Consider the following 58,954-nt stretch of genomic DNA (forward strand, 5'->3'; position numbering starts at 1 on the left):
GAAAACTGAGGCTTGGTGGAAGTAATCTGACATTGCACTGTAATTTGTATGAAGCGCTGGCTCTAGGATTTAAACCCAGGAAATGCACCTGCCAATCAAGATCTGCTTGATTCATCCAGAGGCTTGTTCAAAACAAATTATAAAAATAAGCATAATTATATGAGAATTCCAGAAATTAATACTTTCAGGCAATGATAAATCTTCAGATGGTGGGTGGAAGGCAGAATAATGACCCCCCTGAAGAGGTGCATGTTGGAATCCCTGGAAACTGAGATCGATTAGGTTACCAGCAAAGAGGAGTTAAGGTAGCAGATGTAATTAAAGTTCATCATCCGCTGATGTGAAGATAAGATGATTACACTGGCTTTCCGGATGGGCCTGTGTAATCCCAAGGATCCTCCAGGGAAAAGGAGGAGAGAGACACGTCCATAAGAGGAAGACGTCAGGACTGTGAAAAGCACAGAGATGCGTGGTTGCTCCTGGGATGATGGAGGAAGGAGCCATGCAGGAGCCAAGGAATGTGGACAGGGCAGGTTTCACAGCCCCTGGAATCTGCAAAGGGCATGTGAAGAGATGGTCCCTTAGAAGCTCCAGAAGGAACATGGCCTGCCCAGGTGAGTGGAACCCCTGCCTGATGTCTAGTGTGTCAGAGATATAAGAGGTTATGTGTAGACTGCTTTGAGCCTCTAGGTTCATGGTGATTTGTCACAATAGCCACAGAAAGCTCACACATGTGGCTAAGAAAATGCAACGAAAAATAGGCCATGAGTGGTCAAGGAAGGCCTCCCTGAACACATGGGGTTGAGATACCAGTAATGTAGAAGAGCTAATTTTGAAAGGTCTGAGAGAAAGCTTCATAGATGGAAGGTATGGAGCAAAGGACTTACAGTAGTGATGAATTGGTGGTTCCAGAACAAAGAGAAGTCAGTGTATACTGACTTGCTACACCAAGGTGGGTCATGGACCAGTAGCATCCACAGCACTGGGGACATGGTTAGGACACAATTTCCCTGGTCCCTTAAATCAGAACCCTGAGGGGTGGAGTTCAGAAATCTGCTATTGGTAAACTTTTTTTTTTTCTTGCAGTAGTCACCCTTACAGAAAAGATTCAAGTACACACAGAAAATTTCGGTTTTCTTGAACCATTTGAGTGCAAAGTGCTGACTTGATGCCCCATCACCCTCCAACCCTTAAATGTGAATTTTCTATAAATAAGGACATTCTCCTCCACAGTCACAGTGCAGCCATCAAAATCAGGAGATGAACAATGATGCATCTAATCCTCAGAGTCTATTCAAATTTCTCCAGTTGTCTCAATAATGTGTTTTACAGCAAAAGATCTCCTGTTTCCCTTCATCTGGAAAAGCTTCCTCAGATTTCCCTTGACTCTCAGGGCCTTGACACTTCTGAAGATTACAGGACAGTTATTTTGGGTCTGTCTGATGCTTTCTCATTAGGTGGTGTTGGCAGGAATAGCCCAGAAGTGACACTGCGGTCCTCTCTGGTGGCACGTGATTTCAATTTGTCCACTTACTGGAGATGAACACTTTGATGGCTTATTTAAGACAGTGTCTGCCAGCCTGTCCACTCAGAAGTTGCTTTTCCTCTTTGCAAAGAAGATGTGTTTTGCAGGGAGGTACCGTGAAATGATATAATTATTTCATTCCTTACATTTCCACTGTATTCACTTATATATCTATGGGGCTCATGGTTTCCCATGTTGTTCAGTGGGCACAATCCGTGACTGCCATGGTCTCATTTGGTACCCAAGTGACCTTCTCTCTAGCCAGTGGGAGCCACCAAGCTGCTCTTCATGTCCTCTAGCTTGTCCCCAACATTCTTTGAAAAGATATTCTAGGTTCATCTGCCCCATGCCTGAAATCTAGGTATCTTCCCTGCCCCATGCCTGAAATCAATGATTTCTCCAAGGATCCCTTATTTCTCTTAGTGGAAAATGGTATTTCAAAGCCAAGATCTAGGTGCTAGATGTGTTCATTGCTATTGGAATGTCACTTATTTTAGGCATTCTCAGAGAACTAAGAGCTATGAAATACATGTAAGATTATTATATTGTATGGCATTATATCATATTGTAATGTTATACCCTATTTAGTGTGATTGATAAATAAATATATACACACATTTTATACACACATACCCCTTATATTTACATTTATTTCTATATCTGTTGTTCAATATTGGAAGCCTTGAGTTCACCTTGATACACTCAATTCAAACTCAACATCGTGGTATTCATTTTTGTTTCCATTTTTTCAGGGTCTACAACTCCCTTCCCTGGTAATGGCCAAGCTGGGGTATTAGTGTCCTGTGACTGCTGTAACAAAATGCCACAAACTCAGTGGTATAGACATTGAGAGACATTTATTGCCTCACAGTTCTGGAGAGTGGAAGTCCAAGATCCAGGTATCAGAAGGCTCAGTTCTGCCTGTTGACAGGGAGGCTCCATGCCTCTCCCCAGCCTCTGGCGACTTCTGGGTGGTCCAACAGTGTAGTGCCAGGAAGGCACAGAGATGATTCTCTAAGATCTGAGCAGACGAGTAAAGGAGAGTGCTGGAGCCCTCAGTGGATTTCTAGGCTTTTATTGAGCTTTTACATGTAGTGCAGCAACCAGGTACAAGGCAGGCAGGGTCCCGGGGGGCCAGGAGGCTGGCAGGCCTCTAAGCCCCCAGCAAGTTTTCACTCTGGTCTCTGTCTCTGTTCTCTCTCCTGCCTCTGCTTCTCTTGGAGAATATATCAATACTGCAGCCATAGCCCACAGAAGTAAACGATACAACCAAGTATAACAATAAAACAAAATGCAAGTGCCTCCATCATCAGGCAGGGCAATCCTAACAATGGAGGGCATAAAAGCCTGAAAATCATTTACCCTACATACGGCTTGCAGACCCTGACCTCTGTCTTCACAATTTTCCTGTGTATGTCTGTGTTCAAGTGTTACCTCCTGTAAGGACATCAGTCATCCCAGCTTAGGGGAGGGGTATAACCTCATCTTAATTACAGTGCAATGGCCCAATTTCCCAGAAAAGTCATACTCTGAGGTCAATATCTCAGGGGGTAGGACTTGCACATGTGACTTTGGTGCAGGTGGGGAGAGGACAGAACACAACCAATAACATCTGGCTTCCATTATCTTTTTTTTTTTTTAAAAAAAAGCTTTTTTTAAAAAAAAGATTTATTTATTTATTTATATAAGAACCAAGGTAAAGGCCAGATGTGCAGGAGGATGAGAGGATTCACCAGAGACAGAGCGGGGAACAGAACAGGCAGACTGAAGAAATACACTGCTGTGGAGAGCAGTGGGCGCGACAGGAGAGGTCTGCTGTGCCATGTGGGACCCTCGCTGGCCAGCCAGGATCCCACCAGCGCTGCAGAGTCTGCGGACAGCTTCACAGCACAGTGCTCAATCGCCTGCACCACCAGGGGAGGGCCTGGCTTCCATTATCTTTAATGTTAATGTGATCAATGAATGTCACCAACTTCCTCTTGGCTGCCAACTTCTTCCCTACCTGGAAACCTCTATCCTGCTCAGGGTGTTACAGGACAGCCTTGCTCTAACATGGGTTGCCTGACTGTGGGTCCTCACCCATGCACTTAAAAGGGACTTACACTGCAGGCACACACAAAGGGTTAACAAAAGATTTATTTACAAGGGAAAGGGAAATGAGGAAATGTACAACTCAGGGAGAAAAGAGGGAGATAAGTTCTTAAATGTGTCCTACCCGTTCCGCCGACTTGGAATCCCAGATGACCCACTGAGACCAAAACTGCCTGGCCAAGGACATGAGCCGAGTGAGGCCAGACACCACTAACATGGCTGGTTTTATTTACAAACAGAGAAAATGGCTCCTTAACTCTGCCTTTAGGTCCTCGCAACTTCCCTTTTGGGATCATGGGATTTGTAGTTCCCAGTGTCTTGATGGAGTTGGGGTGGCATTCACAAAGCCTGTATGGAATTAGCTCAGGACAAATTTTCCCCCTAACAATTGTCCAAATTCTCATTTCAGGCTATAGCCTCTAACCCTGTGTTGATGCCCTGGTACTCTTGGGCTCTGACATTTTCTGCTAGTGTCCCATCTATGGGGGTGCTCCCATGCCAGGTTGCTCCCTGAATGGACGACATCATCAGTTTACCACTTGCCAGGCCATTTCCTCCTCTCATGACAACCTCAGTCAGTCTGGTTCTGTCACCTCATGCCAAGGCCTGCCCAGGGTGGTGTCTTCCTCATCCTGTTTTGCTGTTGATGTCCCACATTGCTCCCCAATGTTGATGCCCTTCTGTGTGGGGCACCCCCCACCTGTCATCATCTTCCTGAACCCTCCACAGCTACCCTCGCCTCACTGAAGACTGCCTTGCTCCGCTACCCTGATGGCTGGAGAGCTAAGAGCGTCTGAGAGGCAGTGGAGGAGGAGGCCCATAGTCTGTGTTTCAACAAGACCCCCTGTGATCTGCATGTGTGCAAAAGCCTGTGCTCCTGGGCTCGGGTGGGTGAGCAGGGGGCTGGGCACATATGTGTGGGAAGGGGGCCGCACCAGCTCTTAGAGGGTCTTACAGGCTTAAGTGAGGAGGTTCTATTTTATTTTTTTAAAAGACTCGATAAAAATAGGTTTATCTGGGGCAGAAATGCCATCATGAACAATATAAATGATCTCCAAGTCTTCTCCTCTGAGAACAGGAGTCATCAGTTACCTAAATAAATCACCCAGCCCCTCCCTGGCACTGGCACTTCCTTTTAGCTTTTAACATGCTTCAGTCCATCCTTCTAAAGTAACAAAAGTGCTTTCCTGACAGTCTTCCCATCTGCAGTTCTGTCTCTCCCCTCTTTCCGTTTCCAGCCATGCTTCGTACAAGTGTCTCTATGCTCTTGGATTTCATGTCTGAAAATGCCTTCACACCTTGACCCAGTGCAACCTGGCTACTCTTTGGGACTTTTGTTTATATTCTAGAGCACTGAGAAGCCACTGGAGGGTTTTAAGAAGATGAACATAACTTGACTTATGTTTTGAAAAGGTCCCTGGCAACTTTGTAGGGAGTGGATTTGAAAAAAAAAAAAAAAAACAAGGAGAGGAAGTAGGTGACCAGTGTGGTGGGGGTTCCATTACTAGCCACTGGCGTGGACAATGGCAATAGGGGACTTGGTGAAGGGGGCCATTTGGGGATATGTTTGGAAGCAGGTCTGTGCGGTATTCAGATGGGTCAGATGGTCAAGGAGGGAGAGAAGAGTCTAGGAGGTTGGCCTGAGGAGCTGGGTGGATGGCAGTTGTGGGGAATGACTAAGGAGGAGCAGGTTTGGAGAAGGAGGTATCCAAGCCTGGTGTTAAGACTGAGACCAGGCCTCTGAAGGCAGCCCCCATCACTCTCTATTTCAGAGAGTCTGCCATCAGTGGCTTCCCCCAAAGTGCAGAGCACTTCAGAATTTGCAAATCATGCTGACATCTATGACTCCAACTGATTTTCATGCCAGTCCTTAAAGGGCAGGAGAGATTTTTTTCTTAAGCCCCATTTTATAGCCAAGGAAACTAAAGCTCTGAGGTACCACCAGGACAATATACTCTCGGGGTGGCAGTCAGGACGTCAAGCAGGCCAGTCTGCTTCTAAAACCTCCGCCCATCTTCTACCTCCATCAGAATCCATGGCTGTCTCCATCACTGCTAAAATGTGAGAACTCTGCCGCTGGCAGTTCTTCATCAAGAAGCCAATGAGGTGCTGCTTTCTCGTGGGATTGATGTCATGTTCTCCCTTCCCCATCTCAGCTCTTACCCTGGAGTGACTGCACTCTCTCCTGACTCCTGGTTTAGTCACGTCTTTTCTCCTCTCAGACTGTCCTTAACCCCCCTTTTCTGCTGGTCAGAGGCCAGTCTGCCAGTTCCATACCATCAGCTCAGTTAATCATGCTTTCTGGGTGCTCTGGCCTCTCAACCCCTCCTCTTCCGGGAGGTCTTCTTGATTGATCTGGCCTCCTTGCCCTTCTCCAGGGATCTCCAGACTGTAGTAGTCTTGACCTCTGCCACTGAATCTCCCTTGTGCCCCTGACATGTTACTCTCTATCAAGCAATGTAACGTGATCATTCACACGTGGTGCTCCATCTTAACTGCTCTAATGATAGTTACCACCTTCTCAGGGTCTTCAAGGTCAAATCCAACATCTTTTTTTTTAACCCAAGGGAACTGATTCAGCTTTCTTTGAACCAGCAGAATCAAATCAATCAAATATAGACTATGAGTCATAGACCATCAGAAATATTGAGGTCACCTACTTCACCTTTTTGTCTGGTGTGACACTTCCCTTTCTACCGTTCTCCTCCAAGGTCAGGTCTCTCCTCACACATGTGGGGTTGGGGGGAGGGCACTTGCCAACTATCAGGGCAAGTCATGCTTTCTTTGGACAGATACTTTAAGCATTTCTTTCCCTTTTCACCTCAAAATTTGCCTACTATCAATAACCTTTCTGCTCTCAATGCCAGAAAAAAGGTCAATCCAGGGTAACCATTGAGGTGTTTTAAGGATTGTGACCTTGACCTTGGGTCTTTGGGTCTTTTCTTTTTCAGGTGAAACATCACTCTTTCCACACAGTCTCCCCCTCTGTCCTGGCTTCTAGGACAAGCCCTAATTTCTTTGCCCTAGAGATGCCTCAGTGCAGATTCAGACAAGATTTGGTAAGTATGTATGTATTGCATGCAATCTCTGTGCCAAGCATTGGTCTGATAATACAGCCAACAATAATCCAGATGGAGACTACATCTAGTCATCTACCACATCTACCACAGTAAGACAGCCCCCTCACGGGGGTGTGACAGTCAGACTCAATGCTATAGTAATATGTGAGTTCTAGGCACTGGAGATAGAGAGTTGGGTAAGATGTTGAGAGATAAGGTGGCCTGAAAGCTCATGGCCCATTGGCTTAAACAACCTGGACCTAATATTTCAATATTTAGATGGTTACTCCTGTCTGTCTGTATGCCCGTGTATCTTTCTGTCTTCGTCTCTGTCTATCTGTCTTGTTATAAAATATATCTCCTGTGAAAAGGGGAGGAGCATCACAACACAGTGAAAGGCACCATTTTCCTCACTCCCACTTAATGCAACAGCCTTGGACTATAATTCCCAGCATGTCACAATGAATGGGATTAATATTGGCAATGAAATAAAGGAGAAGGGGAGATGCTTGAGGCAGAGACACTTGCAGGAGAGACACTTGGAGAAGAGACATGTAGGGGAAAGACACATGGGGAGATTGCTCCTGGTCCTTAGCAGAAATAATGACAGGCTTTATTTTGATCTCATGGTGGATTATATGGTACATTTTGAATTTCAGGTCTCTCTGTCCCAGCTCTCTGGGATCTGCCTAACCCCTTTTTTGCAGTTCCCCACCAAAAGGTGCCTTATACTTGTGACAGCTGGGCCTCCCTGGTGGTGCAGGCAGTTGAGCGCAGTGCTGTGAGGCTGTCCGCAGTCTCTGCAGTGTGGGTTCAATCCCGGCCCTCCAGGGAGATACCCACAAGGCGTGGCAGACCTCTCCTGTCACGCCCACTGCTCCCCTCAGCAGTGTATTTCAGTCAGCCTGTTCTGTTCCCCGCTCTCTCTCTGGTGAATCCTCTCACCCTCCTGAACATCTGGCCTGTGCCCCAGTTCTTGTGTGCATGAATAGTTGGATCTTTAAAAACAAAACAAAACAAAACAAAACAAAACAAAACAAAACAAAACAAAACAAACAAAAACAAAACTTGGGACAGCTTTTAGGCTTCATTCATTGCTTTGAACAAATGACTGGGCATTTTTGCACAGGGGGTGGGTAATTTTCAGAGTTTTATCAGGAATATCCTTTCTTGTCTTCTTTCTCACTCTGCTTATGAATTAAATATCTTTCACAGTAAGAGTCTACTTTCTTTGCCTTTGTGCCAGACCCTTTTTAGAACATGCACCCCTTAACAGTTTGGGGACCTTAGGCATCCTTTAGTTTTACAGTTACAGTCTGTTTCTCTATCTCTCTAACAGGCACACATGTACATTCCACCCTACACACATGCACATCCCCAATACAGGAAGCCACATCAACTTCTGACCCACCACCAACTTGTAGATATGCAAGTGAATCTGTGTGTACTGTGAGCATCAGTGCTGACAAGAGAAGCTCACTTCCATCTCCCCTTACCCTTTTCCTGCCCCAGAAGATTCTGGGGGTGCAGTTCCTGGCAGAAAGCTCTGAGGGGATCCATGGTACATAAAGAAGGGCCCATTGAACTGTGCTACTCTGGACTAGATAAATAGTTATCACCAGCCAATGTGGTTAAATAATCATCAAACCACATAATTCAGAAATCATGCTCCTTAAAAGCTCCCCATTTAATATCCGACAGAAAATGCTAATCTACTGCACAAGATTGCGTTTTATTTTTCTAGACAGGAAGCATTTTCTTCAGTCACATAATGACTTTCCTTGACATAATAATGAAGAAATGTGAATTTAAAACAGCTCTGCATGCTGGAGCATTCTTTGTTATCTAGGGGGCTGGCCGCACAGAAATAGCTGGACTAACTGCTGACTGGCTGGGCCATGTCTTCATTGAATTAACTGCTTACAAAGACTGAAATTTACCAAATTAAATTTTAGTGAGTAATTTCTGTTCACATAAATGGTTGAAAGTAAACCATTGTGGATGTGGTAGCTAGGCTGTCACATGGGCTGACATTACATTGGGGGAGCCCTGAGGAGTCAGGCAGAGTCAGGACAGGTCCATCAGGAACTGCCCACAGAGTGGGGGGTCTCTGAAATCAGGAGGGAGGGTTAAGATTGAAATCTAGGGTTTCTCACAATGTCACCTAAGGCTTGTGGGCCCTCAATTCCTTATCTATAAGATGAACATGATTAAAAGTATTGTTAAGATTAAAAAAAGGATTATATCTATGAAAGCATTTGGTTATCTGCTAAGGTCTATGTAAATGTATTTTGCAGTTTTTATGTAGTTTTCAGTGTGAGGAAGTTGAGCAGGAATAAATTAGGAATAAGAAGTAAAGCTTTTCACTGGTATCTTACCTTTTATAAGGACTGGAGTTGGCTATTTCCTAGCTCATTATATAGCATAAACAAGTTTCAGATGACCTGAAATAGATGAACCTCTGGAAATAGATTCCACTGGTCACAACCAAACAGCCAACCAATCCAGTGGATTCATAGTCAGCTGGATTGTTTGACTGTAGCCAAACCAATGTGTTCACTGTGATGTCAAAGTGATAAAAAACAGGATGTTTGGCTTCTTGGTCCAACGTGAAGTTGAGGAAATAATGATAAGAAACAGTATTTTCTCACATGTATATGGTATATGCCTGTGATAGATCAGATTTAAAAATTACTCACCCCTGAATATAAATTGATGTGTGCAATTTTGGAAAGCAAGCTGGACCTTTCTTAAAAAAAAAAAAATTCAAAGTACCTGCAATGCAGCAATCTCATTTCTGGTATCTATCCAAAGAATATGAATCCATCAACTTGAAGAGTTGTTATGCACCACAGTGTTCATTGCAGCATTATTTACAGTATCTAAGATATGGAAGCAATCTAAATGCCCACTGAGAGATAACTGAATAGAGGAGATGTGGTATACACACAACAGAATACTATTCAGCTTTAAGGAAAGGTGAAATTTTATTACTTGAAGCAAAATGGAAAGAAGGTGAGGGGGCTGTGTGAAGCAAAGTTAGCCAGAAAGATAAAGACAAATACTTGATGATTCACACTTTTGGGTAATATAAGGAAATAAAGTGGATGATCTGAGAAAACAAAATAAAAATAGTAGACACTGATAACTGACTGAAGTTACTAGAGGTGAAGTGGGTAAGGGTTGGAAGAAGAGGGCGAAGGAGGTCTTATTTGGATAGTGGCAGACTTTTTTTTTGCTTTTTGTTTTTCTTCTTAAAAATGGAAAAAGTAAATTAAGGAGAAAGAAACAGAGACATGGTGCATACAAATAAAAGTATATTACTGATTACTTTAAATGTAAATGGACTAAATATTTCAATTAAAAGAAAAAATATTAACAGTATAAATGGAAGATAAATCAACTACATGCTTCTTAAAACAGATATGCCTTAAATACAGAAAGTTTGCAAACAAAAGTTAGGAAAATTTATACAATGTGAACATAAATAAAGGAAGTTTGGCACACACTAATATCCAACATAGTAATTTTATTTTTTTAAAAGATTTATTTATGCACACAAGAACTGGGGCACAGGCCAGAGATGCAGGGAGGTGAGAGGATTCACCAGAGACAGAGTGGGGAGCAGAACAGGTGGACTGACTGAAACACACTGCTGAGGGGAGCAGCAGTTGAGTCAGGAGAGGTCTGCCTCACCATGTGGTCTGCCTCACCCAGGCTGGGGATCGAACTTGTGCTGTTTGGATGGTTCGGACTGCTTCACAGTGCTGATGCCTAACCCCCTGTGCTACCAGGGGGGCCCCCAACATAGTAATTTTAAAGCAAGAAGCATTACTACAGATAAGAAGGTATAGTTTAAAATGAAATAAAAATATCCACCCTCCCTCTTCTCTTTCATATAAATTTACCTCCTTACTCTGTAGCTGTGGACTCAGCCATGCGACTCACTTTGGAATATTAAAAGACCTGATCCAAGCTAGGACTTGAAATGTGCCTGTGCAACTGGCTTTGCCCTCTGTATCTCTACATAACATCCACATGAATAGTGCTTCTCCCACCCACATGCTTCCTCTTCATCTTGGACTCAAGAACAAACATACAAGGAATAGACCAGAGGCCAGCTTGGTTGCAAGGAACTAATTGTAGCCAAACCCATAGCCTTCAGTGGGACTGCTAAGCCCAGCACAGCCCAGCCCGACTCAGACAACCTATGTGTAGGTGAGGGAAATAAATGCCTATTCTATGATACTGAGACTTTTGTGGTCAGTTGTTAAGGACCGACTAATACAAAATGTGTTCACATTCACTGGTTCATTCAATTTATAGGAAAAAACTTCAAGCTACAGTTAGGTCAAGCAATTTTAATTGCCTTTTTTTTTTCATATAAGAAAAGTTAAGACTCAGGGAGAAGAAATGAAGCTGGTCAAACTCAAAGGGAAGCCTTTTCGTGCAAAGGTTGAGTGTTCTTTTTCACGTACTACATGAAGTCTCTGGGGGAGCTGAGAGTTGGGGGAGGTCCCTGGGCTCCCAAGGGGAGAAAGATAAGCTTTTCCCACTGACAATTTCACCAAAGGCCAATCTGTCAGCAGGGCTGGAAGGGCTGAGAGACCTCCTAGGGGTGGTTAATGACTGGCCTGCGGTTCACACCATGGCATTTCCTATGATCTGGGTTGGTGCCAAAGTGTCACTGGGCAGAGATAGAAAGCAGTCTGTCACATATAAATTTAACAGGCAATAATGCCAGCTACTAAGTAGTATATCATTCCTAATGATGTTGTCAGCCCCTAATCAGTCTAATTTATATTGTCAACATGATGTAATAGTCCCACCCGGCGTGGGCCTTCAGACATACAAGTCCAACAGTGTGGGAGGCCAGAATGGATCCCCATGGGTTCTGGAAATCAAACTAGGATTGCTGAGTCCCACTTCAAAGAATCAGATAGAAGGTACATGAAACTGGCCTAGGGCCTGCTACACAGTAGTTATCTGATGGGGTGACTGGTACTGTTTTTTGCTGTGATGTAGCTGAGCCAGCTGGTGCTGGGAATCTTGCCTTAGAGCAACAGAGAAGGGAAAGGCTGGACCTCAGAAATGCCTTCACTGTGGCTGTCACATTTATTATTATTATTTTTAATTTTTTAATTTTTTTAAAGTTTTATTTATTTATACAAGCACTGGTATGGTCAGAAGTGCGGGAGGGTGAGAGAATTCACCAGAGCCAGAGCGGAGACCAGAACAGGCAGACTGATGAAATACACTGCTGAGGGGAGGAGCGGGTGAGACAGGAGAGGTCTGTCGCGCCATGTGGGTCCCTCGCCGGCAGCTGGGGATCGAACCGGCACTGCAGAGCCTGCAGGCAGCTTCACAGCCCAGCACTCAACCGCTGCACCACCAGGGGAGGCCCTGTCACATTTATTTTTAAGAAAAGCCCTGCAAAGTTTACAAAAGTGACTTCCAATGCAGAATTTATAGCTCCTTCCAAATGGGCACCTGGCACAGAGTAGGTGCTTATGAAAGGAAAACTCTCATGTCTTAGGGCCCCATGGCTGTGGACACCTTGTCCTTCCCACTGAGGTAAATGGCAGCTCCAGCATCCAGTTAGCAAAGCCAGAAATCTGGGCTTCATTCTCCTTCTCTCACCTGCACACTGATCACCAAAATACACCATGAGCTCCTGTTTCTCTCTGTTCCCCTGCCAGCGCCCTTCTGCAAGCTCTGCCCCATAGCTTCCTAAGGGAAGCTTTGTGTTCCTGCTCTTGCTCTCCTCCAAGTCAACCTCCACGCAGTGGCCAACTTAACAGAATTAGGTCAGAAAATAAGCCATGACACGCCTCTGCATAAAAGTCTTGGCATTTATACTAAAATCCAAACTCTAGCCAGGCAAACAAAATCCAGGCCAGGTGGATATTCGTGGACATTGAATGCTGGGAATGAGCAGCTACAAAGGAGCAAGGCAAAACACATCAGGCACTGGCAGGAGCCGCCGCCAGCCCTCAGTCAGCAGGGACAGAAGGAGAAGGTGGTGACCTGGGGTCCAGGAGTCAGCCACCTAGTGGGAGCAGAGGTCATGGACAGGGCTGCCTGGTAGAAGCTGGAGCCTCGGGGCAGAGAGGATTTCACCCACAGCAGAGCATGAGGGAGAAACACCTTCAATTTTTCCTTTTTCTTGCCTTTTCATCTTCTGGACCTAGCAATTCCATTTCTAGGCATCTATTCTAGAAAAAAGTGTTCATGTATACACAGGGAGTCACTCACAAGCATTTTTTTTTTTCTGTTTGAAAGAGCATAAAGCTAGAAATCAGCCTAAACGTTCATCAGCAGGAAAATGGATAAGCATTGAGGTGTAGCCATACACTAGACCTGCACTGCAGTTAAAATAAATGTTATCTGCAAAACTAAAACACAGTGAAAACAAGCCAGTTGCTCATTTGCTTATCTGCTACCATACCCATTCCCCCTCTTTCCTCAGTTCTGCAGTGCAGGGTGGGAAGCTGACCCCCTGCAGGCTGGTTTCCCAGAGTCCCTTGCATCTAGCATTGAGTGGGCCACAGTCAGGAAAGTGAGAAGATAGAGCTGAGTCATTGAAGATGCCCTTAGGTATTACTGTCCTCAAAGAAGCTTGCACACATTTATACTGCCTGGTCAAGTGCAAAGAAGTCCGTTTCTCCCCACCCCTCCCCTGACCAGCACTGTCACAACATGCCACACCTAGCAAGGGAATGGTGGCATCTTACTTTTGCTTTAGGTTGTGTTTCCTGGACTAACAGCATCATTGAGACTTTTGACCTGGGCCCCCACACTGTGTGGGGTTTGCCTTTCATAACCTCTGCTTAGTTCTCTTTTCCTCTTTGAGTCTTAGGGCTTTTTCATTGATTCTAATTTTTAATCTTCTTTATCTGTTGTGTATATTACAAACATCATTTACAATATCTTCCATCTTCTTGGGATTTTGTTTTCTTTGAACGCATGGATTTCTGCTCCATACTGAACTGGCTGTTGTGCAGAAAAGCTCTGAAACTCTAGGATTTCTTTTCCCCTTTGACCTTTTGTTGTGTTGCACCATTTTTCTCCTCATTTCCCCCGTTTATGTTTGTTTTTATTCTTTCCTCATTTTACTGGTTTGTATCTTGAAGTAACTTTCTCAGAGAAGGTGCACAGGAAGTCAAAGTTTCTGAGGCCCCACTCTTCCCTACTGGCTCCTCTTTACCTCAGGCTTGATGCACTGGGGCCTTGGCCTGCTCCCTATTTCTTCATCTCGTAAATGATGAACTTGGGGTGCTGTCTGCCTTCCCCTTAGACTGTGAGACTTTTACTTTTCTCTGAATCTTTTGTGCTTGGGACAGAAACATGGGTGGAAAGAACGACTTTGTGGGGACTCCCCAGTGGTGCAGTGGGTTGAGCGTGGCCCTGAGAAGTTGTCCACAGCCTCTGCAGCACCAGTTCAATTCCCAGCCCGCCAGGGAGAATCCCACATGGCGAGGCAGACCTCTCCTGTCTATATACCACATGTTCTTGATCCACTCATCTGCTTTGTGTCCCTGCTTCTAAATAAAAAAGAGATCTTGGGAAGGGGGATGGATTCTGGATCTTGAATGGAAGTTACTTTGTCTCCTCTTTCTTTGATTGGATGGGATGATACACCTTATCCAATATGGTACCACTAGCTCCATGTGGCTTTTTCAATGTAAATTAACATTAAATAAATAAATAAATCAAATTCTGCAATTTCAGCTTCCAGCCAAAATAGGACAGTAAGTGACAGTAATCCAAGAAAAATAGGAAACAAATCAGGGTGCCCACAATCAACCCAGCTGCCTGCCCCGAGAGCCTAGCCTGAAAGTTATACACCCTGCCATGCCCACCTGACCATCTTTTTGTAAACTACCACTATTCTCACCAATAATATGGTCACTGAAAAGACTTTTTTGATGCATTTCTACAGTCTTTAAGTTATAGTCCGGAATGCAGGGAGGTAGTGGGAGGTCACTGTGACTCAAAGTCACCGGCTACTGCCCCTGGGTGGCTGTCACCAATGAGACACATAGCCGGGTGCCAACATTCCATTCTATCTTCTATTTTTAGGGATTACTTCTTCAGATTTAATTTTGTCTTGTCATTTGTTGTATAATTATGTAAAATATTCACATGTTTCCAAAGCAAAAGCATTAAGACAAGATGTATTTAAAGAAGCTGACTTTCATGTCTGCCTTCCTCGTCTACCCAGGCCTCCCCTGGCCCCTTGGGTGCATTTTCAGCTGTTTTGTGGTTTATCCTTCCATTAAAAATAAAAATAAATAGGTACATATTTTTCATTTTCTCCCCTTCTTATATAAACCATAGTTTTTCACCTTATTTTTTATTTTTTATTCTTCCAGATGCACAGTATAGTGTTATATATTAATATGTGTCTACTTAACAGTCTTGCTTCCACCCAGAAAATGTTCTTTTACACTATTTATACAAGGCTTTCATCTTTGTGAGCTAGCTTGGATGTTTCCTCATGTGTGACCTACTCTTTTATTTTCCTTGTTTTGGAGCTTATATATATATGTGGTATCTTTTTTTAATTTTTAAAGATTTATTTATTTGTGCATAGAAGAATTGGGGTATAGGCCTCAGGTATTAGAGGTCAACGGATTCACCAGAGACAGAGTGGGGAGCATAACAGGGGAATCTACAGAAATACACTGCTGAGGGGAGCAGCGGGAAAGACAGGAGAGGTCTGCTGTGCCTTGTGGGTCAGCTCCCTGGCTGGGGATTGAACTTGTGCTGCAGTGGCAATAGCATGATAGTGCTGAGACTTAACCCCTGCGCCACCAGGGAGGTTCTGTATGTGGTGTCTTTTTCCCTGCTCCATTTCTTTCCTTCTCTTTCCCCACTGCCATCCGTTACATCTCCTTTGACTGTCTTTCCCATGCCTTGTACCCTTAGAAACTTCATTTATTAATGCCTACTAATTTCTTTTTTAAGTGATTGACTTTGTAAAATCATCTACTATGTAAATATCCAATATTTGTCTTTGTTATTCTGGTTTGCTTGATTCCACCTAAATCCCTCAAGTTCTTTCCATTTTGCTGTAAATGATAACCTTTCATCTTCCCTGTGGTTGAATAGTCTTCCATTGTGTGGATATACTCTATCCACTCTCCTGTCTATGGGTGTTTAGATTGATTCTATGTCCTAGCTATAGCTACTTACTATTTATTTATTCATTTATTTATTTACTATTACCATTCATTCATTTACTATTATTATTATTTATTTATTTGCTATTTGTGTTTCAAAAAACAGTGTAGAGCATATAATTTTTTTGTGTTGATGGTTTTGTGTTCTTTGGATAGATGCCTGGAGTGGGATTTCTGGGTCATCCAGTATTTCCATTTTTATTTTGTTAAGGTAAACCAAATTGCTTTCCATAATGGTTACACCAATTTACATTCCCACCCAATTTACATTCCCGGTAAGGTTCCTTTTCCTCCAACTCCATTCCAGCACTTGTTGGTTTTTTTTTTTTTTTAAATATATGCCCTTGTCATGGGTGTGAGAGACATCTAATTGTGACTTTGACCTGAATCTTCTTTTTTAAAAGCAGCAGTGAACAGTTTTCTGTGCACCTATTGGCTTTCTGGATACCCTATTGGTAAATTGTCTTTTCATATCTGCTACCGATTTAATTGGATTGTTTGTTTTTCTATTGCTGAATTGCATATGTTTTTTAAATATATCGTGGATATTAGCCCTAAATGAGTTGTGTAACATGTAAATATTTTCTCCTATTCAGTAGGATGTCTTTTTAATCTGTTTATATTTTCTTTTGCTATATAAAGCTTTTTAATTTGAGGTAATCCCAATTGTTTATTTTTCCCTCTATACACCTTGCCATGAGGGTTGAGTCTCCAAAACATCTCCCTCACTGATATTGTGGAACATACTGCCGATGTTTTCTTCCATGTATTTATTATTATAGACCTCATATCTAAATCTTTTATTCATACTGAATTTATTTTTGTGCATGAAATTAGAGAGTGGTTCAGCTTCTTTCTTTTACATGTCACCATCCAGTTTTCCCAGTGCCATTTATTAAAAAGAGTCTCCTTTCCTATGTACATAGTCACGGTGATGGAGGATCAGGATAGAAAAACTGGAAAGGAGGTATCAAAAGACCAGAAACCTGGCTCCCACAATGCCAACAGGGGGAGGTGGGGGTAGAAGGGATTAGCATAGCCATTGACCCAGCTATAGGAACTAATACCCAAGTAGGTATTAGAGTGCTATAGGGACTGTCAAGAGCACAGACCTGAAGGTGAAGATATGGAGATTGAAGGCCATTGTAGAAATCTGTCCCCTTTCAAATTCTACAGTTTATTCAAAGACAACAACAAACAGGCCACTCCATGAAGGAGTGAGCCCCTCCCAACAGAAGAAAATTATGTCAGTGCAATCTTTACACTGGCTCAGGGCCACAGTCCTTCTGCCCACCTGTGCCTATGCAGGTGCTTGTTTTCACCAACTCTCCCTCTGCAGGGCAGCAGCTTCCTGCCTGCCCGTGAACTGTACCTGCCAGGACTTCTCTTCTCTGACCTACCTCAGTGGAGGCCGCTCTCCTCAAGGCCACCCACCTGCAACTGTATAGGCTTCTCTCAGCAAACCTGTCCCTTCGGGGCAGCTCTTCCTGCCCACTGGTATCTATGCAAGTGTCTCCTTTTTTCTATAAACCTGCTCTTTGAATATAACTAATGTCTCTGTCTCGTGGAGAAACTCGCCTGGGAAACACAGAGTGCTGCTGAAAGGGGAGCTCTGGTGAAACTGTCAGGGGGAAAGGATGTCTTGAGCTAATCCCATACAGGCTTTGTGGCCTCCACCTCCACTCCAGACCAAAGCCATCAAGACACCGGGAACTACATCATCACCAAAGGGAGGGTCGCTGGGACCTGAGGGTGAAGTTAAGCTGTCAGGTTTGGTATAAAACCAGACACGTGGGCCTTGAGGCTCTCTTGGCTTCATGGCTCTTGGCTCGCAGCCAGCTCTCAACTTGCCATTGGGATTCCAGGTCAGCAGAACGGGAAGGATGCATTTAAGACTTTATCTCCCTCTTTTCTCCCTGAGTTGTACATTTCCTCATTTCCCCTTCCCTTGTAAATAAACCTTTTATTAACCCTTGTGTGTGCCTGCAGTGGAGTATTAATAAGTCCCTTTTAAGTGCCTGGGTGAGGACCCACAGTCAGGCAACCTGTTTTATATTGGGGTTGCCCTGTAACAGTAGAACATTGCCCCCCAGACGGCCAGCCCTCCACCTCAGCAGTAGCAGGCCTTGCATGTCTTACTTGGTCCAGTGGCAGCAGGACTTGGGGAGACTGTGTAGAGGACCACAGTCTCTAATGGTCAGGGCTTGCTGCACCCCACCTGCTCCTACAGCTGCAGCTCCTCTTCCCACCATCTGTTGGTAACTGGGCCTTCTCCTTCTCCCTCTACTCTGTTAGTTAAAATAGATCTTTTTCTTTTGCTTCACCAAAAGCACTTTTGTTTGCATGATGTGCCACCAATGTCCAGGACCCAGAACTGGTGAGAGGTTCTGACCTGCTGTTCGTTTTCTTAGACCTTTGCCCAGTAACAATTGAGACTTTAGAGACTTCATGTTTCTCTGAATATAGTCAAAGCCTCCACAGAACCTTGATATTTGCTTGGGATGGTGTGGTGTCTTGAGGTTGCCAAGACAAAGCCTTAAGTAAGTTTCCTTGTTCAGTAAAATAGCCACCTACCTTGGAGTGCCTGCCTCTTTCTTTGTTTTCCCTTTGCTCTCTGCATGCCTGGCCCAGTACAGATTATACCTGGGTGGTTCTCCTGGGTTGTACTTCAACATTATTGAAAGAAAGTGAGCTGTACAAAGAAAAGAAAGGGCAGAGGGCATGTGGGGGCATAGTTTACTGCACAGAGAAAATCCTGAAATTAGGGTGGAAGGTATTATCACAAGAAAATAATAACAGCTCATATTTCTTGAGCTCTTCTGTGTGTTGGACCCTAAAGACTGAAAATGCATAATTATTTGTATCATAACAAGCCCGTGAGTAGTTATTGTGTTTTCACCGGTTTACAGGTGAGGAAACAGAGGTAAGAAACAGGGTATAACTTTCTTGTGGCCAGCAGAACTAATAGGCTGAAGGGCAGTGATCATTCCAAGGGGGTCCCTCTCCAGAAACATTGTTACTAGCCTTTGTGTTATTAGCCTTTGTGTTATTAGCCTTTAAGTTACCTCTTGCCTCCTCCATGAAGCAAGCAAAAGTGCATAGTGACCAGGAGAAGCAGCACAATTAATGAAATGAATATGATGTATTATAAAAAGGAGGGAGAAAAAAACAGGGACTTTTTCCCCTCCCTCTTGTTAGGGTGGTGACAGTATCGTTTAACTTGGATGCAGGAATGATGCGATGACACATCTTTTCAGGTGTGAACCTATAGCCTTACAAATAAAATACAAAATGTTGTAAATCATTACATCAATAAGCATAATTTAAAAAATTGGAAAAATAAATAAAATGGAGATGTAATAACACAGCAGGAAAATAAGTCGAGAATTACGGGGGATAACATCAAAGTAGCAAAAACCTGTCTCTGGAGAGGGTGGACTTTCAGCATCTTTAAAATTGTTATCATGATCGTGTACTATTTTCATAAAAGAATATTTGGAAATAGTTTCAACTGTGTAAGTGCATCAAAACATGGAATTCAAAATCCTGTTTACATCTCTCACAGACTTGTTCGACATTTAACTTATCAGGATTACTCTTTTTAACTGAAAAAGCTATTTTTTTTAAAAAAGGTCAAGTAGTATGAATTTAAAAAAAAAACTAGTCCCAGGTGACACTGTCAGACATGGCAGAGAAAGGGTCGGGCACAATTAGAAGCAAACTGGATTCCATCCCTGCTCCGGAGAAGCAGTTCTGACTTCGAAGGACAGGCGATTCTGTGCAGCCACAGAGCAGCAGCTTTGATCCTCTGGAACTGTGAAAACAACTTTCAGTGAACCAGGCTGCAGGGTGCCTGAGGAGACCAGCAGCCTCTCTGGATGGCTCTCTGTTTTCACAGGACTCATCAACGTTGCACTCTGCACAGTGCTATGCATTTTTAGCCTCAGTTGTCTTATTTTTCCATGGGTTTACTTCATGTAAGTACTTTTATGTTCTCTTTAAAATGGGGTTTCCTATTGGAATTGCCTAGTGAAGACGATCAAAGCATATTGCCTAAAGAACTTATCAAGCATTCATATTTTTGTATGTTTTATCTCCACCTGCCATGCATCTATCTATCTATCTATCTATCTATCTATCTATCTATCTATCTATCTATCTATCTATCTATCTATCTATCTGACATCCATGCATCCACCCACCCACCATACACCCATCCCCATCTGTCCATCCTTCCATACAAACTATCCGTCTAGCCCTGTATATAGTTCAACAATCGTTTATAATTCACTTGTCTATGTTATATTATTTTATCCTTCCAAATATCTTGAGGTAAATAGGTCAAGGAAAAAGCACTGAGTTCACTGAGAGAATTGAAGGTTGAATGAACTGTTTGTAACCATAACCAGTAAATGGTATACAAGGGACTCAACACCTTGTCTCTGTCTTCTCCCCTTCTCTTCCCTCCTTCCCAGCTGACTCTAGTCCAGCCCCATTAATTTATACTAACTGCCCCCCGAACATCCCAGGCCTATTACTTTTGGGGCCTTTGCAGAAATTATTCCCATTATAAAGAATGCTTTCCCCTCGGATGTCTGATTAAATTACCTCTCTTTAGACTGTTCAAATCCCACCTCCCCAGTGGGACTGTTACTGTCTGTTTAAATTGAAACCCTTGCTTCTTTGCCCACAATCTCAATCTCCTCTATATCCTTTATTCTCCATAGCATTTGTTTCTGGCTAACCTGTCAGATAATTTATGTGTGCTTGCTGCTTCTTTTCTCTCCTGCAATGAGAATGCAAGCTCCATAGTGTCTTTATTAAGTGTAGCGGGGACCCGATAGAACTCTAAGGTCTGCCTGCACTTGGTGCAATTGTAACTCTTGTGATTTGACGGTTTAGACGAGGACTAGGTTATTAAAGAGGATGTTTTTTGATATTTTTAAGCAAAATGATAAATTTTAAGTCATCTTAAATTCCCAGTAATAAAGCAGGCATTACCTCTTTCTTCTTTGTTCCTCCAGATAGAAGAAACTTGATGTCAAACCCTTCCTTTGTGGCTGAGTGGCAATGTGTGAGGATGGTCTAAGATTTAAAGACCCCCCCAAAAATTATACTTTTTTAAAAACTAAGATCACAAAGTGTGGCTTCCTGTCACACATTAGGGATTATCTAGCCACCACTGCTGTCAAAGTGGTTGGAGAGAAAAATGGAAGGAGAGGGGAGGGGAGGTGTCGCCACCAGGAAGCAGACCACCTTGTGGGCTTCCTCTGGGTAAGTGTCGCCAATAAAGCTCTGACCATAAACAGTGTCTTTCAATATGCTTTATTCACACAGGTCTCACACAATCAAACTCCATGCCTAGCACTACCTTATCGCTGTGTCCCTCCAGCGATCGCTTACTGCAAAGTCTCTTTAGTGGCCGGGGAACGAGTGTCTGGTTCGGCAGCTCGTGTTTAGTCTCTTGAACTAGGCGGCCCGAATCCTGTCTCGGCTCCTCAGGGACGCCGGGCGGCAGCAGCCTGGGAACCATGTTCGAGTCTTCTCTGGTGGATCTCCAAGGGGCGAGGTGGCTCTCAGTCGTGCAGTAGAACGGGCTGACCTTGAGCTCACCTCCAAGCCCAAGTGCTTTGCGATCGCTTGGTTTACATCCTTTCCCTGAGCTAGGTTACATCATTTCTTTTTCTCAATATACTTTCAATAACATATTTACATCCTATAATATATGTACATAAATATTTACATCTTACTTTCACCAAAATATTTTCTTCACTGCAAATTAAATCAAAACAAAAGAAAAATATTTGCTTTCACTCATCCTCGGACAGCTGGTGAAGCCAGTTGGGGGTCAAGGTGGTAGGGTGCTTCTCACATGGATGTTATTCTTATTGTGACTGGAACTTAGAGCCAAAGCTGATCATCCCACTCAGGGATGCTTGAGTCCTGATTTTGCCCCCAATTCTCTCTTTGACTTTGGATAATCTCGTTCCTCTCTCTGGACCTCTGTTTCCCCATCTGCATGACAAGGTGACTGGAATGAATGGATAGATTTTCTGAATCTTTCTTTCATCCAGAGCAAACTCAAGACTTCTGCAGGGAAATGGCATGTGCCCCTTCCTTAGGGAACAGGCCATGAGCCTGATGATCGTCGCCAGTGATGGGAGAAGGTCTGCTCTTCCCTCCATTCTTACAACCCCTAGAATGGAATTGAGGGGACTGAAAGGCTGCAGACCTCTCTGGAAGGCCTGGACCCAAGCAAAGCCTGCAGGAGGAAGCGTAACTCCCCTAGAGAGAAGTGATAGGAAGTGATGAAATAATCTGTTCAGGCCCTGAGCATCATGAACCTGCAGTGATGACGTGTAGACATCATACCTGCAGCACAGGTGGCACCATCTGCCTCTCGCAGAGACAGACAGAGGCTCAAGGAGTTTATGTGTCTGGGCCCAAAGTCTCAGTCAGTAAGGGACAGACCTGAAATCTTGATCCATGTTGTCCTTCTCCAGGCAATGTCCTTTATTACATGCTGATATCTGGCAGGGGGAGGGGTGCTGAGCTCACAAGGTGGTGAACATTCATCTGTTTTAGAAAAACCAAGGACTCTCTGAGGGTTGCCTACATCCACAGGTGGTGTCGTATAGGTGATTTTCATGCTTCATAAAAACATAATTTATATGATTTATAAAATTGTGTATGATTTATAAGCCTTGTTAAATAAAGAAGGGAGCTAGCAGGGCCCACGGATCTCTCTGTGCTATCTGACTTGGTCATTCACAGCTGGCCCTTTCTCAAAGGCTGTTCTACACCATGCCCTGGCCCAGGGCTGCTGTGGTCCTTCTCTTATGCCCATGAACCAGTCACAGTCCCAGGGTTCTGGGGTTGGGGTCTCAAGATGAACACTCACAAATCTGTACATCCAGTGTTTGATCAGGGATGCAAGCTCTGGAGCATCACGGAAGATTTCCTGGAGGCAGTGGTACTAAAGAAGAGTCTTAAAAGTGGACAGGATTGAAGCAGAGAGGCAGACATAGCAAGTATAAACTGTGGGAATGTACTGTGGGTCCCCAGAGTAGAGAAGGGAAGGGTAGCTGGTGTCCTGTCAGCTCTTACTTATCATGAAGTTGAGGCCTGGACAAGGGGTGGTCAGAAACTCAGCATAGTCCTGGGACACAGAATTTGAAGAGGGGCAGGTATCCTGGAAACACCGTCAACTTGATCAACCTGGGCCATGAGATAAGTCTCTCATCAGCACAAGGGACCCCCATATTTTTTTAGGGGGAAGAAGATTCAGGTTGGGGAAGAGGGAAAAAGATGGGACCTTATGATTATCTTTAGGACCTGATCATCGCCCCATGAAGAATACCCCATCTGCACATGGAAGGAGGAAGTGAGTCATCTTCTCAATGTGTCTGTTGCAAAATCTTTTCATTCTCGCCTCCCTAAGCAGGAGCCCTTTCCCTTTGCCTACAGTGTCACAGGCCCTCCAGCTCCAGCATCTGCTCCCAACTCAGAGGAGGCCCTGCCAGCTTCTAAGCCCAGGTGATGGCAAGGGAGTCCAATCCTGCCAAGCCACCCAAGCTCAGCTCAGGGCTGTTGGTAACCTCTGGAGACTCCTGCTCCCTTGCGGGCACATTGCTGTCTCCAGGTGCATGTCCTCACTTTTCCCTCTGCCCCAGTGCTCTCTCTGCAGCTACCTGCATGGTGACTCCTGCTGGTCATTCAGGCTTTGATTCAAACATCACCTCTTCCAGGAGACTTCCCAGATTGCCCTTTTGAAATAGTCTTCTCGATGTTCTCCATGTTGTTTCCCTCCCAGACTTGATGATTTATGTTTATCCACCAGCAGTTTCCACCTCTAGAAGGCAAACTCCTGGAGGCCAAGGAATGAATTTCCTCTTTACTTCCGCTTTCTCTTCCATGCCCAGAACAGTCTAGCACATAACAGGGTTCCATAAATATTTCCTGAGTGAGCCGTGGTAGTTTGCTTTTCTTTTTCCTTTCTGGTGATTAATATGTGTGGATTTCTCTTCAAAGAGCAGACTGTGTCGTCAGACCCACAGAGTGCCCGACTCTGGTGTGGCTCAGAACTCATTATCTTCCAACAGCAAGTGGAAAGATTCTTGGACAGAGATGTAAGAAAACACTCAAGTTCCCACTCTGACCTGGCTGACTTTCTGGTAGGTTCCCAGTCACACGCCATTACTGTCTCTGCAGGTGGGGAGGACCCTGGGCTCCTCTTGGCACCTGGCACATCTGCCTGAATTAGTAGCTCACCTCCCAATCTAATGTTGGGTCAGGACAAGGGAGCTGAGCATCTTTTTTAGAGGGGCTTTTGCCCAGATACCCACTGCAATTCAGAATAAGAAGGCTTTGTCTTGTCTGTTTTTAGAGCCCCAAAGAATCCATGAGTGCAGGAAACAAAGGTGCCTCAGATTGTGCTGGGCTCACCACCTGCACCCCAGAATCTCCATCTAGTGCTGTCCTGTCCAGTCACCATAAAGCTGTTCCTCCAATTCATCCCCGACCCAAACCTGCCACTTGACAGCTGTGGAACCTTAAGAAGTTTACTTGTGTGAGGTCCTCCTACTCTTTATTTAAGTTGTGGTAAAATACATAAAACATAAAATTTGCCATCCTGATGATTTTTATATAGTTCAGTGACATTAAGTCCATTTACATTGCTCTGCAGTCATCACCATCATGTTTCTCCAAAACTTTTTCATTATTCTCAACAGAAACTGTTCCCATTAAAAACTAGCTACCCATATCTCCATTCCCTCCCTTCCCTCTCTGTCTCTATAAAAACTCTTTCATTTTATGGCTGAGTAATAGTCCATCATGTGGATATACCACACTATCTGTTCACCCACTGATGGATATCTGTGTTGTTCCCTCTTTGGCTGCTGTGAACACAGGAGCACAAGTTTGATGGCACCATGTGGTGAACCTCAAGGACATATTGAGTGAAAGAAGTCAGACATATATTGTGTGAATTCATTCGTATGAAGTATCCAGAATAGGAAAATTGATAGAGGCAGAAAGCAGCAGTTGCCAGAGACTGGGAGAGGAGAAAACAGGCCATGTACACTCTTGAGGGTGATGGAAAAGTTTTGGAACTAGATAGAGGTGATGCTAGCACAACTGTCGAATGTGCTAGACACCCTAAAATTGCACATTTAAAGATGTTTGTTACTTTTACCTTGTGACAATTTCTCCTAAAAACACAAAGACTGTAAATAGTTCTGCTATAAACATAGGGGTGCAGTTGCCCTTTTGAGTTAATGTTTCTGTGTCAGTTGGGTAAATACCTAGGAGTGGAATTACTGGATCATATGGAAGCTCTGTCTTTAGTAGGTTGAGGAATCTCCACACAGCTATCCGTAGTGGTTGGATCAGTTTGCACTCCCACCAGCAGTGCAGGAGAGTTCCTTTTTCTCCACATCCTCACCAACATAAACAACCCAAATGCCCAAAAATAGATGACTGGATCAAGAAGATGTGGTATATATACACCATGGAATATTACTAAGCAATCAAAAAAGATAAACTCACACAATTTGCAGCAACATGGATGGAGCTGGAAAGGATCATGCTCAGCAAAATAAGCCAGAAAGAAAAAGAAAAATACCGGATGGTCTCACTCATAGCAGGAATTTAAAAAACCTAAATAAGGGACCAGGGAAAAGACTAATTGTAATACAGTAAAAACCAAAATCAACAGACAACTGTAAACCAGAGACACACTATGGGATGGGGGGGGAAGGAGGAATTGGGGTCAAAATAAGGGGGGTGCAATTGTTTGGGGTATATAAACAATGTATGCAAATGCATACATTGTGCAAAAATGAAAAATGATGTAAGAAATATATAAAATAAAATATTAAAAAAATAAAATGGCAAATATTTTTTGGAAAAAAAAAAAAAGGCTGGCAAGATATTTTTCTCTGTGATGTCAAACCCAAAGATTTGCCCAGGCAGTGAGGACCGGAGCTTGTTGAATGATCAAAGGTTTGCTTGAGAATGTTCCTTTACCGTTGTCCTTGAGGTTCCTGAGTGCTCCGGAGGATTCGTGGTCTGCCAGGTGGTACCTGAGGCCCAGGTGCTGCCTGGTTCTGGTTCCCTTGCTACTGAGCACAGAGCCCTGGAATTCAGAGGAAAGTGTGTGAAGACTAGGGGAATCGCAGGGCAAGGTTCTCCTGCGCTGGGGTGACCTGTGGGTGTGAGCTCATGAAAGTTCATCTCGTGGCTCTGAGCTTCTCTTCATCTTCTTCAACCAGCCAACTATGGGAGTAGAGTGAGAATGGGGAGACAGTCAGGTCCCTGATGCACACAGATGGGGAGGCACATTGAGTCTCAACCTGGGGCCAGAGGCATGGCTGAGCCTAAAGCTGGGGCCCATTTTACATGTAAAGATGGTAAAGATCCATCATCATCGGACTACCCCTTGACAGTGCAGAACTTCCTCAGGCAAGAAGATAAAAGCCAGAGGACAGAGAGGAACTAGTTTCATTCTTCTGTGTGTTCCAGTGGATGGAGAGGGCAGGGATGAGAAAACTGTGAGCTGCCATGCAGTCAGCGAGATGGCAGGCAAGGAGGCTATGGACGAGGAGGCTGGTGCTGCCAAGATTTCGTACTTTATTGCTGTCAAACTGTTAGGGGGAAAGGATGTCCTGAGCTAATTCCATACAGGCTTTGTGGACTCCACCCCCACTCCAGACCAAAGCCATCAAGACACTGGAAATGACAAATCCCATCATCACCACAGGGAGGGTTGCTGGGACCTGAGGGTGGAGTTAAGCAGCCATGTTTGGTATAAACCAGACACATGGGCCTTGGGGGGCTCCTCTTGGCTTCACAGCTCTTGACTGTCCGCCAGCTCTCAGCGTGCCATTGGGTTTCCAGGTCAGTGGAACAGGTAGGATGAATTTAAGAATTTATCTCCCCCTTTTCTCCCGGAGTTGTACATTTCCTCATTTCCCTTTCCCTTGTAAATAAACCTTTTATTAACCTTTGTGTGTGCCTGCAGTGGAGTATTAATAAATCCCTTTTAAGTGCCCGGGTGAGGACCCACAGTCAGGCAACCTGTTTCATATCAGGTTTGCCCTCTAACAATACCAGCTTTTCCAGTTGAGAAGAGCTGTCATAACCATTCATATCTTTGGTCCCCAACTTAGGCAGAGTAAGAGCTACTTGGCCTGAGAGGTTGGAGGCACTGTGCAATGTGGGATATGGCTCTCAGAGGCAGGGGGAGGTGAACAGGTGACTGCTTGGTCCTGAGGAGTGGTGTCTGTGGGTCTGCTACTCCTAAGCAGATCGTTTGGCCACTATTTTGTCACCTATAGTTCTAAGCAAGGTCAAGATGGCCCAGTCAGTTAGGTACAGAGCCCAACCCTTCAAGGTGCCCTTCAAATCAAACAAGAGCACACAGCAGGATCACGCTGGGAAGGCTATGCATCATGAGGTATGACCTGGAACACCCGGGAGGCTGAGGACAGATGTATGACAAGAGACCCCAGAGGCCGATCAGTGGAAGGCCTTGTTGATAAGATTGAAACCATGGCTGGGGGATTAGGGTGTGATCTCAATGACAACACCTAGTCATCAAGCAGATGAGCATTGCCTGGAGGGCAGACGCACAATCCCTGATCTTCTACATTTTTCCCCTTTCTTTAATCTCCTTCCCATTTCCTTTTGCTCCTCCCCCTTACAACCCATGCTGTAAATCAATAAAAAGGCCAGGATCTTGCTCTTCAGCAGCATCCTGCATTATGTAGCCTGCTCCATGACTCCCATTTCTTTATCAGTGTGGTGTTGCCCGACACAACAATGTCCACATCTTCAGTATTGGCTTCAGTGGCAGGCGCTGAGGCACTGCCTGTTAAACTGTGAGTGGCTGTAGACCCCTTGGGGGGTAGGCTGCTTCAGTGGCAGGCGCTGAGGCACTGCCTGTTAAACTGTGAGTGGCTGTAGACCCCGTGGGGGGTAGGCTGGAGTAAACAGGAGCCTGGGGTACAGGGGCTTCTTCTGTTTGTCACGGGGTGTCCCAGATTTGGGAGGGGAGGTACGCTAGCAGGAAGCAGACCACCTTGGTGGGCTTCCTCAGGGCAGGTGTCGCCAATAAAGCTCTGACCATAAACGGTGCCTTTCAATATGCTTTATTCACACAAGTCTCACACAATCAAACACCATGCCTAGCACTACCCTATTGCTGTGTCCCTCAAGTGATCACTTATGGCAAAGTCTCTGTACTCCCCAGGGAAGCGTGTCTGTGGCTCGGCAGCTCGTGTTCAGTCTCGAACTCGGCGGCTCGAATCCCGTCTCAGCTCCACAGGGACGCTCTGCAGCTGCAGCCCCAGAACCATGTTCGAGTCTTCTCCAGAGGATCTCTGGGGTGAGGCGGCTCTCAGTCCCACAGTAGAACAGGCTGACCTTGAGCTCACCTCCAAGCCCAAGTGCTTTGTGATCGCTCGGTTTACATCCTTTCCCTGAGCTAGGTTACATCATTTCTTTTTCTCAATATACTTTCAATAACATATTTACATCCTATAATATATGTACATAAATATTTACATCTTACTTTCACCAAAATATTTTCTTCACTGCAAATTAAATCAAAACAAAAGAAAAATATTTGCTTTCACTCATCCTCGGACAGCTGGTGTCTGGTAAGAAAATGTTCCATGACATTATGATCTACCAGCGCCCGCTTGGTGCAGTCTGTGTCTGTGATAAGCTGGTACCCGATAGGGATGTGCTAGATGTTTCCAACTGACATGCTTTCTGCAGGCGGTGTGGGGGGTAACTGGATGATTCCAATACAGGGGGCCCCCCAGCCCACCTGACTGTGCTGCAGACCTGAATATCACCGCCAGCGACGGAGAAGTTGTGTCCATGGCACTGACGTTGTTATCTGACACAGCTGGTGCAGCTGGAACAGCTGGTGCTGGTCGCTGGGCTTTAAGGGTGGGAGGGGCAGCCAGAGGCCTGGTGGGCTGGCCAGCCGAGGTCAGGGACGGGGTAGGAGGGGCTGGGGCAGGGGAAGCGAGGACACTGGGAAGGGGAGAATCTACACACATAGGGGTTGGGGATTGGTTTTTAGAGACGGGGGGCTGGAGAGAGGTTGAGGGAGTGGCGGGCTGGACAGCGGAAACAAGGGCCTGGGTAGGAGGGGCTGGGGCAGGGGAAGCGAGGACACTGGGAAGGGGAGAATCTACACACATAGGGGTTGGGGATTGGTTTTTAGAGACGGGGGGCTGGAGAGAGGTTGAGGGAGTGGCGGGCTGGACAGCGGAAACAAGGGCCTGGGTAGGAGGGGCTAGGGCAGGGGAAGCGAGGACACTGGGAAGGGGAGAATCTACACACATAGGGGTTGGGGATTGGTTTTTAGAGACGGGGGGCAGGAGAGAGGTTGAGGGAGTGGCGGGCTGGACAGCGGAAACAAGGGCCTGGGTAGGAGGGGCTGGGGCAGGGGAAGCTAGGACACTGGGAAGGGGAGAATCTACACACATAGGGGTTGGGGATTGGTTTTTAGAGACGGGGGGCTGGAGAGAGGTTGGGGGGCTCAGGGGCATGGGGGTGTGTGATATACGCGATGTCGTCACGACGATGGAATCTGTATGAACCAGAGGGATCTTCCACACTGGATGACAGCTGATGGGAATACAGCTGTCAATAGCCACACGAGGTGAATGAAGGATCATGCGGCCTCCTTCTCTATCAAGATTTGCTGCCTGCGGTGGATAAGCTGGAACAATCCGGACAAATTGAGGGGCACGAGGGTCAGTTTCACCCAGTTTCACAGGGCTCTCCTCTGTGTCCACCGCAAGATAGGGGAGCTTAGAGGGTGGGGGCAGCTCACCTCTCTCCCACGGAAGACTTGGCCTGGGCAGTGGCATGGGCCTTTTGTGCTTGCAGGCCCTTGAGCGGCCAGAGTCCGGTGGAGTGGAACTCAACTGGCTCGAGGACTTTCTGCCCTTCACGTCTCGAGATGCTGGTGAGACTGGTGGATGGTCTTCAGCCTTTACGTGTCGAGATGCTGGTGAGACTGGTGGATGGTCTTCAGCCTTTACGTCTCGAGATGTTGATGAGACTGGTGGATGGTCTTCAGCCTTTACGTCTCGAGATGTTGATGAGACTGGTGGATGGTCTTCAGCCAGCTCTTCCGGTGGCGGGAAGCCACCTGGGGCTGGCCTACAGGATGTGGCTGCCCCCTCCTCTGGCCTCTTCGGAGGCACAGCCTCCCCTGCGAGGTCTCCCGGGGAGCTGGGGGCAGGCATCGCAGAGGCCTCACTGGACGGTTCTCCGGGTGGTGTGGACACGTCCTCCTCCTCTGCGATGTTCGGTGGTTCTTCCACCTTCACCTCCGTATCCTCCCGGGCAGGTCTTGGGCACGGGTGACTGGAGGTGTCTCCTCTCTTCCACTCAGGGTCTAGTTTGAATGGTAAGGAGGAGAGATGACATTTGCCACGAATGGCAGGAATAATTCTGGCTCTACAGCGCCCAAATGTCATTGAATTGCGAGCCGAGAGCACAGGCTTCTTGGGGGGGTTCCCCCATGATGCGGGGGGGAGCCTCCCCACACCGGAGCACACGGCAGGCGTGATGGTGCATCGCCTTGGGGGCGCGATGTTGATGCCCGGTGGTGATGGCGAGCGCTGCCGGTGGAAGCTCCTGGGAGCCGGCGGGCTGGCAGGGGCCGGAGCGGCTGGGGGCACCCGGCCAGGCCCAGCGGGGTGGACACGAGGTTGTCCAGGCGGGCGCCGGCCAATGAGAGGCCTGCCGCGGTGGAGTTGCTGCAGGCGGTGGCAGAGACACCGATATTTACTCAGTAGATTGCCCATTGCGGGCGGAAAGTGCGCCAACGACCGCGAACTGATCGGGAAGCGGGGAGAGCAGTCCCTGGGCTTCCTTCTCCTCCGGGGATCTAGCGCGCACTGGCCGCCTCGGGGACTGTGACGGTCCTTGGGACGTCACAGAGGAGGGCAGGGGGCTGACGCGAGCCTGCGGCCACGTCATCCAGCCAAGGGCAAGACCCCATCGTCCTGTCTCTTCTCTGACCGTCCCAGCAGATGCAGGTGTGGGCATCGGATGGGTCACTCTGTGGGGGCTGTTGGGGACCCCAGAGATCCCATGTGCCAGAGCTCTCCCCCCCCCCGGGGTTTAGCATTCCGTGTCTGGGTTGCTTAGGCGGCCCTCGTGCTCCGCTCCCCTCCCCCATCACTGGTCCCTATGGACTGAGCCTGCAGAAAGTGAGGGAACACCCCCCCTTCTCCTCAAGCACTCCCCCATTCTTTTCAGCAACCCCCTACCCCTCCCACCACCATCCTGCCCAATATCTCTGCACCACCGCCCTCTCTATGGCCACTCAGGCGCCCTCATCACCAGGTTTCCCAGGGTGGGCTGTGGCCGTGCTGTCACCTGGTGGCCTGCGGTGCCCCAGGACTGGACCTGCACCATCTCCCTTCCCCGAGGGTGTGTCCTCTCGCCTCCTTTACATACATTTCATAAAATAGCATTTAAATTTTGGACCTTCCTTAGGTCACACAGGTACTAGTGGCTCAACCAAGATTTGAACCTAGCTTGTGGGATTCCAGAGTTCCTGCTCTGGACTGTGGTCCCTCTTTATGGCATCATGAGTTACCTACCATTTTTGCAGTAGTTTTTAGGGTATTTATACCTGCCATAAAAAGAGCGTGTGCACGCCCAGTCTCCCACAGTGACCACTGTCCACACCATGCTCTAGTTTCAGCAGTCACAGGCCAGGGGTCACCATTGTCAATGCAACACCATTCCACAGTTCTCTAATTGAGCCTAGCAGCCTGATTTTGGTCCAGTTTGAAAAGCTTCAATATGTAAAGATTATATTCTAGATAAATGGTGGGCTATCATGAAAGCAATTCACCCAATGGATTCTACCATACAGATTAGAGGCCAGTTTCTCTGGTTTTCCATGTATTTCTAGGTATTCATGCCTAGAAAGCAAATACATCATTTACTATAAATTAATAATGGAGAAAAATATTGGATTAAAATAATCTAACACAGTTTGGTCCTAGAAGCACACAAGCTGGCATGCAATACATGTATTTGGCCCTCTAATGTGACCCTAGAGAATCTTATGCCCAAGAGAGGAGATATATTCAGGGCACAGAAAGGCAAGAAAGCAAGCAAAACTATGCGTAGGCCAGGATTTCTATAACCTACCTATCTTTTAAAAAAAGGTTATTTGCAGTGTTTTTCTCTCTCAGGGCTGTTGTGTGTTAGCTATATGACATGCAGACACTTTGGAAGCAAGTGACACACTAATCAATAAAAATAAATGTATTTCCAGTTAAAATTTTTATTTAACGTTGGACATAATTAATATTTCAAAATTGGTTTTCTTCTTTTCTCATGAGATGATTTTTCATAGTATATCAGAGTAAATTTGGACTTCCATCACCCAACAAACTTTGAGATTGGTGAAGATACAAACGGTTTTGTTCACATCTAAACTGTTTGGAAAAATGAGAAATAGAAGCCCTTTTCGACCTCTCCAGAAGCAGAAATGATTTCCATTTATAGCATTTAACATCATTCCTTGCTGTCATTGGAGGGGAATTCAACAAGGCACAATTGATGCTCCTGTTTGTTTGAACAAAAAGAGTCAGCCAGTACACATTTTGGCCAAAGAATTCCTCAGGAATTCTGAAAAAGATAGCCACATCTTGAACTTACTTGAAAACATTAAATTATAGTCATGTTACTTGCTTTTTTTCCCAAAGAGGAAAAAATTCATTTGACTGTGTTGAGTGTTAGTGTTAGGGGAAATGATGTCCTGAGCTAATCCCATACAGGCTTTGTGGACTCCACCCCGACTCCAGAACAAAGCCATCAAGACACTGGAAATGCCAAATCCCATCATCACCAAAGGGAGGGTTGCTGGGACCTGAAGGTGGAGTTAAGCTGCCAGGTTTGGTATAAAACCAGACAAGTGGGCCTTGGGGCTCTTTGCCTCCTGGCTCTTGGCTTTTGGCCAGCTCTCAGCATGCCCTTGGGATTCCAGATCAGTGGAACAGGTAGGATGCATGCATGAGTTTATTTCCCTCTTTTTTCTCCCTGAGTTATTCTTTTCTTCATTTTCCCTTTCTTTTGTAAATAAACCTTTTATTAACCTTTTGTGTGTGCCTGCAGTTGAGTATTAATCAGTCCTTTTTAAGCCTGTGGGTGAGGACCCACAGTCAGGAAACCCCTTTTATATTGGGGTTGCCCTGTAACAAAACTTTCCCAGAGTGAACCCAAGGACCCCGCTCTTGAGTTAGTGTGGGGTCCTTGGGTTCACTCTGGGAAAGGTTTCACCAGAGCTTCCCTTTCAGCAGCACGTGGTGATTTTCTTCATGCGACAGAGACGGTAGTTATATTTAAATGGCAGGTTTATTAGGAAAAGGGACAGCAAAGTAAAGTACACTTGCATAGACACAAGTGGGCTGGAAGAGCTGCCCCTCTGTGGGGGCAGAGTTAGGTTTTATGGGCTTCTTTTGGTAGTGAGGGGCTCATCTTTGTGAGCTGTCAGTTGGTTGCTGATTTTGCATAACTGTAGAATCTGAAAGGGATGGGGGAGATTCTGCAATGGCTCAATCTCCATATCTGTGATCTGTGCCTATGGACACTAGTGTGGACACTAATTTCTACAACTGTGTTGATGGCTATGCTAATCACTTGTACCTCCACCTCATTTTGTGAGCCAAGTTTCCGGTCTTGTGATGCCTCCTTTTTAGCTTTTTTTTTCTCTATTCCTGTCCTCCATCATTCCCTCCCTGACCATATGACCCCGCATAACTCAAACCACAGCACTCAAAACCCATCAATACCAAAAAAATGACATCAATGGCAGTTTTATCTTAAATTAAGTACTGATGTAAATGTAGATTTATTTCTAGACCTTTTTGATTCTGTGTCTGTTTTTATGTGAATATTATATCACTTTAATTACTGTTGCTTTATAATATATAAAGTCAGGTAACGTGATACTGTTACAGGACAGGGAGAGGGGCAGCTCAGACCCCGCAAACCTGCCTGCTCTAAATAGGTTCTGCCATCTGCTGCATCAACACAATACATATGACTTTAATGGGAAGGAACTTTAATACAGTTAGGAAACAACACGGGAAAGGCAAAGAATATAGTTTCTAAATCAAGCACCCAAAGTTACCCTTCCCCTCATGGGTAAAAATCCACCCAAGCAGGATTGGCCCAGAGCAAGGCCCCAAAGCCTGTCACAAGTCTAAAACAACTTCCAGTGGGGATCCATAGAAAAGGATCAGAAACCACCAGACAAGTCTGGAAGGAAAAGAGCAAAATCAAAATCAAGACAAAAACCGCCATTGTAACCTCCCCACAGGTCACTCACCCACATCTGTGTCACCCAGTCCATGACCAAAAGGCAAAGGCAGTTTCTTCACGTGTTACTCGGCTCCATGTGCCTCCTCCAGGTCTCCTGCTGGCTCTCCATCCCATTTCCTTCCTTCCTCAGTCTCCTCTGCAGCTTCTCTCCCTGCTCAGCTCCACCCTCCTTTTGTGTGGGGCAGGGAACCTGGAACCTCCCCCTTTCCTGGGGACCACCCTGTTACAACACTTTTGTTTCCTCCTTATTTCTCAAGATTGCTTTTGCTATATATTTTTTATTTTTTGTCTTAGCATCTTATCTTCTTCCTCTTGCTCGTTTCTTTTTTAACTTCAGAATATTTTCTGAAGGTCACCCCACAGCAGCGAATGGAGGTAACCCTAACCTTCCATAACTGTACAGTAGACTGTGGTGTGGGTGTGAAAGAGCATTTCCACCCAGCTCCTCCCCTGGTGGGGCTAACCACCACTTGCTGTTACAACTCCTCGGGCTCACACTTGAATACAGCACCATTAATTCCATAGTCAGGACTCTGCATCCCAGAACCCAGCTCAGGTTGCTTTTCTCTTAATAAGAAAGGTTATCAAAGCACCGCCAGCAAGTGAAAGCATCGTCTCTCTCCCTATCATTCACTGGTCCACTCAGGGAACCCTCATTGCTTTTGGCTGTCCCAGATCTGAAATTTCATGGAGGGTGATGGGGTGGGCTGAGTCAAGAGGCTGGAAGATCGTGAAGGACACTGTGAAACGGTCATTGAGAGAAAGAAAAGAATGAGACCGTAATATGGGTAGTGTGGGTGGAAGGCCTCCCCTTCTTTTTCCCAACCAGAAGCCTCACCTCTCCAACCAGGAGCCTGCAATTCCCCTTCCTTCTCAATTAAATGGAGGTGATTCGGGCTTCATATGTATTTCAGTCACAGGTATATTAATTTCACCGAGTTCTTAGGCCATGATGGCTCTATGAATCCTGCCTTTCCTGAGCTAATGGGGTGGCATAAATAACTCTGGGGGAAGCGTTCGACCTGGCAGCTCCCAAGTCAGGCTGGAGTTAATCAATCCTCTGCTGATGTGCTGCCTAATCTCGAATGTTGGGTCGGAGGTTGTGCCTGCTTCGGGCTAATTCCTTTCTAAAAGATATCACTGCAGAGATCCTGGTGCCTTCTGGTCAGAGGAAGCAGATCTGAGAAGTCAGGAATCTGGTTTGATACTGTCCCTGGCCCAGAGATAGGTGGAAACCCGGCTAGCTCATGAATGGGCCAGGGTACCCTCTGACTATCCACTCAGTGATGCTAGGGGATCTGGGGAGTGCCAGGTCACCCTCATGCCGGGGCAGAGTCCTGTCAGAGAAGCACTGCTGCTCCATCTGTCTGCTGTCTACACATGTCCCCAGCCCACAGCTTACCCCATGCAACCCTAGGAGACCCTTCGCCTCTCTTGGGAGGGGGGACGGCAGATGGCAGGTGGGGTTCCGGAGTTAGTGTCTGCCTGACTGGTAGTTTTAGCTTCCAAAACAGTCATGGGCCAAACTTCAGCCACTCAGGTGCTCTGTCATGGTGGGCCACTACACCCTGCTTTGCTGCAAGCAATAGGTGGAACTTTCGGAATCAGGTCACCTTTCAAGCCACCTGTCTGAAGTCCACGCTTGGGGTACTGAGGACAGTGGAAAGGGAGCTCCATTGGAACTGGAAGGCATGGAAAGGCACAGTGCCCTTCTCTCTGATGCTTATGACCTTATAGTCTACAAAAGCCCTTTGATCCCCTTATGAGATCTGCATGGAAGCTGCCCAGGGCCCAGGGATATGGCAGGAAGGAAGGCTCCCATGTCACAGGTGCAGATGCTGAGGCTTGCGGGGGGATGTGCTGGCCTAAAGGCACATTGCTAAGATGATGGGACCATCTTGCAGCTGCCCAGCACATCCAATCCTCCCCGTCCACAGGGGAATGGTCCTAGGGCTACCCCTTGACCCACCAGCTTCTTCCATGTAAGGTTGTAGCTCCTAGCCCCAGAAGGCTGAGTTTAGCCTGCTTGCTGGGGATAGGGAACAAGAGAACCTTACAGGCCATAGGGAGTCCCCTCCCCTATGGGAGCAGGAAGTCTGATTCTGAAAGACCCTACCACACACTTATTTTCAGAAGTCACTGGGGTAAACCCAACTCCCAGAGATGGAGGTTCAATTCATTAAGCTTAGATGATTAATTACAAGGCAATTAAATATTTGATTAAATTAATCCTAAGGTGTTTAAACATTGTTTTGCAAAGAATGTTTGCTCATTAATTAGAATGGCTAAATGCAGGAGTTACACAAGGATGGTGGCTGCAGGGAGAGAAGGAAGCCAAGAGCTTGCCTGTCTGGGGCTCTTCCACGCAGAGATGGGAGTGGACTCTGCTCAGGAGAGTTGTTTCAACCTGGGACCTTCCCCTCCTGCTCTTGGAGCCTCTGTGTTCTCACTTGCAAATGTGTCCATGGAAACTGGAGTCTTGGAGGGAGCCCTGGCAGGACTGGGACCAGGAAACATTGAGCCCTGGCTTGTTACTGACTCACCTAGTGCCTGGAAGGAGGAGTCTCTGTCTGCTCCTTCTCAGGGTCTCAGTCTTCACTCGCACAGCGGTGAACACCTTAGAGTCCAGTTTCTTTTGGGCTTGACTTTAAGGGGTTTGGCCCAACTGGATCTACATTTCCATCACTAGCCAAGGTAGAGACCAGCAGGCAGGAGAGTATCTCCTTTCCCTGGATGCTCACCTTTGTGTGGAAGGAGCCAGCTACCAGCAGAGAAGGGCCCCAGGACAGGGTGGGGGAACTCCCCCACTCCACTGCATGCTCAGGCATAGAAGGGGCACACTCTCTTTGCTCATAGGGCTAGGCCTGGAGAGGCAGAATTTTGCTGGAAGGAGGTGGAAAGGACATTCAGGGGAACTGGGTTATTAATCCTGAATCAAACTGTTAAATGACTGGACTTGGATAGACCAGGCAGAAAGCGCTGGTCAGATCACTTCTGCCCTTATTGGCTATGGGCTGTCTGGAGTTACAAGTCTAGGGGGAGTAAGTGGCAATTAAAAAGGACTAAGGGGGGCTTCCCCTGGTGGCGCAGTGGTTGAGCGCCTTGCTGTGAAGCTGCCCGCAGCCTCTGCAGTGCCGGTTCGATCCCCGGCCACTGGCGAGGGTCCCACATGGCGCAACAGACCTCTACTGTCTCTCCTGCTACTCCCCTCAGCAGTGTATTTCATTGTTTTGCCTGTTCCCTGCTCTGGTGAATTCTCTCACCCTCCCATGCTTCTGACTGTACCCAGTGCTTGTATAAATAAATCTTAAAAAAAAAAAAAGGACTAAGGGCTGGGCAGCGTTGAATGGCTTTGTTGACTGACTGTCTCATTGCCAGCAAGGAGGGGACTGTCTTGTGTTCACTCATAGCTATTTACTAAATGTTAGTTGGGTGCCCAGAAGGCCTAGTTCTTGCCCTCCTGGAACTTGTAGTGGGTGAGAAAGAATAAACAACTAAACAATCAAGGAATGCAAGTACAATACTCTTGCTCATTAGCATCTTGAAGTAAATAGGTCTGGGAGGAGCACAATGGGGCCTCAGGGTTGGTGGCTCCCACTCCCTCACACTTCTGGGCCCCCAGGTAACCACTGAGCACAGAGGGAAGAGAAGGGGCCCAGGAAAAGAGCTGGGGGGGGACGGCCCAGGAGAAGGGGCAGCTGTGCAGAGCTCTGGAAGGAGTGCGGTGTGATCCCGAGGGAGCCTGAAGGAGGTGGCACTGGATGGAGTGGAGAGACAGCCTGGACCTCATTGACCAGGGGAAGGAGCTGGGGTTTGGTCTCAGGTGTACTGCAAAGTCACTGAAGCATTTTAGCAGAATTCAGTCTATAAACATAAGTTTGTACATGAGATCTTGTTTTGGAATTGCCGATGTGAGAAAAAAAAATAGGGGTTGATTCTGACTCTCCAACTGGCAGTCCCAGTCTCTGGTTCTGTAATAGCCTACATGGTAGGGCCATTCAGACAGATGCATAATATTGCTTTTTTTAAAAAAAAGATTATTTATTTATGCATACAAGAACTGGTGTACAAGCCAGAGATGCAGCAGGGTGAGAGGACTCACCAAGGCCAGGGTGGGGAACAGAACTGGTGGATTTACTGAAATACTCTGCAGAGGGGAGCAGCGCGTGAGACAGGAGAGGTCTGCTGTGCCATGTGGGCAGCCCCCTGGCTGGAGATTGAACTTGTGCTGCAGTGGCTGCCGATAGCTTCATAATGCTGAGTCTTAACCTCTTATACCACCAGGAAGGCCCAGATGCATAATATTGTTACAGGCAGGGTGAGGGGCACCCCAGGACCCCCAAACCTGCATACTCTGAACAGATTCTGCCATCTGCCATATCAAGACAAAACATACTCTGATGCAAAAGAACTTCAATAAAAAACAATTTTAATACGATTAGTGTGCAATAAAGAAAAGAGAAGAAAAAGAGAAAGAATATTTTCAAACCAAGCACCCAAAGTTATTCATCCCCTCATGGGTAAGTGCGCAGCCAAACAGGGTTGGGCCAAAGCAGGACTGCTGAGCCCCAAAATCTTGCCATAAGTCCAAGGCACCTCTTGGTGGGGACCCATAAGAAAGGGGTAGAAGGGGCCAGGCAAGTCTGGAAGAAAAAGAGCAAAATCAAGATAAAGGCTGCCATTGTCAGCCTCCTCATGGGTCTCACCCACATCTTCTAAGTGTCTCCTTCCAGGTCCCCCAAGTCCCTGGGACAAGTCCAAGACCACGGAGCAATTGTGACTTCTTCACATGTCTTCTCTACACGCCTCCTCCAGCTTGTCTTCCTGATCTCCTTCCTTTCCCAGTCTCCTCCAGCTTCTTCTCCCTGCTCAGCTCCACCCTTCCTTAGGGTGGGGCAGGGGACCTGGAACCTCCCCTTTCCCTGGGGATTACCCTGTCACAATATGAAGAAGGGCCCTACTGGGTGTGCAGGTTAAGAGTCTGGCCTTGGACATGTCAGGGCCTGTGTGTCCATTAGCCTTACAAGCAGAAAGGCCAGCTGGGCTGCAGGTCTGTGAAGCGGGAGTTGAGAAGGGCGATCAGCTTTCAAAGGCATCAACATAGAGATGTTGGTAAGTCCCTGTGTTACAGGGCAGGGAGAGGGGCAGCCCAGACCCCGCAAACCTGCCTGCCCTAAATAGGTTCTGTCATCTGCCACATCAACACAAAACATATGAGACTTTAGTGGCAAGGAACTTTAATACAATTAGGAAACAATACAGGAAAGGCAAAGAATATAGTCTCTAAATCAAGCACCCAAAGTTACCCATCCCCTCGTGGGTAAAAGTCCACCCAAGCAGGATTGGCCCAGAGCAAGGCCCCAAAGCCTGCCACAAGTCTAAAGCAACTTCCAGTGGGGATCCATAGAAAAGGATCAGAAACAACCAGACAAGTCTGGAAGAAAAAGAGCAAAATCAAGACAAAAACCGCCAATGTCACCTTCCCACGGGTCTCTCACCCATATCTGTGTCACCCAGGCCACGACAAAAAGGCAGGCGCAGTTTCTTCACGTGTCTCTCGGCTCCATGTGCCTCCTCCAGGTCTCCTCCTGGCTCTCCATCCTGCGTCCTTCCTTCCTCAGTCTCCTCTGCAGCTTCTTCTCTCTTTGCTCAGCTCCACCCTCCTTTTGGGTGGGGCAGGAGACCTGGAACCTCCCCCTTTCCTGGGGACCACCCTGTTACATCTGTATATGGACAAGACAGAGGGACCTGGGAAGAGAGACCAGAGGAAGGTGTGGATGTTGCAAACTCTGGGAGGGGAGGTGTTGAGAAAAACCAGCCTAGGAGACACAGCAGGTAGCAGGACAGAGGAGAGAATGGCCACAGAGGAGGAAGGACAGTGCTTGCAGCCCCTGGGGTGTGCCTTGGGTTGGATGCTACGGAGTCCATTAGTGACCTTAATATCAAATAAAAACACATTTGGGGGGGCCTCCCCTGGTGGCCCAGCGGTTGAGCGTTGGGCTGCGAGGCTGCCCGTAGCCTCTGCAGCACCGGTTTGTTCCCTGGCTGCCGGCGAGGGTCCCACAAAAAAACCCCACATTTGGGGGCCTCCCTGGTGGTGCAGGGGGTTGAGCACAGATCTGTGAAGCTGTCTGCAGCCTCTGCAGCATGGGTTCGATTCCCGGCCGGCCAGGGAGATTCCCACATGGTGCAGGAGACCTCTCCTGTCTCACCCACTGCTCCCCTCAGTAGTGTATTTTGGTCCATCTGCCTGTTCTGCTCCCCTCTGTCTCTGGTGAATTCTCTCACCTTCCTGCACCTCTGGCCAGTACCTCAGCTCTTGTATAAATAAATAAGTAAAACTTTAAAAAAAGTAAAAACACATTTGGATGTAGACGGGGGACACTTTAATTGCAATGATATTGCACATGGAGGAATACGCTGATCTCAGAAATGTGCAAGCAGCTCAAAATTAAATAAAATACATTTCTTCTTTTATAAAGTAAAGGAGGGGCAAGATGAAATCAGGAGCTCAGCAGCATCTTTAGAGGGGAAGCTGCACAAGAAGAAGTGCTCCGGGGGTCTGACAGCAAAGCTCCCACAGGCATCAGTGATTCCCAGAGAAGCTGTTATGGTGGTGGATATGGGGGACACATTCCACTTTTTTGTGCTTCTTTAGTGTTGGGGGCAGAGTACAGAGACCTGTGGGGAGGAGAGACACTTGACCAAGGAGTGATCAAGGCACAACAGCGAGCAACTGAGGGCCCCCGGGGAGGACACGCCGGGGTCCGTGGTGGGAGGGGACCCAGAACAGGCTGGTGAGGACTGTGAGGAAGCCGGGGCTGTGGGTGCAGCCAGCTCCTGTAGGTTTTACTATGAAGCAGAGCAGGGAATGGGGTCGAGGCAGAGGCGGGATCAAATCATGATGGTGGGCTTCTTCGTAGGTGAGAGCTCACGGAGCGTATTTCTACGTAAAGATTTCACCTGGGGTGAGACCAGGACTGCTGCCTGCACATGAAGGCGCCGTCTCTCCTTGCTCCTTGCTGTCTACTGCAGCCACTGCAGGTGTACTTCTTCTGCCCTTGGGGTCCTGGGACCTCTCACTGCCCCGGATAGAACACCCCCACACCACCGCATGGCGGGTCACCTGCAGGATCCCTGAGGGAGGGCAGTGCAGACCCCTGGACCTGCTGAACCCGCTGGGAGAGCGGCAGACACAGCTCTGCCGTCACTGTGGGGCCCGGGAAAGAGCACTGGGCCGGAGGCTGGAACACTGGGCTCTTCTGCCAGTTCTGCCACTTGCTATCGTTGACCTTGAGCAGGTGGCTTCTCTGTCTGGGCATCTCTGCACCTTCAGGGTGAGCATCTCTGAACCTTCAGGGCACTGCTCTTTCTTCTCCAACCCTGACACATGGAACCCCTTATGCCCACAGCCCCCAGCACTCTTCTGTGCTGTTATTCATGTTCTTCTCTTGTTACTGCTCCATCTCCCCTTCCCCCAGTGGCTCTCTTGACATGCTTCCAGCATGATCAAGGCTGTGTCTTCCCTTGGCTCAGAACACACTCAGCTCATCTCTTCCTCCCACCTCCAGCTCCCTCTCACCTGGCAAAGCAGAGTGAGCCCCACTTTCGCATTAAAAGGAGTCTGCACATGAGCCCCTAAAGCAAGGTATGGGCCCAGAGTCTCCTTTACATGCCATAGGAATTGAGGCCAGCCCACAAATGAAATTCTGAAGCTCCTGGTTTCCTCTGAGTACCCCAGAGCAAGCACACTTCCCACATGTACAGCCAAAGCCCTTTACCATGCCCAGCCCAGGCCTCCCCACCTCTCCACCTGTGCCTCCCCACCACTACTCTGTGCAGCACTTGGGTTGCCTGGAGAAGGGAACGTTCAATTGACTGAATTTAAACCCAAACAGCAGAGTGGGGAGGGGGCACACATGGAAGGAGTGCCTGCCTCCATCAGGCCTGAGTCAGCCCCTGCAAATTCCACATGCCTGGAAGCTTCAAGTTACTCAAAACAAATGCACACTTAACTCCCTCAATTGTAGACGTTTGAATTCTCTATTTCAAGCTTGAAAGGAGAAGAGATTGTCTTGCAGGAACACAGTGTGATATGGCAAAAAAGAACTTGGGGTTGGAGTCTTGTCAGAGTTTACTTTGGGATTCGTGCCCAGCTATTTCTGAGGAGCATGAGCTTTAGGCAACTCATTCATCCTCTCTGTACCTCAGTTTCCACCGATAAAGTGGGGATTTTAGCAGTAATCCCTGTGTGCCTGCCTCATGGACATGATGTCAAGTTCAAGTGAGAAGCCTGTGGGACTGTTTTGGAAACACGGCCTGTGGGATGGCGGGCGTGAGAAAGTGAAGGTAAGTCAGCTCCCCCGAGCAGCTCACAGCTCATGGGGAAGAGGAGGGTGGAGTGGCCCGGGAGGGCTCCGTTTTCAGCTTGGATCCCAGATGAAGCAGTAACTGTTCTGGCTAATTGGAGCAGAACAGAAGTCTCCCCCAGCGCAGCAGAAAGAGAGCAGCAGCGAAAAAGAGCACCAGTGGGGTCGAGCGCTGCAGGCTGCAGTGGGGAAAGAAGGCTCGGTGGAAATTAACCCCTTGGCAGACGTGTGAGGTGCAGTATCTTGTCCAGGCCTGTAGGTTGCCTTTTTGCTTTAGTGGTGGTTTTTTTTTTTTTTTTTTTTTTTTTTGAGAAACAAAATATAGTGGTTGTTAGAGGGAACAGGCAGGAGGGAGAGGAGGTAGGGGAAGGAAGGGGACCGGGCGTTGGCATGGGAGGTTTGGTGGAGGGTGAGAGAAGCACCCCCACATGGAAGAGTATGGATAGAAATCTAACCCCAAGGGCATATAGATAAGAAAACTGACAAGATGATGAAGGTGATACCAATAATAATAATAATAATACCTGGTGGGTGACGGAGGGAGAGCAGCCAGGGAGTCTAGAAGGAACTGAACAGGCTCTGTCACCGCCCTGTTGGCTGAGGGCAAGGGGTGGGGGAGTTGGGGGGAGAAGTGGGAACCAGGAGGCTGCTCAGGCTGTGATATTTGACTTTGCCGTATGTCCTTTGGTCTCAGTTAAATTTATCTCCATTTCAGTCAAAGGTATCTAGTTTTCCTTTCAACAAGAATTCTCAACCATTTTCAACGAATCCTCCAATCTTTACAGTCTTTCAAGCTTCTAAGTGCCCCTTGCAGACGTTGGCCATCGCCCATTTCACTACTGCCGCAGAAACCCAGGCACCCTGAAATGACTAAAGGTGGAAAGGATTCTGTCTGAAACACACCTTTATTTATTTATTATTTTAAAAAGATTTATTTATTTATTTACACAAGCACTGGGTACAGTCAGAAGCGTGGGAGGGTGAGAGAATTCAGCAGAGCCAGAGAGGAGAGCAGAACAGGCAGACAGACGAAATTACACTGCTGAGGGGAGCAGTGAGCTCGACAGGAGAGGTCTACGTGCCATGTGGAACCCTCGCTGGTGGCCGGGGATTGAACCGGCCCTGCAGAGGCTGTGGGCAGCTTCGCAGCCCAGCCGCTGCGCCACCAGAGGAGGCCCTGAAACACACCTTTATTTGACCTTTATCTGTGGGTCAGTAAACAGCTGTCAGCACGCCAAGCCTTTGGAAACTAAAACATACTTTCCTAAATGAGGACTTCATCAAATAACATGGGAGTTGGAAGGGGAGACTTGGATTGCAATTCCAGGTAGGGGAAAAGACCACAATCATTTAATATTCATTTCTCAAAGAATTACCCGCCACAATGAAGACCAAAACAAAAGTCGAACTCATCTTGTAATTACCCCAACAATGACTTGATAAAATTCAACTTATTTAAACATTTTTAAAATTAAACTTAAAAATTATAACTTAACAATGAAAGACTCTTCAATAGGATAAAACATACCTAACTTAAAGCATCCCCAAAGCTGGCACTGGTAAAGTAACTTCAAAATTGTGAACAAAAAAGAATTTCTGTTATCATCAAGGGGATAATTAATTGATAAGTTCACATACAATCTACCTGATGAAAGGGAGTGCAACTTGATCTGGTGGATGCCCTATTCAATTCAACAATCCAAGATAGGGCCTCCCCGGTGGCGCAGCGGTTGAGCACTGGGTTGGGAAGCTGCTCTCAGCCTCTGCAATACCGGTTTGATCCCCAGCTGCTCCCCAGCCACTGGAGGAGGGTCCCACATGGCGCACAGACCTCTCCTGCCGCCCGCTGCTCCCCTCAGCAGTGTACTTCAGTCCTTCTGCCTGCTCTGCTCCCTGCTCTGGCTCTGGTGAATTCTCTCACCCTCCCGCGCTTCTGACCGTACCCAGTGCTTGTATAAATAAATAAATAAATCTTAAAAAAAAAACCCCAAAACCCAAAAACCAAAAACCAAAAAACATTTGAAAAAAAAAAAAAAAAGAATCCAAGATAAAACAAACTGGGGGAGAAAGAGAACACAAGAAGCTCTGGAAGGACAGTGACTACAGAAGATCAGTAAAAATTCATGAATTAACAAGTTTAAAGAGGAAAATGAATGTGCACGCTATACATAAAAATTGATGGCCTTCCTGAACACTAGCAAGAGCCAGAAATTTAATAAAAAAAATCCATTTATAACAGAAACAGGTGATCTAACATACTTAGCAATAACCCTAATATATGCCTGAGCTTATGAAGAAAATTGCAAACACTGTGGGGTGGGGACAGAGCAAGAAGCATAATATATTCCTGAATGAGCACACTTGGCATTGTGAAAATGTCTCACTGCCTTAGGTTAATTTATAAGCATAGTCTACCTCCTATCAATCCCAATGGTATTTTTCTAAACTCAACAGATTCTGGAAAAACAAACAGGTAAGTATTTCAAAGGCCATCCTAAAAAAAAGAAAGAAAAAGCAAGTCACAAGGCCTAACCTGTTAGATATTAGAACACTTTATAAAATAATAATTAAAAAAATGCTTAAAAATGAATGACATTTGGAAACTGGGTAGCATGGAAGAATTTTAATTGAGAACTCCCTCTAATACCAAAATAGGTTACAGATGGATTAAAAAACTAGGTATCTTTTAAAGAATAGAAAAGTTAGCACAAAATGAAATATTTATCATCTTTATGAAGAAGCAAGAAACCGCAAAGGAAAATACTGACAGATGACAGCAGGAGCAAAATAAAAACTCTACATGAAAAAAATACAAAGAAATGAGAAAACGCTAGATGGGGAAAGATCGTTACCCCAACTGAGATGCACATGGGGTTGATAGCTATGCCACAGAAAGAGTTCATTAAAATTTATAAGAGAAAAAATATTGCAACCCAATAGACAAAGTAGGCAAAGCATTGAAGCAGGTTATTCACAGGAGGGAAATCCCGTATGTTAACAAACACCTGGGAAAATGTTTAGCCTTGGTAGTAATCAGAGCAATTAAATTTTAAGCAGTCTGGAGGTGCTATTTGCTACTTATTAAACTAGCAAAAAACATCTCCTCCCAATGCACAGGTTGAACAAGCCACCACGGTGAGGTTGGTGTGAGTGTGTAGAACAGGGTGGGGGCCTAAGATTGGTAAGGCAAAAACCATTTTTAAGCGTGCAGTGAAAGTCAGAAAGTATGTGTGTCCTTTCTCCCTATTAATTTGCCTCTGGAAAGAAAAAAAAAAAAAAACAAACATCCCCTTGAAGATGTTCATTGTGGGATAATCAATAATAAAAATTTGGAATTAACCTATATACCCAGCAATGGGGGAATTATTTAGTAAATTAGGGGCATCTAAACATTTTTTTTTTTTTTTTGCAGTTGTTAAATTTGGTTGTAAAAGCTGTTTGGAAAATGAAAAATATTTCTTGGGTAAGTGGATAAAAATCCCACCTGCATAAAAAATCACACAAATATTATAATTACAATGAAGAAAAAATGTCTTTATGGACAAGGGTTAGAATGAGAGACTGAAAATAAAAACAGCTTTGTTAGGAATGGGGTTGTCCATACTTTGGTTGTTACCGTTGTTTAAATTTTAAAACCTGAGGGAGAGCCTCCAAGGCCTGTGGGTCTACATTACAGTCTCTTTCCCAACCACAGTCCCTTCCCTAACTGGAGTCTGTCCCGGGGGTCAGCCCGGAGGTCCACTTCCTTGTCCCGGACCCTGCTTGCTTCTCTGAAACAACAGTACATCTATACCCCAGATGTAGACATGTTCCTAGAACCTGCCACCTCTGTAGTGCTAGCCTCAGGAGGTCAGGGCCTGAATGTTCTGAATGTCCTGAATGTCCTCCCAAACTCTGACTGCAGTTCCCAAACTGCCTAGCTTCAATTCAGTGCCTGAGGCCCACAGGGCATCTCAGGCCTGGAGCCGAAACCTTCCACCAGTGCCAGCACAGGAGCTTCTAGGGCCCAACCTAGAGCATCTGGCCCAAGCTCAGTCCTGCTGAGTTGAGCTGGTGCAAGGAGTCCTCAGCCAAACCCTCTAGGCCTCAGAAGAGATCCACCCCCTCCCTCTCCACCCCAGGGCAGCAGACACATGAACCAAAGGCTGAGCTCTGAGACCCCACCATTCCCTTCCCCACTGCTTAAATGTGTGTGACTATATCTGCACATGTGTGCAGGCATGTGTTTGGGTTTCTTTTCTTCCTTTTGCTCGTCACGCCATATGCATTTACTGTCTCCTCTGTCCTGGTTTCTGTGGGGACTGCCTCTGGGCATCAACATTAACTCAGAGCTTGGGCCCAGCACTGCTTCTCCAAGAAAGGCCCATTATTGTGAATGAGTGTGACAAAGGAGTCACCACCAGTGGGTGGACAGCACATCACAGTGTACGTACCTGGCCTCTGTGTGCACAGAATGCTTCTACACCCTTGCTACCTGTGCTCTTCATTCCCGCAGAAGGACCATCTCAGCTCCAAGCTGATCTCAGTGCTGAAATTGACTGCATCCCTGATATTCACAAAAAATCTCACCTCACCAATTATGTCATGATTTTTATAGATTTTCTGAAGATCTTGGAGAATGCAGGGAGGGTTCACACAGAATAGAACCAGGCATTTTGCTGGAAACATCCTGGTAGACATGCTTCTTGGGCCCTGCAGCGTCTGTCTGCAGGTCTGAAGGGCCAGTCTCCCCTCCCTGGAGCCAGGGGAAGCACTCTCCGTATTGGAGGAGAGGGGTCCTCTGGGCGGGGGTCCTCGTGTCAGCTGCAAGGGCAGTGTGGTTTGTTATCCCAGAGGCAAAGGGCCCTCATTTCATTTATGCTGTAATAAAACTCATATTGATTTTAATAAAATTGAAAAATCTCTTTGTGAATGAGAACCCTGGGGCCCCACCCCATTACTGCTGACTTGCTGATTTTCTCCATCCTGTGGACATTATGATTCATGTCTGGCTACTATTGTAGTTGAGGGCTGATTTTCCCGGCAGAATAAATGGGAACTATAAAAAGTTGCACATTCAAGCACCTCTGAGGGCCTTCGTGGATCTTGGCCGAGGGAAGAAATCTTCCCTTGGGGGTGGGGGGTGGGGAGGGAGGCCAATGGAGAGGCCACGCTAGACAGGGCAGAGGGCTGCTTATCACTTCCCTTGATGTCACAATGCCAGCCCCCCAGGTGCTCTGCTGAGCTCCGTGCCTTCTCTGGGACTGCAGGCTGCAGACTCACACTGAGCTTCTCAGCTCCCCAACTTAGACCAACCCCCGGAGGGCGGCGACATGTCACCCTTGACTGTACTCTTGCTCGAAGGCCCCACCGAGCTCTGAACACCCACCTCCACAACTTCCCGGTGAGCTGACATCTGTCCAGAGCTGAACCCTCCATCCCTGTCTATCCTCAGCTCACCCTCCAGCAACCTCCGCAGGTGGCTCCTTGCTGCTCCTCAGCTCATGGTCCAGTGTATCCTCTTCCAATTTTTGAAATTAGCACATCACATGGACTGTGTGTCTGTCACAATCCTCTTTTTTTAATTAAATTTTTTTATTTTCTTATATTGCTGTTCATTTTTGTACAGTATTTGATTTTTTCCCCTCAGGTGTAGTCCCTGTAAATCTCCCATCACCACATCACCTGGGAACAGTCATCATGGTCCCTTGGCTGTCACAGTCTTCTTTTTTTTTTAAGATTTATTTATGCATATAAGAACTGGGGTACAGGCCAGAGGTGTATGTGGGGGGTGAGAAGATTCACCAGAGACAGAGTGGGGAACAGAACAGGCAGACTGACTGAGATACACTGCTGAGGGGAGCAGCAGGCGAGACAGGAGAGGTCTGCTGCACCATGTGGGTAGCTCCCTGGGCTATCCCAGGGCTATCCTGGGGATTGAACTCATACTGCAGTGGCTGCAGATAGTTTCACAGTGCTGTGCTTAACCCCTTGCGCCACCAGGGAGGCCCCATCTGTCACAGTCATAAGCACTATGTCACTTACACCTCGTAACAACCCTGCAGGTAAGTACCATTGTTAGGCCATCTTACAGATGAGGAACAGAGAGTTTAAGAAACATGCAAAGAATACACAACAGACTGGCTGGGCCTGTGTTTATGACCACTATGCTCCATTACAACCCTACTCATTCCCCTTCAGATGTGAGGTTGCCAAGACTAAAGACCACACGTGCTTCATTCTCATATCACCAGTACTGGGATATGAAGCCCTCACCTTTTTCACCTCCATCAAAGTCTGGAGAGTCTGGGGGTAGAGAGGGGTGAGGATGAGCCAGGCATTGTTCTAGATGACTAGATAAACAAATTGCGGCAGATCCATATAATGGAATATTAGCCATCCATAAAAAAGAATGAACTGATTATTCAGGCCACAATGTGAAGGAATATTATGCTAAATGAAAGAAGCTAGAGGGGAAAACCTACTGTGGCCTTCCATTACATAAAACTCTAGAAAATGCTGACTGATCTATAGTAAGAGGAAGCAGATCTTGGCTGGGATGGGAAGCGTGTGAAAGGGCCTGAGGAAACTTCTGGGGTAATGGTGCATCCATTATCCTGATTATGGTGATGATTGCATGTGTGCCCAAAAATATTTCAAGACCTCAAACAGCATACTTTTAATGTTTATCATACTTCAATAAAGCTGGAAATAAAAAGAGGAAATGGACATGTATATGAATGTGTACAGTATAGGGATAAATAAATGATTGAACACCTAAGCAGAGGCCAGACCTGCAGATCCACCCTTGGCCCAAGTCCTAAGATCAGACTCAACCTTTGTCCTGAGTACCTAAGGATTTCCTAAATGCAAGACCAAATCTGGGCTGAAGCTCAGGACCTTCGATTCCCCTTCCAGAGGTTCAGAGTTAACTGGCACTTTCTAAGTTTGCTCTTAGTCTGGAAGTCACAGCAGCCTGTACATCAGAGCAGAGAAGGAGGCACTGATCACCCACCTCTCCGGGGGATGGCGGCCAGTGAACAACCTCAAGATCCTTGCCCCCTGTCTGTGCCTACTGGCATGGGCTGGCTAGGTTAAATACAGCATAGGCTCAGCCTCTGTAGGCTGGGCACAGAGGAGACACTTCCAGAACAAGAGGAGAATGAGGAGAGAGCGGAGCAGGTGAAGGGGAGGTACAGCAGTGAGAGGAGAGCTGGAAGGAGAGATGTGAGGAGGAATCATTATCAAAGCCAAAGCTGAGACGGGATGATGGCTGTGGAGGGGAGTGACAGGGAGGGTGGGAGGCAGACTTCAGGATGGGAGGAGCAGGGCAGGAAAGGGTCCCCTTACACCAGCCCAGTCACTTGGCAGGACATGCCTGGGGGAGAAAACGTAGGGTTTTGCCTCCTGCCCCACCTCCACCCAGGACTTGGAGGGATCTGGAAGGCACAAAACAGCCCTGGCTGGGAAGGGAATCCAGAGCTCACTGACAATCAGGCTTCTGCCTATGGGATAATACAAGAAGGGGGTTCTTCAAGAACTGATCAGACCCACTCCATCCAGAACTCAAGTCTCCTCCAACACGCTGTCTGTCTACTGCTTGACGCCCTGTGGGGCAGGAACGCCAGTGGGTAGTGCTGGCCTCGCAGGTCTCCTGTCAGCTCCAGTGGATTCTGGAATGCAGAGCCGCAGAGCAGAAACCAAAGGGTTCCGTAGTCTTGGGAGGGTCTCTGAGGGTGAGTGAGGGGCTCCCTGTGGCTCCTCCTACTCGGCTGAAACTGATCTTTGTGTCTTCATTTCCTGGGAGAGCCCCTGGTTGATCCAGCCTAGTTGAGATGTCAGCGCCTGGCCTCTCAGCTGTGGAGGGTAGGGGCAGCCACGCACACAGGACTGTCTAGCACTTACCTGCGGAGATTTGCCGGGGGAGGAGGGCTCCTGAGAAAGGATGGGTGGAGCACTCACACCAGAGGTATCACCACCACGTGCATTGTCCCAGCTGGAGACGGTCCACACCCAGATCCCAATTTTGAGACTACAGCAGGCCCTCGTAGGTGTCTGCAGGGAAGCAAAACATGGGGTCCTCGTGTCTTCTTTTCTATTCAGCCTATTTTATGTCCTGTTGAATGAGCGTGCGCAGGATGTGAAAAGAACATTTTATTTCCCTTGAGATGACATATCCAGAGGGGGAGCCGGTCTCCGGGAAAGCTTCGCTGACAGTCTGCAATTTAGAAGCAGCCCTGGGCTGAGGAATGTGAAATACAGATGTGGGAGGCAGTGGGGCAGGGTAGGGAGACCCCTGCTTTGGAGTTAGGCTGTGCTGGGCTTCAGTGAGGCCACAGGCAGCAGTGCTGATGGACACTTGGGTGGCTTCCAGCCTGGGGCTATTGCAAATAAAACTTCTATTAATATTCACACATAAGTCATTGTAAAGACACAGTGTAGCATTTCTCTTGAGGAAATGGCCAGGTTCACTTGGGAGCAACAGCCACATCTTATGGTAGGTGTGAGTTTAAATTATTTTTGTAATTGAAATTTTTATTGGGAAATTATAGATTTATAAGCAGTTTTAATTCATAATATGGAGAGAGCTTGTGAACTTTTATCCATTTTCCCTTAAAGATGAAATTTTGAAAACCTATAGCCCACGTGTATCACAACCAGGATATTGAATGAAACAATCTGTCCATGGCATGCAGGCTTCCCCAGTTTTACTCATGAATTTGTGTGTTTGTGTTTAGTTGTATACAGTTTTATCCCATGTGTAGATTTGCCTGTTCACCACCACAATCCAGACACCCCACGGTTTTATTAGAACAACAATCCCTCCTGCTGCTCTTTTCTAACTATACCACCTTCCTGTCCCTGTTCCCGCTCTTAACCCCAGACAGTCACCAAGTGTTCTCTTCTAAAATTATGTCATTTAAAAATTGTAAGAAAAATGGAGTCATACAGTACATACCCACTCGGCATTGGCTATTTTCAACTGGAATAATTCTTTGGAGATTCTTCTGAGTTGTATATGCCAATCACTCCCTCATTTTTATTGCTGTATACTATTCCACAGCATGAAGCTATTAGTTTGTTTAACCGTTCATCTGTTGGAGGGCATCTTGGTTGAGTCTTATGAATGACCTTCCTTTGGCATCCTTGTCAAGGTTAGTTGGGCATATTTTTGTGGGTCATTTTCTGGGTTCTCTATTCTGTTTCATCAATCCATGTGTCTATTCCCTCACACTCCCCACAGATACCACATTGTCATAGTAACATGACAAACATTGAGTAGGGTGATTTCTCCCACTGTATTCTTCATCATCAAGATTTCTCTAATTATTTTGGAGTCTGAGTTTTCATTCCTCTAAATTTTAAAGTAAGCTTGTTTATGTTCTTAAAAACCTTGCTGGGATTTTGATAGAAGTTGCATTAAGCCTGTAGATCAATCTGGGAATCATTTAGCTATATTAAATCTTCCAACCCATGAACACAGCATGTTGTAGGGTAAATGGTTTTCAGGTTTTTCTGCCTTCCCTCCATTACGGGGTGCAAGGGGGGGGGTTGGAGACCTGCCAGCTTCCTGCCCCCCCACCTCCCACTCCACTCCTACCTGCCATGTACCTGGTTGCTGTGTTAGGGGAAAGGATGTCCTGAGCAAACTCCATATAAGCTTTGTGGATGTCACCCCCACTGCATCAAGACATGGAACTATAAATCCCATGATCCTCAAAGGGAAGTTACAAGGACCAAAGGGTGGAGTTAAGCAGCTATTTTCTCGATTCGTAAATAAACCCCAGCCATGTTAGTGGGGTCTTGGGCAGTTGGCCAGACAGGTTTAGTCTCAGCGGGTCACTTGGGATTCTAGGTTGGCAGAACGGGTAAGACACATTTAAGAATTTATTTCCCTCTTTTCTCGCTGAGTTGTGTATTTCCTCATTCCCCTTTCCTTGTAAATAAACCTTTTGTTAACCTTGTGTGTGTGCCTGCAGTTTAAGTCCCCTTTAAGCATGTGGGTGAGGAACCACAGTCAGGCAACCGGTTTTAGAGTGGGGTTGCCCTGTAACAGCTGTACTACATGTAAAAGTTAATAAAAGCCTGAGAAAGCCATGGAGCACTCCAAGACTCTCCCTTTACCTGCCTGTTCCAATCATAGAAAACTTGCTCTGTGGCCATCCTGCTGCTACACATGGCTACCCATTTATTTAGGTATTTTTTAAACTCCTTTATCAGCATTTTGTAATTTTCAACAGACTGATCCTGTACATGTCTTATTAAATGTTTATTATTTCATTATCTTTGAAGTGGCTGTAAATGACATTTTTTTTTAATTTCAGTTTCTGCATGTTCATTGTTAATATTTAGAAATATAATTGCTTTTTATGAACTGATTGTGTATCCTGAAAACTTGTTGGACTCATTTATTAGTTCTAGGGGTATTTTTGTTGATACCTTGAGATTTTATACATAGATGGCAAATATGCCATGTTATCTGCAAATAGAGACATTTTATTTCTTCCTTACCATTCTGGAAGCTTTCACATATTTTTCTTGCCTATTACATTAGCGAGAACTTCCAGTACTATGTCAAATAACAGTGGTGAGAATGGACAATTTTACCTTGTTCCTAGTCTTACGAAGAAAGCATAATGTCTTTAACCATTAAGTATAATGTTAGCTGTAGATCTTTTGGTAACCTTTTTTAAATGAAATTGAGGTAATTCCCTTCTATTCCTAACTTCCTGTTTTGTTTTGTTTTAAACTCATGATGGGTATTGGACTGTCAAGTGTTTTTTCTGCATTAATTTATATGATCCTATGATTTTTCTCTTGTTTGTGCATATTGTGGATTATATTAATTGTTTTTGGGGAATATTAAACAAATTTGCATACTGAACAAATCCCAGTTGGAACAGATTCCTCCTGGTAATGATGTATAATATTTCATATTTTTATTGAATTTACTTTGGTAATTTTTGTGGAGAAATTTTGCACATATTTTGAGAGATATTGGTCTGCAGTTTTCTTTTTGTTGTATTCTCTATGGGTAAGCCTGGCCTCACAATATGAGTTAGAAAATGCTTCCTTTTCCTTTTCTATTTTCTGAAAAATATTGTGTAAAATTGAGCTTAATTTCTTTTAAGTGTTTTGTAGAATTTTCCCGTAAAATTATCTGGGCCTGCAGATTTCTTTTTATGGGAGCTTTTAGTTAGAATTCAGTTTTTAATGGTCATACAATTATTCACATTATCTCTTCAATCTTGGTTAAGTTTTGATAGCTTCTGACATTTTGGAGATTGGTCCATTTCTTCTGAGTTCCATTATGAATTGTATGTGAGTTCATTGTTCTTTTAATGACTACAGGATCTGTGAAGATATCCCCTACTTCATTCCTGATATTGCTGATTTGTGTTAAGAAAGTAGGAATGATTCCATTGACCTCAGAGTAAAAAATTTCCATCTTTTGGGCCCTACAGATGCAGGGGTCTCTTTGTTACAGCAGCTTAATTTGTACCCTTACTAATACAATGATTCATCAATTATGTCAACTTGGACACGTCATTTAACTTCCCCATGCTTCTGTGTCTTCATTACTAAATGGAGATAGTAATCATACCTACGTCATGGTATTGTTGGGAGAGTTAATTGTATTAAAATATATGACTGTGGCTTGTAACAAGCTGTCAGCCTATGTTATCTATTATTATCTATTCATCTTCATAACTAATTGCTGCCAGGCATGATATAATATATATTTTTGTTTACATGGTTATTGACTGTCCCTCTCCTGGAATGTAAGCTCCCTGAGGCAGGGCAGCCTGACCTGCCCCTAGCTGTAACCCCAGCTCTAGGGCAGTGCCTAGCCTAGAGCAAACAAAAGTGAGTTCAATAGAAGTGAAAATGAATGTACGCATGTCGACTCTGTACTCTTTCCTCTCCTTTTCTTTCCCTCACTTGTTAATTCATCCTAGTTGTCCCATCTTTGAAGCTTGATGCATTTTAGCTGCTCATTTGGCCCTCTCAACAGAATGGAGTCAGCATACATTTCAGCTCAGGCAAGTTGAGCTGTGCAATGAAGCCTGTGCCTCCTGCTGAAGCACAAACTGCTAGCTCCTCTCCTGGATGCTTTATCTGCCCCATCCACACCGACAGCTAGGCACTCACAGTTTCCTCTGCTAATTTCATCATGGCAAGGAGACAAGCTGCATCCCCAAGCTTCATCACTCTGTTCCAACCTCTCCCTGAAGAAACAATGGTCATACAATTTTTGCCTCTTCCCATGCCGTCTCCCTCTCCTCACTGTCTCCCCAGTGTCCCTGACACATGGGTCAGAGATTGTGGGCTCTTGACAAAGAGGAATGAGTCCTTTTCTCTTTGCTGCATCAGAAGAGGGGGAGTTCCTGGCTTGGTCTTGTTGTTAGTGCCAAGGTAGCAGCAGGCAAAGTGGCTGGAGGCCAAGAGTGAGTTGTTCTCTCAACAGAGGTTCATGCCACAGATTGTGCTGAGTCAAACAGACCCAGTCCCTGCCCTCCCAATGCTGATAGTCTTATGGGGGGGCAGGCATGCATCTCAATATCAGATCCATAAATATAGGCTGCACAAACTGGGGTAAATATTAGAAGAAAAAGTTGGATATGTTAGGAGAGAATAACACATGGGGGCCGGACCTCACCTACAGGATCGTGGAGATGGCCATTGAACTGAGAAGGGAAAAGGACAATAAGATTTAATTGGGGAACAGAGGTTAAGCATAGAAAGGAGAAAACATAACAAGTAGAGGCACCAGCATGTGCAAAGGACCTGTGGTTGGAGAAACAGAAAATGACTGCATGACCACTTCACAGAGAGTAAGGTTGAGATCATATGAGAAGGCAGGGGCCAGACCAGGCAAGGTCATGTTGGCTACAAGGATTTTCTTCCTTATCCTAATGGTTTTGAGAAGAAGGGGGTTACAGATCACATATGTATCTTGAGGAGGTTCGTCTGACTACTAGGTGGACAAAGGATTAGAGAAGACAAGAATGGAGCTGGAAAGAGGACTTGGAGGTAAATGCAGAACCCTGGTGAGGAATGAAGGAAACAGGCAGGTAGAGGAAGAGCCGCGGACAGAGCCTAGGAGGCCTGGTTGATGAGACCCCATTCCCACTCTGGGAGGATGTGAATACAGAAGGTGAAGGACAGGGCAGTGCAAAGTTTGGGCCATTCATTGGAAAGGAATTAGAGTAAAGGTTAGGGAAAAAGAATCCCAAGTGCAGTTTGCAGGTTTGTGGCACTTTTTTGATGTCAGACAGGTGGCTATGCTGGTCTAGAGCCCAGAGGAAGGACTAGAGATCCATGGAGGGAATTAAGAGGCTGAGAGTGGTGTGATTTCAGTCACCTGTGAAGGCGGTGTGAGCGACCAGTATAAAATCTAGAAACAGAAAATATTAGGAGACAATATTAAAAAAATATAATCTGGGGAAGGAAAGCTTTCCATGCAAATCACACAGAAGTCATAAATGAGAAGACAAAGAAATATTTGCAATATGGTCAAAAGAAAAGATTAAAATCCTGAAATTCCATAAAGAAAAAGACAGCTAGTAGAAAGCTGAACAAGCAGCACACCCGACACAGCCAAGTCCTCATACCGATAACCAGTTACAGGGAAATCAACAAATCAACTTTCTGCCCATCAATTTGGCAAAATGACAGGAAGGGATTACCTGCACTAAAGGGAGAGAGACACTTACCTCTTATTGGCAAAGTATGATTAGAAAGCAATTTGGTAGAATCTGTCAAAACGCTAATCAGCAATGTCTCATTTAGAATCTCTATTAAAAGAAAACACACATATGCATCAAGATGTATTTCATTATAAGGTTGTTTATTGTGGTAGTTTGAAATAAAAATTTTAAAAACCTGGAAGTAATGTAAATCTAGAAATCCATTACACACAATACAAACCTATTTATGTGAAAAAGGCCCACGTTTGTGAACACAGAAAGATGTTCACGACGTGTCTGAAGGTGGTTTCTCTGGATGAAGAAGTGGAATGTGGGCGTGGGGAGAGGGTGTTGAAGGGAAATCTTGCATTTTGCTCTAAAGCCTTCTGCATTGTTTGAATCACACATAACATAGAGATATTCTTGCATAATCTGCATGATAAAAATTGTAAGAACTATAAAAATGAGAAATGCAGGGTTAGCTTCCATAGAAAGAAGGCCAGAGGGGGCTAGTCAGGTACTGCCAGTCTCGGCCACTTCTGCTCTGTCCTCTGTGGACCGAGGAATGGCCATTCTGGTGTCCTGGACTACTCGCTCTCAGCCTGTGTACCTCCTCATCCGGGTGACCGGCTACAGGTGCTCCCTTGAGGGGCAGGTGTGCCAGCCAGGAGCCCACTGGAGAGGAGCCGATGGCAGCGTTGTTAGTGCTCTGACCTCCTGTCTAAAGCACGTCGATGTCCGCATTCATTCACATAACCTGGCAGAATATTTTCGAATAAATCATAAGCGTGGCAGTTACATTCTCTAAACCACACTGGAAAAAGGATTATGGTATTTACTGTGGGGACAGGAAGATTGATTCTTGCCCAGAAAATCTGCCAGCTTCTTGATTTAGGGAGCTGGTGATCAGCACAGGTTAGCTCTGATTTATATAGGTTTGCCTTTCCCACGGGTTCCTCTCCCGCTCCAGGGGCCACTTTGGGTGGGACGGCACTGGAGCAACTACTGTCCTGCTAGTTCCTTGCAAGATGACCCAGCACGGCCCTGATATCGCCAGAGCTCATGGTATGGCAGCTGCCTCCTGCCATGCCTCCCTCCTGATCCCTGCTCTGGGAGCTCCTGTCACCTGCTAGATATAGCTCAGCCCTTTAAGCTGCAATTGCAGGACCTCATAAGTGGAGTCCCTCCCACCCCACAGCCCCTCTCCCATCACCACTGCCCACCTGCACTCTCCACAGCTTCCTTCCAAGGAGCCATGTGCATGACTGATCATCTCCTGTGATGAGGCATGAGCTGAGGAACCACAGGCATTCCGCTGCCTGGGCCATCAGAGCTGGCACAGGCCACTCTATCTTACTCAGTCGGGTGTGGTAAATTCCATGATGGGTGGGCCGGGGGAGGCAGGAACCGTGCTTCTCCTCCTCTGCCCTCTGCATGTCCAATATGTCAAGATCCTCATCTCACCTTCTTGGCCCTGTCTCCTGATGCACGCATATGCCATGTGAGTGCTTCCTACGGGCCAAGCAGGGGACTGGAACGCATTTGGCACAACACAAATGCGTTGACCTGAACTGAATTCTCAGCTGTCCTTGTTCAAGAGGGAGCCTGTTTCTGGGCATGAGCGTCGAGCTACCTGGGGCCCCTGGGCACGTCTTGTTGGCATCACTGAAGGGTGAGTGGGTATGTCATGGAGGCCACTCATCTACGAGTCAATGGGGCTTGGTGCTGGTCGTGGACTGGAATGCTTCTGCGAATGTTCAGACCAGCCTTTCTCCCTCTCCGGGCCTCAGCAGACCCTCCCTGTGACCTCTCAAACCTGCGCTTGCGTCGCCATCTCTAGCCCACTTTCCCTGACTAGATTTCCTTGGGTTTGCATTTAGTTTCTGGCTGCCAATCCCCCCTCATCGTGGGGTCCTCTTGTTCCCTGTTGTTTATCCAGCCCACGTTCTACTGTGGCTAATGCCTGGATCCACCAGGACCCCAGCGGCAGCCATGGGGCTGGAGTTGGGGTCACATGTTCCAACCATGCCCCACTGGCTAGGCAAGCTTGCGCAACTCAGTGTATGTCTCTTGAGTTCTGGCTGTAGAGACAATAGCTACTTCGTGGGGCTGTTGCGAAGCTCCCTCTGTGAAAGCACCGCCTCTGTCCTTGATGACAATGTGAAGCCACATCTTTATTATATATCAGTTCCCACTGACTGCAAATTCCTACCTGTTGGAACCCTTCTGTGTCTGGCCGACCCTACGGTGCTGGTTCTTGGGTCTTAAGTGACTTGCCCAGCGGAGCCCCCACTGTCTTGCTCTTGATGATGTCATTGGACACCAGTTTTCTCCCCAACCCATGTGTGACCTGACTGCTCCTTTGTCACCCCAACTCAAACTCAAACACAGATTGAGGCCCCCAGTCCCTGAGAGCCCAACCTAGAAGAAACTGTTCACATTTCCCGAAAGGCTCCATGTTTACAGAAGGAAAGGAAGCCGCACAGGGCTTGACCTGCTGGAGGGGCCTGCACTCTGGCCCCGGGCATGAGCCCTCCCTGGCGCCCACACAGCAGTGGCTGCTTCACTCCGAGCAGCCTGCATATGATAAAGGTTAGCTCAGTTAAGGCAGAGACTTGGGGTCCCCACCACCCCGCTACCCCGCCTGATGTTCTTTTCCCCTTCCCCACACTCAACC

At 46.3% G+C, this 58,954-nt stretch overlaps 1 protein-coding gene across 1 annotated transcript; it reads right to left on the reverse strand.

The window, feature by feature from the left end:
* Positions 1–28,494: 28,494 nt before the first annotated feature.
* Positions 28,495–30,697, reverse strand: LOC119231488 (uncharacterized). The gene is made up of 3 exons (XM_037493222.1): positions 29,716–30,697; positions 28,724–29,601; positions 28,495–28,590 (listed from the first exon to the last, which is right to left on the reverse strand). Exons 1-3 carry the CDS (start codon positions 30,695–30,697, stop codon positions 28,495–28,497), a joined length of 1,956 nt encoding a protein of 651 aa, XP_037349119.1.
* Between the last annotated feature and the right edge of the window lie 28,257 nt (positions 30,698–58,954).

Source organism: Talpa occidentalis, unplaced genomic scaffold (genome assembly GCF_014898055.3).
Source record: "Talpa occidentalis isolate TD23 unplaced genomic scaffold, MPIMG_talOcc4v2.1 talOcc4.7, whole genome shotgun sequence".
NCBI lineage: Eukaryota > Metazoa > Chordata > Mammalia > Eulipotyphla > Talpidae > Talpa > Talpa occidentalis.

Bases quoted from the DNA above. Each gene is read 5' to 3' on its own strand.
- LOC119231488 (XM_037493222.1), bottom strand. From the start codon at position 30,697: ATGGGCAATCTACTGAGTAAATATCGGTGTCTCTGCCACCGCCTGCAG. The intron at 29,602-29,715 runs GTGAGCTGCCCC...GGATTGTTCCAG, and splicing joins AAGTCTTCCGTGGGAGAGAG to CTTATCCACCGCAGGCAGCA. The intron at 28,591-28,723 runs GTGATATTCAGG...ATCGGGTACCAG, and splicing joins CAACTTCTCCGTCGCTGGCG to CTTATCACAGACACAGACTG.